At 36.5% G+C, this 69,295-nt stretch overlaps 9 protein-coding genes across 15 annotated transcripts; 7 read left to right on the top strand and 2 right to left on the bottom strand.

The window, feature by feature from the left end:
• The first annotated feature begins 2,630 nt into the window (after positions 1 to 2,630).
• LOC106176025 (uncharacterized) lies at positions 2,631 to 11,648 on the top strand. The gene is made up of 18 exons (XM_013558235.3): positions 2,631 to 2,833; positions 3,522 to 3,617; positions 3,974 to 4,240; positions 4,443 to 4,584; positions 4,964 to 5,072; positions 5,213 to 5,270; positions 5,654 to 5,693; positions 5,968 to 6,016; positions 6,241 to 6,304; positions 6,781 to 6,871; positions 7,343 to 7,411; positions 7,819 to 7,885; positions 8,296 to 8,372; positions 9,630 to 9,720; positions 9,999 to 10,056; positions 10,479 to 10,504; positions 10,826 to 10,902; positions 11,127 to 11,648. The coding sequence occupies exons 1-18, from the start codon at positions 2,770 to 2,772 to the stop codon at positions 11,194 to 11,196; spliced, it is 1,515 nt and encodes a 504-aa protein (XP_013413689.2). The 5' UTR covers positions 2,631 to 2,769; the 3' UTR covers positions 11,197 to 11,648.
• Positions 11,645 to 19,299, bottom strand: LOC106176026 (uncharacterized). 2 transcript variants are annotated; one of them, XM_087017014.1, is made up of 4 exons: positions 19,171 to 19,299; positions 13,517 to 14,005; positions 13,214 to 13,307; positions 11,645 to 13,005 (listed from the first exon to the last, which is right to left on the bottom strand). In XM_087017014.1, exons 2-4 carry the CDS (start codon positions 13,941 to 13,943, stop codon positions 12,780 to 12,782), a joined length of 747 nt encoding a protein of 248 aa, XP_086873140.1. In that variant the 5' UTR covers positions 13,944 to 14,005; positions 19,171 to 19,299; the 3' UTR covers positions 11,645 to 12,779. The 2 variants fall into 2 exon arrangements, with proteins under 2 accessions (XP_086873140.1, XP_013413691.2); XM_013558237.2 differs by lacking the exon at positions 19,171 to 19,299 and adding an exon at positions 15,963 to 16,285.
• Positions 17,665 to 25,519, top strand: LOC106176049 (CDK5 regulatory subunit-associated protein 3). Its single transcript, XM_013558260.2, has 15 exons — positions 17,665 to 17,818; positions 18,514 to 18,583; positions 18,862 to 18,993; positions 19,214 to 19,314; positions 19,612 to 19,660; positions 19,900 to 19,988; positions 20,310 to 20,399; positions 20,760 to 20,896; positions 21,290 to 21,452; positions 22,524 to 22,583; positions 22,920 to 23,004; positions 23,447 to 23,529; positions 23,817 to 24,019; positions 24,537 to 24,708; positions 24,899 to 25,519. The coding sequence occupies exons 2-15, from the start codon at positions 18,520 to 18,522 to the stop codon at positions 24,968 to 24,970; spliced, it is 1,500 nt and encodes a 499-aa protein (XP_013413714.2). The 5' UTR covers positions 17,665 to 17,818; positions 18,514 to 18,519; the 3' UTR covers positions 24,971 to 25,519.
• A 2,265-nt stretch (positions 25,520 to 27,784) lies between these two features.
• On the bottom strand, positions 27,785 to 44,217 carry LOC106176048 (electrogenic aspartate/glutamate antiporter Aralar, mitochondrial). 5 transcript variants are annotated; one of them, XM_087017008.1, is made up of 20 exons: positions 44,138 to 44,217; positions 43,945 to 44,025; positions 43,257 to 43,310; positions 42,803 to 42,945; positions 41,747 to 41,862; positions 39,314 to 39,453; positions 38,883 to 39,029; positions 38,148 to 38,174; positions 36,601 to 36,739; positions 35,957 to 36,050; positions 35,537 to 35,615; positions 35,186 to 35,215; positions 33,440 to 33,527; positions 32,299 to 32,507; positions 32,011 to 32,091; positions 31,517 to 31,657; positions 31,194 to 31,332; positions 30,722 to 30,880; positions 30,382 to 30,472; positions 27,785 to 30,074 (listed from the first exon to the last, which is right to left on the bottom strand). In XM_087017008.1, the coding sequence occupies exons 1-20, from the start codon at positions 44,177 to 44,179 to the stop codon at positions 29,915 to 29,917; spliced, it is 2,160 nt and encodes a 719-aa protein (XP_086873134.1). In that variant the 5' UTR covers positions 44,180 to 44,217; the 3' UTR covers positions 27,785 to 29,914. The 5 variants fall into 5 exon arrangements, with proteins under 5 accessions (XP_086873134.1, XP_013413713.2, XP_086873136.1 ...); XM_013558259.2 differs by lacking the exon at positions 41,747 to 41,862 and adding an exon at positions 40,279 to 40,394; XM_087017010.1 differs by lacking the exon at positions 38,148 to 38,174.
• Positions 44,218 to 44,253: 36 nt separating this feature from the next.
• Positions 44,254 to 51,258, top strand: LOC106176047 (IQ calmodulin-binding motif-containing protein 1). Of its 2 annotated transcripts, none has more exons than XM_087017012.1 (14): positions 44,254 to 44,472; positions 44,684 to 44,846; positions 45,423 to 45,549; positions 45,875 to 45,974; positions 46,367 to 46,466; positions 46,841 to 46,936; positions 47,283 to 47,357; positions 48,272 to 48,380; positions 48,582 to 48,691; positions 48,881 to 49,023; positions 49,509 to 49,657; positions 49,854 to 49,985; positions 50,298 to 50,471; positions 50,667 to 50,858. In XM_087017012.1, the coding sequence occupies exons 1-14, from the start codon at positions 44,364 to 44,366 to the stop codon at positions 50,679 to 50,681; spliced, it is 1,602 nt and encodes a 533-aa protein (XP_086873138.1). In that variant the 5' UTR covers positions 44,254 to 44,363; the 3' UTR covers positions 50,682 to 50,858. The 2 variants fall into 2 exon arrangements, with proteins under 2 accessions (XP_086873138.1, XP_013413711.2); XM_013558257.2 differs by having other exon boundaries at positions 44,255 to 44,472; positions 50,298 to 50,454; positions 50,667 to 51,258.
• A 1,784-nt stretch (positions 51,259 to 53,042) lies between these two features.
• LOC147760637 (tubulin monoglutamylase TTLL4-like) lies at positions 53,043 to 56,104 on the top strand. The gene is made up of 6 exons (XM_087017086.1): positions 53,043 to 53,062; positions 53,539 to 53,789; positions 54,479 to 54,583; positions 55,010 to 55,095; positions 55,389 to 55,583; positions 55,997 to 56,104. The coding sequence occupies exons 1-6, from the start codon at positions 53,043 to 53,045 to the stop codon at positions 56,102 to 56,104; spliced, it is 765 nt and encodes a 254-aa protein (XP_086873212.1).
• LOC106157799 (tubulin monoglutamylase TTLL4-like) lies at positions 56,080 to 60,318 on the top strand. The gene is made up of 8 exons (XM_087018660.1): positions 56,080 to 56,509; positions 56,918 to 57,028; positions 57,497 to 57,598; positions 57,969 to 58,103; positions 58,599 to 58,718; positions 58,929 to 59,037; positions 59,339 to 59,490; positions 59,971 to 60,318. Exons 1-8 carry the CDS (start codon positions 56,268 to 56,270, stop codon positions 60,080 to 60,082), a joined length of 1,083 nt encoding a protein of 360 aa, XP_086874786.1. The 5' UTR covers positions 56,080 to 56,267; the 3' UTR covers positions 60,083 to 60,318.
• Positions 60,319 to 64,195: 3,877 nt separating this feature from the next.
• Positions 64,196 to 65,655, top strand: LOC106157798 (tubulin monoglutamylase TTLL4-like). The gene is made up of 4 exons (XM_087016512.1): positions 64,196 to 64,297; positions 64,531 to 64,616; positions 64,917 to 65,111; positions 65,548 to 65,655. The coding sequence occupies exons 1-4, from the start codon at positions 64,198 to 64,200 to the stop codon at positions 65,653 to 65,655; spliced, it is 489 nt and encodes a 162-aa protein (XP_086872638.1). The 5' UTR covers positions 64,196 to 64,197.
• A 1,449-nt stretch (positions 65,656 to 67,104) lies between these two features.
• LOC147760636 (tubulin polyglutamylase ttll-4-like) lies at positions 67,105 to 68,915 on the top strand. Its single transcript, XM_087017085.1, has 5 exons — positions 67,105 to 67,186; positions 67,579 to 67,713; positions 68,226 to 68,345; positions 68,556 to 68,659; positions 68,896 to 68,915. Exons 2-5 carry the CDS (start codon positions 67,592 to 67,594, stop codon positions 68,913 to 68,915), a joined length of 366 nt encoding a protein of 121 aa, XP_086873211.1. The 5' UTR covers positions 67,105 to 67,186; positions 67,579 to 67,591.
• The last annotated feature ends 380 nt before the right edge of the window (positions 68,916 to 69,295 follow it).

Below are 69,295 nucleotides of genomic sequence, written 5' to 3'. Positions count from 1 at the left end.
ATAACGGGCTGAGCATTCCAAAGTCGGGCTCCATGTATTCCAACCCATTAATGGTGCGAGAAAAAGACACATTGGGTGAAGCCAGCAGAGAGCAATTGCAGCAATAATCTTTTTAGTTGTTACCATTGTCACATAGCGCGCATATCGACAGATTTTCACATATCTTTCAAATGCGATGAAGAGCTTGTGATTCACAGAAATACTCACAACTATGGAGTTTGTATATATTTTTAGAAGACACAAGTATCTGTCAGAGATGTTAGATCGCTCCTTCATCACAAGCGTTGCAACTATGTTGAACGGTATACAAATAATTCCAGTAACAAAACCGACTAGGGCAAGGCTTGCGATTGCAAAATTTGTCTTGTCGCGTAGTTCTTTATAGTTTGCAAAGGCAAGAATAACAAGACCATTCGCCCCCGTTACAGCAACGGCCAAAATTGCATCAAGTACAATAAAAGGTAAGCAATGAAGACTTACACAGGAAAAGTAGTCAACTTCTGTTTCATTAGCAGTTGGCTTCAACTCTTCTGAAACATTCCAGCCAAACTCTTCCCAGGATTCTGTGGCCATATTGATGTGCTTAAACGATTGCCGAGAAATAGCGGTAGAAATACGGTATTTATTTCTTTCCAAGCTCGTGTCACGCGCCGTTAAGGTTTGGACAGTACAAACGAGTGGGAGTTTTCTCTTTTATAACCACAGCCAATGACCAAGCCTCACGTTAAACCACGAACTTAAATGGTTTCCAAGAAATAACGGTAAGATGCAGCGGCAAATATATATTCATGATATTATATTTATATTGATGTTCTTATGTTAACCACAAGATTCTGTTAGCAGAGACAGTGTCTAAACTACTCAGTATTAGTTAACGGTGTTTATAATTTTCTGTGGTCAGTGAAATTTCACCGTTTGCATAGATACTGTGTAGACTCGTGCTCGATAATTTTTATTTTCTGGTAGAGAGGGAAGGCGTAGTCTATAGAACTTATATTAGACAAAGTAAAATTTTGCCGTAAAAAGCGTCAATACAGTGTCTTTTTATTGTGAGTTATCTATCTGTAACTGGTTTTGAATGTAGCTAATACACGATTTAGGTATTATGACGCGAACCATGGGGGTGACGGCTTCTAATTATATAATTGAAATACTCTTTTGCCTTGCTAGTGTTAGATTTAGGTAAGCCGGTAATAATCGGTTCAGATTTGCCGTGGCAAAGATTGGGGTTAACAGATTTAAGCCTTTTTTAATTGCATGAAACGTCTCTATGAAACATAGTGAAAACCGAATTAATTCAGAAATTGGATTAATGGTTTTAGAGGTATAGGGCTGGATCTCCCATGGCCCTTCGCTTGAAAAAAAAGAGCTTTTCAAACGTAAATGTTTTAAAATATATCAAAAATCGGAGATTACAATAAATGCCCAGAATTAAGATACATGTATAAAAACGATACATTATGTGCCCTTAATTTGCATATGTTGCTGTATATTTTATCTCAATTATTCTTATTGAAATAGTTGTTTTATTCAGTTTGCTTTTATTTCTTCGTGTATTTATTTTGAATTTTTTCCTTTATAGTTTTCACCTGTTTGGCTTGTATATATCTAAGTGCATCAAAAGCATTTTTATCCATTTAAGTTCCTTCGTCTTGTTTCAACTTGAATATCTCCTACCGGTACAATAAAAAACTAAAACATCCCCAAGCTCGGATACTGCACTTGGTAACGCCCCCTCCCCCCCCCCCCCCCTCCTTGCGTGCCCGTCTTAGACCCCATTCCCATATATTTTAGATCGATCTATCCCTGTGGGGAGTCTCACTAGATTACTGTCAGCTTAGTCGGCTTAAGCGTCTGTCAAGCCTACTTAAAGCTGTAAGGGGTAATTAACTATGGTGCGCGCTCGGCTGACTGCAATTTAGCGTGAACCCCCAGGGAGTTAGGTCGATCTAAATCTAAATCTCTGGATCGATCTTAATCTCTGGGAATGCACCCTTAACCTCGACAGTATGCCCATTTCCCCTCTAGGCTCAGTTATAATCCCACGCAATCATTCTAGACATACACGAGATATATCGATCGGTCTTTTACTGCAGAGTACGTCCTCCGAGCTTATCACAGCCTTCAGATGGATTTTAATTATCTATAAATATCTGGTGAAAAATCTGTAACCTGTGAGGGTTAGAGGATTATTGGAGAAAGTAAAAAAAAAAAACCTTGGTAGTATTGGTATGAATCGCGCGTTGTTTTAAATGCACTGCTTAAAAGTGATGACGGATGTGTGTGCTTCGAACAAAGTACAAAATTATCCTGTTTTCTATGAGCGTTGCTATCTTCACCAATAACCTACACTCTACCAGGGCTGCAGCTATTATTGTGGACATTTTTTGCTGAAAGCCAAAATGACCATCTTTTTATCTATAGACATATCTGTGAATATCTGTGGAAAATCAATCTGTCGCCCTGGTAGAGGGTAGCAATAACCCATGTGATATAAACATATACCCGATATATACATATATAACCTAGCAAATGGTACTTTAATGGACATTAACCCAAATTCATGAAAACGCTATTCTGCGTCATAAATGGGCAATTAAACTTTCACATTTTAAGTCAAGTTGTCTTTATATCCTCTTTATGCAACTGGAACGATTAACGATACCAGTAGTGTCTTTTAATTGAGGAACTTACTTAAAAGAGGACATTTTCGACCATTTAAAGTCAAATCTTACAGCACTTGAAGCAACATTGACGGCTGGACCGAGGATGGCGCACCATTGTAGCACCGCAGTGATTCTGGTTCTTCTTGTGATTGGTCAGAATGCACAGGGTACAGTATGATAAGCTTCTGAACAAGAGTAAAATTACTCGTATATAGAGTGACACGGTGGTCTGTTTTTATTAAGGGTGGATGATATAATTAACACATTAACCCTCTTGAATACAAACAAGTTTGCTTCACAATAGTTCGTAGTCTCTTATTTGAAGTTGACTAGTTAAATGAGGTTGCTTGTGACGTCAAGAGCAGCCAGTCGTCCCGACTGGTGGGCAAAATGGGCCCCGATATCTAGAAACGCCAATATTTAATGACAAATTCAATGAAAGCCCATTCAGTTATCATAGAAAAAAAAATTATGCCCCAATTTGTAATCCTTTCTATGTGCACTAAAATCAGCCATGAAAGAGACAAAATGTTAGGGTTATCAATGAACTCAACTGTAATTCCGTCTTGTGAGTTCAACCCCCTTCATGTACAGTACTTTATTTGATGCATGCGCAATCAAGTACTTAGCATTAAGGGGGCGGATCCAAGATTGTATAAATATGGCGGGGTTCGAGTCCATCTTCTCTTCATTGTGAAATACGCAATGCAGGCATATGACAGCATTTGGCTTTGAATAAAAGGCTTTAATTTTATTTAAAATATATCTGGGCTGAGTGGCCTATCAATGAGGGTATGATGGTTTCCTGAGTCCCTATCTCCAAATTCACACCTGATTTCACCGCCTTCATTTCAGCGCTCTCAATCGCGGCCCGCCGTTTGTTTCCCAACCCTCTCTCACCGCAGCCGGGAAGTTTGACGGCAGCGAAACCTGTGTCGAAACCAAAGAAAGGTAATTTGTTATGACATTAATTGACACGCGCATTAAGTGATAGTCGTGTCCCTTGTTGCAATGTGTAACGCAAAGTTAAATTAACTCATGCTTTGGCTATTCTCTCTCTCTCTCTCGTACTGATATTTTTCTAATTTCGTCTTCAAACTGCACTTCCGTCTTGTGATTCCACCCCCCTTGATGCACCTTTAAGTATTCAAGTAACATTATTATTATGCCATTGCATGGCACGTGTATTGAATGATTGTCATATTTCTTGTTGTAATATGTAATGCAAAGCTATTTACTTTCTCTCTTTACTCTCTCTCTCTCTCTGAACTGGTATTAATAATCTTCCAATTTCATTTTCAAACAAGCAACTACTGTTACGAGTAACATACTATCAGGCCTGTTTGGCGGAAACAAAGGTCCGCAAGTTCCCCCAAGCGTGGGCTTTTTGAAACCTGCCGCGTCCTTTATCTCTGCTAGCAGTAATGGCAAATCTGGACTTGGAGTTTTGGGAATTTCGTCGCGACGGGTTACCCAGTTTGCAGATGTACCTAAGTTGAAGTTGGCAGGGTCAGCTAAACCTAGGGCCAGCGACAGCAGGAAGTTCATTGTCCGACTCAAGAATAACGCTAACGGTACTAGGGTACCCTTTTCTAAACAAAATAATATACATAATAACTCATGTGTAATGCTTCTTCATTTCGGTAAATTTTAAGTGACATGTTTATATAGTACTTTGATTAAACTTGATCTAATCTCGTTCTAAAATATTTCATTTTGAATGCGATTACTTCCTCAATTATAACAAGTAAAAATGTTAAAATTACTTTTTTCTAGCCCTGAAAGCTGAAAGAACATTAACCGCAGCCGTCAAAACCCTGAATAGGCGCCAACCACTAAGCGTGCTTAAGAGTAAAAAAGTAACTAAGAATTTTCAAGTTGGAAAGAGTAAATTCCTGACAATGTATGCGGATGTCACGTAAGTCTTTCACACTAAACTGACGATAACAACATGAGCCATCATTGGCGGATTTAAAAATTTGATATTGGAGGTGTGATTGGATGGATAAGGGTGAGACGTTCCAAACATAAAAAGTTTTTGCCGAGTATTTGTTAAAATATTAGAAAGAGGGCAAGAACCATACGACAATATGATGTTATTTGAAGGAAGAAAGTTGAATCTCTGAAGCTAAGGGGGTAGAGCGTAGCAAATGTAGGTGGCCTCCCCTGGCTCTTTCTCTCTCTCTCCGCACCACCTCTCTCTTTTCGTCTTTCTCTCTTCTCCCTCTCTCTCTCTCTTTCTGCCCCCCTCCCTCTCTCTCTCGTTAACCACACTCCAAATTTTATCAATGTTGAAGGGATATGGAGCAACTGAAGAATGATCCAAACATTGAGTACATAGAACAGAATGTTCGGGTGTGGCCTGCCTCCTACTGTGCGCTGACAAACAGTAAAGCCAGTTCGTGGGTAGGTACTATATTATTGATAATAATAATAATAATAATAATAATAATAATAATAATAATAAAATGTCTTATTATTATTTCTGATTTCTTGTGTAAAATGCCTAATAAAACAGTTTAATGTCACATTAATCGCTGTTCCAGGGTTTGGACATGCTTGACTCTCGCCGCGGAAAGTTTGATAAGAAATTTCGACCAATTGGTGAGTACATCGTTTATAGATCAGTTAATTAATTAATAAATTCATTCATTTATTTTAATATTGAATTAAGGAGGTGCATATCAAGATATGAGGAAGGAATACGCCTAGGCCTGTAAAGACAGAGTAGTGATAGCGTCCATCTTGAATTACCTTCACCGCGGCACTACATTGTACCTTATAGAAAAGCTAAAAGCAGAAGTGCGTTGGGTGGTGAAAATTACAACGAAAAGAGGAATTTTAGCTCTTCATGTGTTTCATTATATCTCACTTATATGTAGATAAGTTTTTTTTTATGTAAAAGAAATGGGAAAAGTTATTTAGCCCAATTTTGTCCATGTTTACGTGTCAATCTACCTTAAACGATGTCCGTTTAATGTCTCCAGGTAACGACGGGAGAGGGGTGTACGTTTATATTCTAGACACGTGAGTACTCTCATAGTGCAGTGGTTACATCCGCCGTCCTCTCTTATCTAAGTGCCTTAAATTGAAATGTTGACTAATGAGCCAATTTTTAGCACATTAGGTTTTTAAAGAGATTTCAACTGCATAGTTTAATGTTCTAGGTTGTGTCAAATGAAATATTAGCATGGTACAATTGCAGGATTTTAGCAGCCAAAACAAGAAAATTATATTGATTATTACTCAGGATGTAGGAGGCTGTAGTACACGTTTACGTATATAAAGTATTTTATTCCAGCGGAATCCGAAGCAGTCATTCAGATTTTGACACGAGGGTCATATCCGGAGTAAGTCGAACATCTTTTTAAACATCAAGTACCACGCTATCCCCTGCGTACGCGCTTCTTGTATTAATCGATCTATTTCAACTACGAATTACATGGTATGTATAACATGTCATGTTACTGACTTTTTGCAAGACCGTCAAATTGACGTCAAAGGGCTATAAACGTGTGTAGCAAAGTGAAAAATATGCATAGTTTTTGCACAGTCATCACACTCATTATTTCAGAAATCGTTTGTATCTGGTCGTCGAAGTGACCAAGATGGCCACGGCCATGGTACCCACATTGCAAGTAAGTAGAGTCTCCATTTATATTCATCATTTTGTATGGTTTTGTAACATCATATATACTGGTACCACCAGATAACGTCTAAACAATTGTTTGCTGGATTTACTTGCAATTCGCTATTTGCATAATGCTCATAGAGCACATTTAAAGCAGTGGACTAACAGAGCAGCAGATCAAATAGGGTCGGCCCACTTGAATGCTTGTTGCGTAATCTTTTGAGTGTCCAATCGGGAATTAAGCGGCAAGCTTTTTAGTGGATCGCCATATTTGATCCGCGGTCCTGTTCGTCCGCTGCTCTGTACGAGCTCACAGTATTCATACTCTCCCCTACATGTATACATTTAACCCAAAATTGGTACCTTTACCAATGGCGACAAGCCAATTGTATATAATTTATATGTCTTAGTCATTTGAGCGTTTGTGGTCGCACATTTTAGTATTCTAATATGAACAATAATGAAATTTACGTCAACTTACAGGTCTGGTAGGAGGCAAAACGTATGGCGTAGCCAGAAAAGTGAACTTGGTGGCCGTGAAAATATTGAAAGATGACGCCTATGGCACTTTAGTGTGAGTGATGTATAAACCAACCATTTTGCAACAATTTCCCAAACCGTATTGCTACCTGTTCACTTTACTGCTACAAAATCAAGACCTTAAATGTTATTAAATGAATATATTCTGTATGAAGATACATTTTAACCACATTTAAAGGTAATATCCGTTTGTGACTCTGCGGATTTGTGATAGAGAACTGCTTTTTGCGTGGTTTTTCTTTTGAAAATAAAATAAATATTATGTTTAAGTTGTTCTTCGTTGTAGATTTCTTTTTCTTTTCTTTTTCCTTTTGTCTTTTTTTGTTATAATACATAAGTTAGTACCAGAAAGATTAGGTGTTTTAAATGTGTGCATCGCTACACAAAGTCATTTTGTTTGCGGAACTAACATTTTGTTGAATAGGTTAAAGAGGCTGAAAATCAGTATTCACATTAATGTAGCCTTCTTTAAGCAATATAAGCGTTAATTACTGCTTTTTTTCAGTGATGTTTTGGACGGAATGGACTACGCCATCAGTGACTGCAAGAAGCGGAAGGGACGATGCATCATTAAGTAAATAAACATCACTTTGGCCGCATTTAATACCAACTACCCCATTTTCTTAGTTTTAAAGACCTTCTCCTTGCTGCCAATGTATAGTCCCAACATGGCGGCCATATTGAATTTTCTCTCTAAAATGCCTGCTCCACGAGTTGGGTTTTCCTATATTTTGAATATCCTCATATAGACTAAAAAAAAACTTACTTCAATTTTGTTTTTCAATAAGTCCGTGGTCTAACCATTTTTCTCAGACTATACCCCCCCCTCAAAAAAGTCTACACCGTAGGGTCCGTCGTGACTTAGCTTTGTCAGACACATCCATATGTCTACTAGATACATATGGATTGACTGCTCAATGTATAAAACTGACCTCGCAGTTCTCAGTAAACAGCGTTAGGATGGTGTCTTTTCTATTCCAGTCTTTCCCTCACTGCCATGACGGTGTCCCATGCTTGGGAAGACGTGATTAAGGAGGCAACAGACCAGGTATGAGGCATTATAAGAGCAAGAATTTACTGCTAAACAAGCGTGTGTGGGTTTTTTAATGTTTTTCAATTTATGTTAAATATAGTTTTCCTCTAACAGTTATACAAAATTACATGGAATGTGCAACATTTGTCTCTGCACCGGTATATTTCAAAATTATGTGTGAGATAATACACTGTCACAGAAGCTTTATACGCCATGGAGAGATGTACAAGTCATATATACATGTATATCGTGAGAGTGGCAGTGTATCATTTGTCACACATACCGAGAGAAAGTACTCGGATTTCACCGAAAAACACTTCCAAATCTGACTAAAGCGTTTATCACTAAGGTCACGTAACATCTGTAGGTGTGTAATAATATAAACAATGCAGCTTTGACATATTTTAAGGTATGCTGTTTTCTAGGGAATAGTGGTGACGGCAGCGGCAGGGAACTCCCAGAGGGATGCGTGTCTTGGGTCCCCGGCACACTCAGCTCACGCGTAAGCTGTGCTGCACACGGCTATGGTTCACACAAGTACCATGCATTGTTAAAAATAGGTCTTAGCTAAGCTGAAGTCCGCAGCATCTCGCAAAATTTTTTAAGCGGACAAATTTGCAGTTTGCAGTTCTCAAATAATTTCAAAATGTTTTTTTCTCGGTATTTAATAATTAATTCAAGCCCCTTGATCAAAGTCTTATTTTTTGGTTACGATTCATATTCTGAGTGGTGGTAACAACCTATTTGACGTCAAAAGTCGTCGCTCTTCGTGGAAGAAGACTTACGCGCTGTTCGTTATCCGAGTTTAGCAGCCTTAGTTTGGCTCAAATTAATAACAATAGCGTTGGTAAACAGGACCTTTTTCACGATCGTCTAAACTTTTCTTTTATCTCTTGGCTGTTGTTTTCAATCCAATCAAACAGTATATCTCAATATCCTTAGAAATGTTATTACTATAAATAAAACGACAAGTCTTATCAAACTAACGAGTTGGTGCCATGTTTTATTCAGTATCTTATTCAACCGAATTACACTTTCTCTCTAACTCTATCTCTGTAACTGCCCGCGATATTTTTATTTATTTATTTTAATTTGAGTTTCTGTGTTTACTTATGCGAAGTACATTTTCCGTTCTTTCTCTCTCTCTCTCTACTAATTATAACGGTACAGGCCACCGCACTTACCTAACCGCACCGTCACATGCCTGTACCACACCCTGCACTGAACAGTTTTCATTCCACAGCGTATATAAAGCCTCCTCCCTATTTCTTTTTGCTCACTTCAATTTCTTGCACAGAACGATACGGGTACTCTAACGACACCATTTTAGCTCACCCAGTCGGAGGAAAAGGTAACTATTTCAACGATAACGTAAACTTCTCTGGCTTTGGGTCTTTCAACGTTTCTATCTATCCTTTTATAACGATATTAGCACACTTGGTCGGGGATAAGGCAAATTATTTCAACGCTAAAGTAACGTAAACTTCTCCGGCTTTGGGTCTTTGCAACGTTTCCGTCTATCCTTTTTCTTACACTTTCGTATGTACTTCGTGTAAATTTGTTATCAATTTTTATGTTATTTTGAATTTTAATTTGTTATCAGTATTTCTTTACTTTTCACTACATCTTTTGTTCTGTTATTTATTTTGTTTTATTTTATTTTCTTTCAGTTTTACGTTTGAATTCAATAAATTCAATCAGTAAAGGAGACTTCCCTTTTTTGACTGAGTGCAGCTACAATCTCATGTTATTATTTCAGAATAGTGACAGCTGGAGCGCAATACAAAGATTCCAAACTTGGGTTTGCTTCTTATTCCAACTATGGACCGTGTGTGAATGTTATAGCTCCGGTAGGTTGTTTATTAGGAAATAGCTATTCTAATAGAAAACGGCTTTACTATTTGCATTTGATCATATTGTGCACTAAATCTGTGTTGCACATCTCGTATACATGTGGATTGTGCCTTTGATTATGCAAATAGTATGGGTATTGTTAAACACGTTCTAGCTTTGCGAATCCCATATTATCTAATAGAAAATCTTATGCCAGTGTATGTCAATTACATTATTTCATGATGTATATTTATAGTCTGGTACAAGATACCACAGTGAATATTTCTCATTTCAGGGAACTAGTATATTAGGTGCCAGTCACAGCTCCAACGCTGGAGGTACTCAATTAGATGGTAAGTACTGGCGATTTCAGTTGGTATATCTCTTTTGTCTTAGATTTTAAAATTCCTATTTGGTAATTTTAGACAATATGCTTTAAATTTTTTCAGAATATTATAAATCTTCATTAAAACTCACATCATTTAACGCATTTTTAGAATAGTTGTTTATTAATTGTTTCTCAGAAGAATCTATTTTGTTTTTTCGTTTTTTTCTGTAATATAGTCACTCTTATCTAGTCACTCTTTTTTTTTGAAAATTTGTATGTAAGAAGCACTAAGATACTTATGAAATGCGCCATCAAATACTTTGTTCTCTATACTTCACAATGTTTGGCTACCAAAGAATTGTCACTGTTACAATGATAACATATTTAAATTATCATATTCTTATGGCATTTCTACACGGATCTTAAATAATTGTTTCGATCATTCAGGTTCGTCACAAGCGACCGCCTTTGTGGTAAGTGGAACAGTTTCCCTAGGTGTTTGTGTGTATGGGGTGTATTTACTTCAGGTGTTGTTGTTCGTATAGTTTTTAAAGGTTAACCAAGGTCTGAGTGTTTACTGCACAGCTATGCACACCAACCAACCTCATTTCTTAATCAAAATGGTGATAACACACTTTCTTCACAAGTAAATCTGAATATGTTAAACTTACAAACTATAAACGTTCATGCTGACACGCTGGGAACTAAGTTCGCACACTGAGTTTGATTACTGCATTTTTCCCTTCATCATGCATATATATTGATTCATACAGCTTGTTTTGCCATACTTTCAGAGTGGAGCCGCTGCCTTGTTCTTGAGTGCCATGCCAAATCTTACACCGCGAGTGGTGGGGATGTTCCTGCAGTTGTGGTGAGTTCATTCCCTCCACGGTCCCAGGGGTATTTGATGTTAATTTTAATCTCAGTTCAACTAATTATTATTATTATTATTATGAGAGTAAACCGTCACAACCAGTAATCCCATCACGGTCAGAATTGATATGTAAGGGTAGCCTATATACAATCATTTAGCAGTCCATTTTATTACAATTTTAAAAAGACGAGTTTTCCTGTCGTTTTTATTTTATTTTCCAGGTCCACACACGGGATAGTGCAGTCGGTGCCCAGGGATACTCCCAACAGAATGTTGTACGCCGGATGTTGATGCCTCCGCGTCGTCAAATAATAGACAGTATAAAAGAAAATGTCCTCTACTTGTAAATGCTCTTTTTGTAAAGAAAAAGGGCAAGAATTTCAGTTGTCGTCGTGATTGATTTCTGATCAGAACCGTTTGCAAGCTGCTTCATGCACGTGCCTGCAGTTTAGAGAGTCGGAGAGCACGTGTTGATCATACCATTCTTGAATGTACATTTACGAAAAGACTTACACACTTACACTGTTATAAAGACACAGATCAGTATGAACACCACAGAAAGCAAAAACAAAATAAACATAATCTGGATATACAAAACGCAGTGTATTACTTCCTTCGATAAAAAAGATCGTAAGATAAAGAAATGTGCCTTCAACTCTGAACTAAAAATTCAAACGAGGAATGTGTTTTTCATTTATAACTTAAACAAAAACGATTTAAAACAACGTGAATAAATATATATGTGAAAGAAAACGTTTTTTTTTTCTTTTTGTAAATTGGCAAGATGAAAATACTTGTATAGCATGTGTTTTACTAGTATGCGTGCATCCATATACCACACTCGTGAGTTTTTTTTATTAACAATAATAAGAATTAATCACAGTGCAATGCAATATGATATGCATTTACCATACAACACAAAATAAAATGTTGAGTCGAAACAGCGACGTTGATATGAAATACTGAAGAGTTCATCATGCTATGATAAATGCCTGAGATTATTATTGATCCAGTCACGCATTTGCATGATTACATTTCTTGATAACGTCTAAGAGGCACAGTCACAAGTTCATCAGTTGGGAATTATAACGCCTAAAACACCTTTTGAGTGCAGCAAATATTTTATAGAGGTCACAGATCGATGTCAACGTAACATATTTTTTCAGTCTACACTACTGCCACTGTGTGTCGTTCGTGTCGCCAGGTACGGTAGAGAACTGATACTGCTGCCCCCTAGTGTCGAGCCTGAATCACTTAGGCGATCGCTGAACACGCATGTTAGAACGTATCTTTTAATTGTGACATTTTTTTTTGCATACGACAGAACATCTACATGTTACATGTATGCTCCTGAATATTTCTCTGCTCTTGTGTTTCTTTTATTGTCCATTTGGGGTTGCCACATTGGTTTAATACGTCCCTGATGTTGTTTAATTCTGTTTTCCTGTCTTTCTCCTTACTCACCAAGTTGACCTGACTACCCCTGGGTTGTGTTGAATGGGACAGTGGGAAGTGAGATAGACATACTGGATGTATGGGTCTTTTTCCTGCACATCTCTACCACTCAACAAAATTTCTCTGACGTTAAAAAAAGCTCTCGCACATTGACACCATTTACAAATCGACACCTACATGTATCTGTGAGTTAAATTTAACAGTGGTTTGTGACAAAAGAACATTTGAGGTCCTAATATACAGTAATTTGAACGAAACTGCTGTGAATAGTCGCTTGTCTGTCATTTTGGCACATATTTTAATTGCTGTTTCTCCGTAAAGCACTGTTAGCACATTACCATTTAAACTTGAACATAATAAAATCTGTCATCAAAGAAACTATAGAAGACACTGGTATTCCTACTACACCATTGTCTTTTTCATACGTATATGATCCTATCCAGCGATAAAAAGCTTCCCGTGGATCTATTCGTGCGCGGCCACGTGTTTTGGGTGGACTTTCCCGCCCCGTGCATGCAGAGGTCAAGGCTGTATACATGGCTGCTATCTCCGTGCAGTTCTGCGTGCTTCTGCCGCTGAAAGAGGTCCTCAAACAACATATTCATGTACATCTTTTGCTGGTATAAATCTCGGTTTTTCTTGATTCTAGAAGAACAGAAATATCATTTCAGTGATGCTTCTGGGTAAGATTTGAAGTTGTAATAATAATAATAATAATAATAATAATAATAATAATAATTTATTTCTTTAAAATGGTATGTTAGTCCGCGTATCCACTTCGGTTGTAAATACCGCCCAAGATCCGCCCAAGATAGGCACTGAAATATATATATATATATACTTAAATACTTGCCTCTTGTACAGTTTGCATGACAAGCAGGACACAATGATAAGGGTCATCATGCAAGCAGACATAATGGCAACTAGCGTACTCAGCCTCACTTTCCCTGTAAAATAAAATACGTAATACCAAATTAATCTTAAATGGAACTTCATATGTTTTACCGAGTCATATGTTTTACTGAGACAGTTCCATATATTCTTGTTTTTTTACTGGATAAGATCAAATTGAATGCACAAGACCGTACCAATGTTTATGAATGTAACGTATGTCCATATAATCCCATATTGTAATACCACATATTTACCCATTTACCTATGATTATTTTATTCCATATATCTTTCTGTGGACTTTTTGCTCTTTTTTGTTTTGTCGTATTGCCGGGTTGTATGCCGCCTGTTTCTCTTGTATTCTGACTTTTAATGGACCCTGTTGAGTGTCCATCAAACAAATTATTTGTTGAATTCAAACTATTTTTGGATATCTCGTCAAAATCGGAGCCATCCGTTGTACTCTGTGATATATCTTCTGGAGTTGCCAAATTGGCTGCCATTGTGGTTTGGTCTCTTTCTGATAGCGCACCGCTTATTGTAGACCCATTTTCTAAGTCCTGAGCCGTATTTGATGAGTATTGTTTCACGTGAGCTGTGGTCACAGTGTCAGTTTGACTTTTTGTGTAAAAATATGAGTCTGTTGTAGTCCTGATATTTTGATAAATATCGTCTGTAGTCTGTATATCCATTGCTTTGCTGGTAACGTTCTCCAAAATGGCGGACGTTGTAAATGTTCCCACTGCGTAGGAATCTGGAACAGAAAACTAATAAATGAAAAATGTACATTTTTGTATGAACGGTCATCAAGAAATAAAATATGCAAAATTATTGAATAATATCGTCTATATATAATTTTGGCTTGTATAAAATTGTGTATTTATAGCTAACGTCCTGTTTTGGCAACTTCAAATCATATCAGTATCTTTTCTAGAAAGATCAAAATGAAAGATTAAAGTACTTTGAATATTTACATCTGATGTGCTACCTATTTTTACAGGCAATATGTACAAGTAATATTCTATATAACATGCCAAAAAATAAATCTATTGCAAATTTATCAATATATATTCTAGTTTTTCTATGTAATTACTCCGATTTGTATAGTTTTAGAAATCAAAATGAAATAAAGAAAGAAGAAAAGAAAAAAAAAACATTAAACAATTGTTCTCAAATTTGACGCAACAAATGTCACCCTTGTACACATTTTAAAATTCCCTTACTCTACTAAGGACATCAATCACCCCCCGCACGCAATATGACACATGACAACCCCGCGTGCCTCTCCGTCGTAATAGGGATCACCCTAAAGAGGTCACAACCCACCCTGTTATGTCCAAAAAATAAAACTTAATGCCATATCAAGGAAAACACAGTGACATCTATAAAGAAAAACACAGTGACCCTATATGACTGACGAGCGCCACCCTGTTATACTGATAGCTAATGGTACAAGAAATGTAGGAATATAAAACGACATCATCTCCTGATATCTCCTGACTTTTACCATAGAATGTCAGAGGTATATTATACCACATAATGACTCTCAACTCTGATGTTAAACAATGCTGTGAAGTGCACACACTAGCACACACACACACACACACATACGCACACACACGCCAAACAATACAACATAAAATAATAATAAATAAAGGCGCAGAATGTCTCACAAATATATCTCCATAAAGATTTCAACAGTAATTGTCTTAAAAAACGTTTTTTTTTTAAGTTTTTCATGGTATTTGTATTTTAACTGTCAATTGACATGCACTAGCCTAATGTTGACTACGTACTATACTGCAGTAAACAGGACACTCCCCTGGGTTCGGCCTTGGCTGTAAAACCAAGGAGTTTTTACGAGAAGGAGATATACTCTCTGACCACAGGGTGCCCTAGTAGTCCGCTACAAAATTATTGTATCGCATACTTTAATTTTGTATACCATTTTATGAGCCTCTGATATCAAAGGGTTGAGGCGATGTCGTTTGGGGGTGGAGCCCATTTGCCGCTCTCTTACAGGTCGGAATGACTAGCGTGTTGAAAACAATGGGAGGCAATGTCTGTTACGTTTTCGTTTAATTCTCGTTTACCAGGAAAACTCTTTGGTAAAAGTGAGGCGTTTTTTTCCCTTTGGACCCATGTACAATTCATATACCCGGTACGTACATGCGACTGACTTTATTTTTATTGGTGACACTTTTGTTTTACCGGAAACTTGTTAAAGCTAAGACACACTAGTAAATTTGATTTTTTATACAATTTCTCTGAATATATTTGCTTTCTGGTGTGGTCCACGTTGTTCTGAACAATAACAATGTAAAACAATCTTTCATTAACTCACCAGTCTGCTTCTACAGTTGTACACTTTTCATCCTAAAGCAACAGAAGGAAACCAGACCAGGGGAATACTGAATATCCCTACCGGTGCCACAAATTAATTTTAATTAAAAGAGCACTTTTCTGTGGCAGTGTAACAGAGAATTGTGTCATGAATTAGCCAGAAACATATCTGTGAATTCATTGATATATCTTTTTAAATATCTGTTATACATACATCAATCTGTGACCCTGGTAGAGGATAAATCGTATACAGCCGAAAATGCCCCCAATACAAGAGGAAGATGAGGTCCTCATTGAAATTATTCACATACAGTGCAGTGTACTAACTCATTTTAAATTGTGAGTTAGTCGACATTTATGTGTCTTACCTGTTGTGATCAGCCAAAGGAGGCAAATATCGACAATTACCAAAGCGAAGTAATTCCACATAGTCCTATAAGGTGGTGTCAGCAATACATGTACCTCTCCGGTGGGCGGAGTTAAACTTCATCCCATTTGAAAGGAGATCACAGAAAATCGAAAAGGCGTTTTTGAGAGCGACTTCATGTGCATCCTCATAATACGTATCACAGGAAATGTTTATAAGTCCAGGTTGTATCCGCTGTTTTTCGTACAATGCTGTTACTCTCCACTTCACATGTTTAAAACCAAGGCGTGATTTATGATAACACGGGAGCTTTGTGTGGCTACCCACCACCACCGGTGACTGATGCTGAGATTGCTAAGAAGATAGCGGGGAGCGTTTACATAAGCCGAAATTCTGAGCACACTGCACTGGAGCGCATCCACGTGATTGGAGATGGCTGACTTCACTCGCACTTCACTCGAACGTTAAGCTAGCTAACTAACAGTAAGCTGGACTTTAAAAAACCAACTAGAGATTTTTGCAGACTTGGGAACTACTAGTTAAAAAACTTGCATGTGAGATTGGAAGAATGTAAGTGTAGATAGACAAGTTAGCAATACAAGAGACAAGATGTTGAATTTTTGGCGACCGCGTGAACGGTACCAAAAATGTAACTTAAATGTGCATGACTAAAGCAATATCGCGCAACCGCACTTATGAGATAAACTTTATAATGTTCTTTTCTGTGGCATTAGTTTTTATTTAAAAGCAACGCAGAAATTCTTTATAACGATGTTGTTTACATGTCCTTGTTTTCTTTCTAGCCTCTGGAGTGATTTTAATCGATTAAAAATATTAAAAATAATAAAGGTGCGTAAAAAAGAAATTTTCTTTTGATCAATAAGTTGTCATAAATTGGTTCCAAACTTAAAGCTCGACAAAAAATATAAACATATATGAAAATATACAAACGTACGCATTAGTATTTAACTTAAATTTTTTTACAAGTTATTTAGATTTATGTACACTATACACCTCCAGGGAGGAAGGAACACAGACAGTCCGGGGTGTGTTTAAACCATTTCCGTGTATCAAAACATTTAGTGTAATCATCATGTGTCTACTTTATAAATACCCATATTGTAGATTGGTCTGATGATAACGCAATAACATGACTTCCTTTTAACATAGGACACCATGTTAATCCTGACTGAGCATGTTTTGTTAATGCTCTCAGTATCAACCAGCATTGGCATGCAATATTTTCCAGGCGTGCACATTGGTGTTGATAATGATGATGGTGATGCTAGTAATAATAATAATAATAATAATAATAATAATAATAATAATAATAATAATAATAAAAGACATAACAATACATGTAGTCATTGGAGCTCTGGGACTTGTGAAGAAGGGATTAGAGAAATACACCGACAAAATCCCTGGAAACATCAACATCCACGAAGTCCAGAAGATAGTCCTCCTCGGAACAATACACATACTACGGAGGGTGCTATCAATGAAGTAGAAAGGAACAACTACCCTCTAGCGCCTCAGGACCATTGTTTGGACCTGGCTCTTTAGGACTTAATAAACAACGCAGAAAGAAAACTAAATAATAATAATAATAATAATAATAATAATAATAATAATAATAATAATAATAGAGTTAATATTACCATTATATTACCATATTTTCGGAAAATGTAAGTTGTGCTGTACTCTTCACTTTTTATGTTTTAAAAATCATAGCAAAATATATTTTCACAGGAAGCATAAGCTTCTCTTGGTTTACTGAACCGTCATTCCGCTGTTCGGATGCAAGCATTTTACACCTCTTTTCACCTGATATGTGGCTCTACACAGTAACATATTGAAGTGAGTATTTATCAAAAAATTACTTTTAGCGCAACTGATTTACACTCAGTGTTATGGAATGGAATAACTGGTACAGGTTTTAATTAAGAGAATAACAAGATTATTGTGCTACAGTCAGAAAACTCTGAATAACCGCTGCAGATTTTGCACAGCAGACCATAAGTCAAAGACTAGAGCACTTTCGTCTTGAAGAATGATGACTGCTGCTGCATTTACTAATAATGATATTTTTAAAGAACATAGAACTAGCCATATATTTAATTGGCTGTCTAGTACATGGCGTGGGTTGAATGGCTTTTTTTTATCTTGCCAGCTTATTATTCAAACCAAATTATTCTCGGATACTGTAGCCGTAGGAGTAAATGTGAATAACAGTCCTGTCTAGTTGATGACGTTGTGTGCCATCTTTGAAACTACAGCCCAGCTGGAATACTGAGAAGGCAGATAGATGAACTATTCTCAGTCTTGTTGCATAATCTGCATGGGTGATAACCTATCAGCCTACCCCATGTCTTGGACAGGGGGAACCTTAACCCCCCCCCTCCCCCATACCTGTATATGTTTTTTTTGTCATCAAGTGGGCTTTAAAGTGACATAGGACTGGATAACTAGTCTTACATACACAGGATTAGACTAAGTTGCAAACTGATAAATATATATTGAAATGGAATATGTTTCTTGTTCAAATTTTTCAGACCAAGATGACTTCTGAGGAAAAACCAGTGGAACTTCTTCCTATTGATATTCACTATAACAAATTACTGGGTAGGTGTTGACCAGGGTTGATGTAATTAATTAATTATTTAATTAATTGATTATTTAATTGAATTTGATTCTGGTATATTCTGCCTATGTTCCAGTTAATACTACAGTCTTTGTTAAATATGTGAAACATTTATAAAACATAAATTTGAAATGGGATTTCTGATTACCTGTATATAGGCAAAGAAAAGTTGTTAAGATGCAGTCAATTTGGACCAGCAGATAATAATTTATTTCAGTAGTTCTTTTCTTTATTTTTATTTTATTTAATGACATTTCAGATTGGCTAATAAGTAGACGGCATTGTAACCACCAATGGCAGGCTTCGGCTCTTTTGATTCGTGAAAAAATAAATAATGCAATTCAAGATATGCCTGAACAGGAGGAAATAACCACACTTCTGACTGGGACATGTGAGTGAGAACATTTTTATTATCAGTTATTTTTATATTTATTATCATTCCCCATTGATGTCAGTTTTATGGCCATATAGTAATATAATTAGATTAGCACTGAATTGAAACTAAGCTTAATGTTGATATGAAAAAAATCTCATCTCTTGTTCAAAGATAGACCTTATGTGAACTGACCTCTGCTTGTCCTTCATCTTTAGTCAGCCATTTTCCTTTCCAGACATAAACTATTTCCACTGCAAAAGAATTGTAGAACTGCTGAAAGAAACTGAGAAGAGCACAAAGAACATCTTTGGGAGGTATAGTTCTCAAAGGATGAAGGTGAGTATAGATATGTTTAGTACTGAATGTTGATAATAATGAAGATTTAAATATATAGAAAGAGTATTTAGAGTCTTTTACGTGGACTTGCAATTTATACTAATTCAACATTTGTATAGTAACCTGAAGATTGGAAACTGAATTTATTTTCATCTAAATTTTGAAAATATACATTCGTAATAAACATTGTGTTTATTATAATACTAAACCATCTTTTCTGCATTTGAAAACCTAAAAACCATCAGAATATGATTAAAAAATGCATTATTGGAGAATATTTTGATTGGTTATTTTCAGGACTGGCAGGAAATTGTTTCTATGTATGAAAGTAATGGAGTTAATCTTGGTAAGTGATCCATACATTTGTCTGTTATTTGTATCAATTAGTCACTGCAGTTAAAAAAACTAATTTAATCCATGTGCACCAGGGTTTTAATGTTACCATTTTATGATTGTGTCGCTATATTTACATTGCAATATGGAGTCATATTTTATTTCATCAAAGCTTGGAATCTTTAACCAATATTAACATCCAGTTTATCATGGAATGTTTGAAAAAGAAACTATTTTTTCTTCCATATTTAGCTGAAGCAGCTCAAATGCTTATGAGGAATGTGAACTATGAGATCCCCTCCTTAAAGAGACAGATAGAAAAGTGCCAGAAAGCACAGCAGGTCTGTTGGCATTGATCTTTGAAAGAAAAACTGAAACAGTTTTATTCTTACTATGAAATGGGCATTTTATGTGTCACATGTATAATGATGGGAAAAGAATTATGATCAATCATGTGATGAAGGTCGAGGTTTTCTGACGAAGGTCCAGGATAAATATCATGCCTCACAAAAAAAATTTAAAAAAAGAAAAAAATAGTCAGACAAATTAATCTTTTTTTACCAGTTAGTATCTTCTTATATCAGTATTATAAAAGTTTTATTCCAGTTGTCCAGACATACATATAAAATAAGTTGAACAAGAAATTGTTTTGATTTTGTCAGGAATGTACAAGAAAAGAGTCTGACTATGCATCACAAGCTGTGGAACAGAAAGAAAAGTTCTATGCTTCTTGTAAACACATGGGAATTGAGGTAAGTAGAAGGGCAGAACTGCATTAGAATGGTACTCTTAATGTGTTGATATGTTATTTATTGTGTTATTGAGAGGAAAGCAAGAACTGAAAAGAGAAATCAGAGAAAACTATATTATTTATTTAAAAGACATTTAAGGGACATCCATTTTTATCACCATTTTCACATCCTTTGAACCTCTTCCCCCCACCCTCCAGTGTATGGTTGATAGACTTTTGGAAATGATAATAAAAATTATGACCACTTTATGATTAACTAGTGAAAATTATTACATTTAAGTTTCTTTGATTATAGTTTGTCAAGCTTTTGCCAAGAGCTGTACTTAAAATGCTTTACACCCTCTCTCTTCTGTTGTTTCAGGGAAAGCGAGTGAAAACAGAACTGGTAGCATTGGTCAAAGATCTTCCTGCTGTGTTAGATGGGGTGGCAACTGCATGTAAAGAACTACAACCAGCCATGGATTATTACAAGGCTTTCATAGACTTTACTCTTGATAGGTATTGATAAAGTCGGGGGATACTCAATATACATGCCCTTTAGACAGATATTTTCTCCTTTTGGGGTGACTTAGACCAGTCCTAGACCAGATAACTTCAGTTGTTATGATATGGTTTATATTTATTATACATTGTCAGACATTTTTAAAACAGACAGAAACTAGGACTGTAAGAACAAACTTAATTTATTTTAAGTTCTCTGTAAAACAAACCTTGTGTTTTGCCATGTGAGGAGAAAAGTTTCATTCTAAATAATATAATTATTTTCACAATGTGAAGCAATGATTTAATGATATCACTCAGTATTTTATGGCAAGCCCAACATAACAAATGGAAAGTGAACTTGTGTTTTATATACTTGAACAGTAGTTATTCTCATCCTCTCAATTTTAGGTCAGATTTTTCAGTCCTACCACTCCTTGGCCATGTGGTAGACAAAGGTAACAGCACTGTGTATGAGTGGAGGACAGGAAACAAGCCAGATGCAGTGGAAGAAATAACATTTAATTATGTTGTGGAAGACGAGGAAGTGATAGGGGAACAGGAGGATGTGGAGGTGAGAGGCTCTGTGTGGGATGAGATTCGGTGCATTGTGTTAGATGAGAAAGATCAGTGAGGTTTCATACATTGTGTTAGATCAGGAATATGAGATTTTGGTCATTGTGTTAAATGAGAAACATCATGGGCGTAACTAGGCATACGCACGGATGCACTGTGCGTACAATTTTTTGGCCAACCATGATATTATTTTATATAAATTTAGTGTATTTTTCACGGAATATAAAAGAAAATCCTCTGCTTATTAAAGTCACCTGTATGTACCCTCTTTCTTGAGAATATTGAACGCTTTCTCGCTGGTGATATTTATCTCAGGTAAAAATCTGCCTGAGTGTTATTTTCAAAGAGCAGCTCCCGCAACCCTGGGGGCACTAGATAAAATCTGGACACCAGGTTTAAGAAGGAGCTAGAGAAACAAAGGAAGAATTTTTCCTGCAAAGCTTCAAAGAATTTTGACACGGACTTGACCCAGCTTACCCCTCCATACTAACAGGGTGACATGGGCAATTTTTACAAACAAATAATTTAACTTCGATGTATCAGAGCTCTGTCGTGTTGTACAATTGGTTGTTTTTGGGAGCCATGCATCCACATGTAAGGTGAATTAACCGTATGTTAGTTCAACTCAGAGGTGGATCCAGGATTATTCGAAGTGGGTTCCACATATGCGAAGCTAGCCTCCTTTTAAATAAATATACCGTTCTGGGTAATAAGAATATTGAAACTTTTTTAATTGCGAGAATATTTCTGACTAAATGATGATTTTATTATTAATGGAAATTAAGCTGCGATGTGTGGTACATATGCTGTGATTACGCTGTCCTTCATCTCTTGCGTTAGTCTACATTTTGCTGGGAATTTTAAAAATCTGTGCGTACAATTTTTAAAGGTCTGGTTACGCCCCTGAACATGGATGATATTTGATTGATTGATTGATTGAGAGAGAGAGAGAGAGAGAGAGAGAGAGAGAGAGAGAGAGAAAGAGACATTTGATAATGATAATGTGGTACAACATAACATGAGGAATTGCCTATTTAAATATTGACTGATGAAAATTGTTTTCTTCCAGATTGACTGGGGAGATCCAGTGCTTGATACAGGAGGGGACTCCATTGACTTTGGGGATGATGTGAGTTTTTTTAAGTTAAAACTGTTTGTTATGTTGAAATATGTTTTTCATTGTCTATTGTTTCATGATGATAAAAAACTTACTGTTTCCAAAGAGATCTTGACTTAATGCAGTATTGTGATTATTTTTGAATTTTAATGAATTCTGTGGAAGAAAAAAACAATTGCAACACAAATCATAAGTTAGGGGTAAATTTTACTACAGAATTAGATGTTTTTAATTAAGGGTGATAACAAAATTTATTTCACTTACTCTGGACTTATTGTTAAACTTATAGTACAGAAAACATGATTTATTTCCCTTGACATATCCTATGATTTCTAATACTGTATGCAGATAGCAATAGAAGTGAGTGCAGAAGGGAGTGCAATCAACTGGGGGGCTGGCGAAGTCACTGTGGAGAGTAGCTCAGAACAGGAGGGTAGGTACCGTTGGACACTCTAATTGACTCTTGGGATTATGTGGCTTCAATGCTTTACCATTTTTCAAGAGAAATTTAAAAATGTATTTTGAATTTCTGAATCTTACCAGTGGCTGGAAATATTGAATTGGCAACATTCAGCTTGAGAAATTCTTGTCTGCTTTTACTTAGCCTCATTCATATACAGTTATTAATACTCTCTAAAATCATTCAAAACTGACTTTTCCACTTCCCAAAACATTGTTCTGCCTAGGGTTGAAAAGTTATGAAGACTTGGATAATTTCATGCCAAAAAATATATATGTTTAAGTAACTAAAATGTTTTAAATAATTTTTAAAAAAATGAAGAAAAATATCATACATAAATTTTCTTCATAAAAAACTGATCTATACTAAATATTGCTGTCAGTGATAAGTACTTGAAGTGGTTGTTTGTCTCCAGGTAACACAGCCAAAGGTACGGATGCTGTGACAGTGCTGGACACCCCTTCCACTAGGAATCTGTTTGTTGATGACTTAATGGAGGTGAGATCAATAGATTTTAAAATTTGTAATATTTGTAGCATTTAGTCAACCAACTGTACAACATTCACAGGAAAGTATATTGGATACTGAATTTTACCAACTCCAATGTCGTTTTAACAATTAAAATTATGTTTCTCAAAACAATGTACATGTATACAATACATGGAAATTTTGATAATAAATCATATATGGATTACTGGATTCAAGTCAGAAATGCATGGAGGTAAAACTAACATGGCAGAAGATGTTATGAACATGAAGCCTTACCTCCTAAGTTGTCATTGCAGTTGGAGTGTTTCCTTAAACAACGTCTATCCGAAACCAAGTCTGAGTCTGACTTCCTGTCCAGCAGCCAGTTCCAGAATGCCCCACCCTCGGTCCAGGTGTCCTCGGACCAACTGACCAATATGAAGAACAGAGTGACCGATATCGTCAGCCAGATGACATCCAATAAGATGAGGGAATTGTTTATGATAAGGAGCTCACCAAGGTATGGTGGTTTTATATATGGATTTTAGAATTATATATAAATATATGACTTAACATGAATTTTACAATGATACATTGTACCAGACATTGAATACCAGACTCTGATAATGTGGTAGTCAGTAAATATTCCTATATAAATAGTAATTAGGTATCCTTTTCAACTTAAATATTCAATAGATATTTTCAGTACGTAACTAGTTTTCAGTAGATATCCTCAATGTGTAATTATTCCTTAGAATATTAAGTTGGTAGATATCCTCAGTAGATATCCTTTAAGTTTCCAACATTGGTAGTCAATAGATAAACTTAATGTATATTCTTTCCAACATTCATCTGTGCTAAATTTGGCCTACTTGGATCTCATTGTACATGAATCATTCTCAGAAAACAATCCAATCACCCTGCAGCATAAGTCTGGACCAAATAAGGATGTTTCTTTTAAGAAAATATGTAACCACAGGATTACTGCTTTATCAATCTATTGTGTTCTTTTTAAAACTCTGTGTTTCAATTTCTAGGTACGTAGATCGCCTTGCTGAGCAGTTAAAGAGTGTCTTGTCGATGTCCGAGAAGATGGAGGCGTCCAAGAGGCTGATGGTTCAGAAGAGGGCCGAGGCACTGGAAGAACAGAGAGCCACAGAGCCCAAAGTGGGGCTGATCAGAGAGAAGACAAAAATATTGCAGAAGCAGGTATGAAGAAGTGTGTGTGTGTGTGTGTGTGTGTGTGTACGTGCATGTATATTTGAGGGGTGTTCACTATCGGAGTATTAAATCTTTTGTCTTGATTTTTAACTTATTAAATGACTTTTTCAGGGCAGGTTTTTAATGCCTTTTAGTATCAAAACAAATAGTTTTTGACACTTAATCATTTGTGTTCCAGATAGAGAAAGAGATCTCCAAGAAATATCAGAACAGGCCAGTCAATATAATGGGAGAGATCAACACAATATGAAGGAATGCCAACAGCCAGTTTATTGGTTAGAGAAATATGGTTCTGAAACCACAGTCACAGTTACCTTATAAAAATTTTATTTATTTTGCTTCCAGTAAAAAGGTACATTTCTGTATCAGATTGCACTGTACAGGAAGTACTGAACATAGGTGTGATATGGACCTTTGAGATGTGAGCTCAGCATGTTTGAACTGAGAGGAGGCATACGTGGCATACGTGCCACATCAGATAAAACAGTGCCACAAAATAAAGTAGAAGGCATTGTGTACTTGGTCTGGGAGTCAAGCAACTTTTTTCTCTTGATTCTCACGTCATTTAGATCTTAATAGAACAAAGACCGTGTTCCCATGGTATAATGGGCTGTATGCTGTCATTAGAAGTCTGTATGATGTGCTGAATATGCAAGAAATCTATTGTTTTAATATGACAGTTATCTTAGTGGTGGCATTAAATGAACATTCCATTTTCATACCGTTTTCTTTGCCTGTTAAGATAAATATGGCATTCACATGATGATGATGAGAAAATGAAATTGTTTCAATATCAAGATATCTGTCTCTTCTTGTTTATAATAAGTTTAACATTATTAAGAAAAATCATTTGTAGAAGCATGTCTATGTAGGAAGTTGTGTGGAAACATTCCATTTTTCAAAACGTAATGCTGAAACATGTAAAAATATGTTAAAAGCATGAAATGAAGAGTTGATCACCTTGACATCCTCTTGTATGAACTCTTACTGTGCGGTAAACTCCAATGTTCAGGTATAACATAAAGACCTTCTGTACTTCATTCAGAATGTAATCAACATATAAACACAGAGACAGCATAAATCTTAACAACCAGTTTTTATTCTAATTTTCTCTATCACACTGCAAGGATAGTACACCATTGCAGCAATTATAATCATTAATCAAAACATTCAGTAGAAGAAAACCATAATAATAATAAAACACTTTAATTAACACATCATCTGTACTAATGGACCATATCAAACTGCAGAAAAATGATAAACAGAACAGTTGCAATTAAATACACAAAGGGAACTTCTAAACACAGATTGTAATAAGTACTAATGAATACAACCAATAATAAGTAACATTTAAAAGATCACACTTGAAATTAAAGTGTGTGTGGAAAGGAAAGTAAAGAAAATGGCAGTGCAGTTTAAAATTACATTTAAGAGGGAAAAAAGGATTTTTTAATTACTTTTTTTTTACATAACACATTTCTGACTTGGTATTATCTATTATAATCATCATATATTAATTAAATATAAAAAGAAACTCAACCTGGGTAAGTGGCAGTGGTATTTGCCATGGTCACATTTCCTGAATGAGATATCCATGGTTTGTGAGAACATCTTTTAGTTGCAGTAACACGGTCATCAAGCAAGCACAGGTGTGTCAGGGATTGGGGGGGGGGGTCAGAGACATTTTATCATGAAAGCAGGCACAGTGCCGGAGGAGAGAAAATAAACTACTTGGTGAGTTTTATTATCAACAGAACACAACCATTAGTGTAACATGGTAACATAATAAAACAAATCCTACAGGCCTATGAAAATGAGCATCTAAAAAACCTTTACGATAAAAATCTCTATGACGGGTCTGTGTCATTTTAGTCATTAACATTTTCTAAAACTAATTCTTAACAAGCACCAGTTCAAAAACAATATTATAGTTTTTGCAAAAACAGCAACAATCTTGGTGTCACAAAATATAGAACTTAGAAACATTTGTGTACATATAATGGTGCTACTGTGTGCAATGTATGTTAATTACAGCATAATACTACAAGAGGCCATCCTTCTTGACATTGGTCTAAGTCAAAATGCTTCTTGTTCTGTCACAGTGTCATCATATATACTGGAAGAATTGATCCCTTTCCCTTTTTTTTTCAAATAAAAATAAATAAATGACTGCACAACTAGCTATAGGGTTTGCTGGTCAATAAAACTAGCAGCTTATCATTAATTTTTTTTTCAATTAATTTTTTCCTGTTGCATGGGGTAAGAAATTGCTGTCGCTGAGCACTTCTAATAGTGGAAATGATGGACATGAACAACTTTCTCAATTAAAAGCACGAAAGCTCAAAAACAAAATTTTCTAACGTCTTTTTTTTTTTCTTTTTCAATCGAGTTCATCAATCAAATTTTTTAAATAAATTACTATTATTGCTCTTACTGTCATTAAAAAGCCTAAAATCGAATCTAATTATATATTTCAATTTTTTTAATTCAGGGATTATTTATTAAACTGTGACATAATTAAAGCCACTAAATTCTCTGAGCATCAATGACAGTTTTCACTGACATAAATATACTTAATACCATTTTCAATGCATGAATATTTCAATTTTACAGTTGAAGTTGAGGAAAAAAAGTTTTAACAATCACTTGAGGGCATTTGAGAAGTACCTGTGCAGATAGCATGCTTTAGTGCATGCACATAAACAATAGATGGCACCACTAACAATGAAACTACCACTCCCCTGCCACAAGCAAAGAGGTATATTATAGTAAGGTTGAACACTATTAAAACATGTCAGCTACAGCAGTGTTTGCTACTGTAAACCTGAATTTGACACTCCATCAAAGCTACGAATAAGAGTGCCATTGTTATGACCAATCTGAATATATTAAAAATTATCATTACATATCATATTTTGAAAACATATCAGTGGATGTACAAGGAAACATTCCAGGTTAAAATCACAACACGCCTTATTCACATGATGATGGTAATAGTGGTGATGATGATTCACATATAAAAGAATTGCAATACAAGTAGCTAGACAACACATGAGACAAGCACTACCGATTTTAAAATATAAAGATTTATTTGACATATATTAACATGTGACCATTCCTTTCTGGCATTTACCCAAAAAGTTCATTCTTCAAAAAAGTCTCAACTACTGCCAGTCAACTACAGCTACTGTCGCAAAGACATACAAAGAGCAAAATTGCAATCAATTTTACATACTAGTATTATTCCAGTTCCTGTATGCAGCATATGAGTCTCAGACTGGGGCTAGTAGGGACATGGAAAAAGTGTGTGGGAAGATTGGACCAATAGTGTTCAAGCTTTACTTTTGGATGAGGTTTTATCTAAGATTGGACTACTTGTGACAAGTATTTTTAGTTAAAATTGTTCTTCTTTGGTTAAAACCCTTTTTCTTGATAATGACATAAAACTATTCATTTCAGCCTATTATAAACAGTGCATTATAAAAGCTGGCAAGGTATCATGTTTTATGTTTGGCAAAAAGCAATTTATCTGCTAGTAACCTATTAAATCTTCTGGTAACCTAGAATTACCTGTAATAGCTTTAAAACCTCAAACATCTGATTTGAACTGTATTGTATCATCTCATGATCAGCAACAGAACATATGACAACAGAGAACAGTGACCAACACACTAGATACTGTGGTCAGCATGCTGGATACTGTGACCAATATGCTGGATACCGTGACCAACATACTGGATACCGTGACCAATATTCTGGATACCGTCACCAACATACTGGACATTGTGACCAACATACTGGACACTGTGACCAATATGCTGGATACCGTGACCAACATACTGGACACTGTGACCAATATTCTGGATACCGTGACCAACATACTGGATACTGTGACCAATATACTGGATACCGTGACCAACATATTGGATACTGTGACCTAAATGCCACAAATATCTATAGTAAGTCAAATACATAAAAACCCTATTCTACAATAATGTAACAGTGCTATAACCCATAACAGTGTGGTAACTACAATATATAACAGTGCTGCAAGAAGGCAAAAAAGACATTTAAGTACACAGCAGTAACAGATTCATGATAAACAATAACAATACAATCTCAACTTGGTTTCCATAAACAAAGTTAAGAGACGGGGTCAAAATGACACTGAACAATGTGAATATAAACAAATAAACAAATATATGATATAAAAAAAGTAAAAAGGGACTTTACAAACATCTCACAAAATGAAAACAAAAATAATTAATATGATAAACATTTACAAAAATAGCATTATAACATAGTCTGCATGAATTACATTAAAACACAATCACGACTCTACTCAGGGGACACACACAAGCAATTAAGTTATGTCAGATGAAAACAGAAAACACACCAAACATACCTAGATGCTTTCTCCAAAAACTTGAATAACAGGACTTCAAACATTTCAACTGAGGTAAAATGCATACTGTACTATGTAGACCTGTGGATTTTTAACCAACAAACTGAGCAATGGCTTCATCGCTGACCTAGTTAATTAATACGTGATTTATTTCACACCCATTTTTTACCCACTATCCCCTTCCCCCTACTTCAGATCCAATGCTTTAGCTTCTAAACTGTCAAACCTTCATATGTGGTCCTTATTGGACTCTGAAATTCAGCAGCAAGCTTGATTTAAGTTTTTTTTTTTTTTTACCCCAATCAGCGTTATAACACATTGTGCATTAATCTCAACACCAATCAGTAATGCTCATTTTGAAATTAGTTAACAAGATTTCATGGTTTCCTACATGAATATGGGACAAATCTAATATCCAATTGAATGTTTCTGATGTTCACACAACAAGAGGCCTAGGACATGCATGGAATCTTGAAAATGAAGAAGCAGACCTGTGTCAGCTATGAAACAGCTAATCTAGTGACCTAATTAGCTAGGGGCAAATTCTCTATCCCTCTTGAAGTGATATACTCAGTACCATATGTACTAGTAGCAAATGCCTTAACCAAGGTATCTGAGATAAACGCAAGGTCTGTTAAGTCATTAGCCCTCATTTTTATCATGTTGCACCTATTGCTTGACATGTTTGCTTTCTGTTGACCTACCAATACCATACTATGCTGCATACTGTTTCCTTTGGCAAATGAAGGAAAAAGTATATGTTGCATGACCTTGACCTTGACCTGTGACCTAAGTAGCTTGGGGTATGCTGTGTTTGGGTAAACAAAGTCCAAACTTGCTCTCTATGCCTGAGAATGTGGCCAGAGCTAACTTATAGCCTCCGATGTGATCTGGATTAGCGGGCTGCAAGTCTTCAATGGTTGCCTTGTGGGCTGAACCCTCGGGTCGTCTGAAACACAACACAGTAGTCTTGTTATACAAGGTCAAATAAAGGTTGGTTTACAGCCTGATATCCTCAATGCCATCTAGATTTATTATCTAAAACAAATACTATTATAAAAATTAACAAACGACCCCAAAAAATTTAAAGTAGATAAATATGTATATTCTTAATATCCTTAATATAGAAAAGCATATCTCAATAAGTAAACAAACACAAATTATACAATTTGATATAATCATAATAAGATAATATACTACTTAAGCTGAGCATACAGTGGACCAAAGTAAACCACACAAATCTCCGGGGAGCTCACCTTCCTCCAAAGTCCACAGGGAACAGTCTCTGTAGAAGCTCGTACACCACCAGGGTGACACCAAACTGAGGGGACGACCTAAACACACGGGCTGAAATAGGTGATCAAAACAAGGCATTAGACTGAAGTCATTTCACCCATCTGGGTAGATTACAGGTAATTACAGAAAATCAAATGAAGACAGGAATGAAATTGCTGTTTAGCGAAAAAGTTGGGAAATATGGAATAGGGTTAGGTCAGTGAGATTTTTTGGCTCCCAAAAAGTCTGAAATTTGCCCATAGTCGGAAATAATTTATTTCCTGGGGTACATTAGAGAAAAGTTTCAAGAACTCCCGTCACCTGGTCCTCCCTTGAAGAAAGCTTTGCCTCCTTCCTCGCGGAACACTTTCCTTGCACAATCGATGACCCCATTGTACGTGGACTGTCCCTTCCTGGCCTCTACCTGGAGTCTGGTCTTGATCACGTCTGCTGGAGTGGCCAGGTACGCCGCGGGGCAACCTGTAGAGAAAAACACAGGTGAAAGTTAAGTTTAATCCCCCCTCCTTTCCATACTCAGACTGAGTTTTTTGTTTAATGGGTGCCATCTTCTTCATTTTTAAACTTTTTAATGTGTGTCCTTAATGGATGTTGAGAATCAAAAGCAAGTCTGATGGAAGTTTACCTAGCTATTCACCAGTGCCTACCCGGTTATCTAAATTCCTCTTAGCCTCGATGCTACTTGCGCTGGAGTGTGCTTGCATGCTTGTGTGTGTGTGTGTGTGCGTGCATGCATGTGTGCCCTCTAGCTTCTCCCCCAGTGTGGACACCTTACCTGCAATAGCACCAGCCAGCAGCAGGGTGTATGGAGCATTATAACCATTGGAGTCTGCCAAGGATTTCTTGGTGTGTGCATATGTGGGGAAGTAGATGGCAGAAAAGGGAATATCACGGAGAAAACAGGCTCTGGCACCCTGAAATCATCATCATCATCATCATCATCATCATTATTATTATTGACACATGTGATATGCTTAGAAATTATATTAATACCATTTCACGCAACTTTAGACAGGTTGATATCTTCATGAAATACTAGGATTACAGTATTGGTCACATTATAGAACTGTGTTTTAAAGGCTTATATGCTAAACTCACTTTATAAAGCCCAAAGAGACCTAGGTCTCTGATGATGTGTATGGCACTGGGTCGGGTTGCTGAGGCAATCTCACCTGCCACCTGGAGGCGGATTTTGACAATTTCCATTGGATTGGTAAACATCACCTGGGAGGCGCCACCCTGCAAGACAAGACCAAAAACATAAACCCACCATACTACAACAAACTGGTTTTATAGTTTTCATATTTAAATATTGCATATTGTGAAGCAGTACTTTTTTTTCAATTCTAATAATATCAACAACAGTGAAAGAGTACGACAACCTGATATGGCAAATGATTAAGGTGTGTCTTAAAAGTCAGGTGACAGGGTGTACAGTTGGAGTTACTGTGTACGGGAAACCATGTGGTTTGATACTTAAAACTGACATTACACGTTTGAGACACCAAACAAACTCCTTTTCAGGTGGACCTTCTATATCATGATATCAGGAAGTCCAACTTAAAGTGTAAACAGGACAATGGTCTACTTACACAGCCTCCTGCAATGATTTCACCTATAAGTGATATTTCACCTTCTTTGTTGGTAAACTTATCTCGAACAAAGTCATTGGTCTGAAATAATTAGTACACAAGATATCAGTTTACAGAAAGCTACAATTGTTCTTACTATATACTATTATGCAACACATAAAAGCCATCTTTATGATTAATCAACATAAATAGCGTCTCTTTTCAAAGATTTTAAGAAGAACAAGCTCAAAGCTTCATTTTATGTACTGTCCTTGACCTATTTAACTTAAATGACCTTGACCTACTTACAGTTAGTTTAATGGCCTTTTCTGGTGCTACCCCCATCAGCTGGGGTATTAAACCTCTGTATAAACCACGGAAACCTTCAAATCTAACCACTTTCTTGGCACAGTCCCAGCTATTCTTGTACATTAATTCGCCTACATAGGACCCAGAACGTTGGTTCTGCATCCTTGTTTTCACCAAGTCTATAGGGTACACTGTCGCAGCTCCCACAGCTAAAATAATACAAAACACAAGTTTGGCCATCTCAATACTTACATACTTCCTATTAATTACTAATGGAAAAACAAATTATTCATACAGGAAACTGATGAATCTTTATCTTTAATAAGTTAGACTTGAACAGATAATGTTAGACTGGCGTGATTCCATGTTTAAGGCTGCGTTCACATGAAAAATCTATTTTCCAAAAAATCTAAAAATCTATTTGCAGTATCTTGTGATCACGGTCTGTGCCCTGAATAACCCACGGCGTAATTACTGGCAGCGCGAGCCAGTTACTTCCAAAGCTGTAATTAATTCTCCGCTGAGCTCCGAGGAGATTCTGACACCTTGACGCATGCACAGTTGTATCTCTAAGCTGTGGAGTTCATCAGTTTAGTAATGACGACTCAAGCATACAGACGCGTAATTTGGCTAGTGGTAGTGCTTGTTGTTGCACAAAATCGACAACCACATTTTTAAAAGCAACTGTGACCGCCATTTACTTTCTAACTTCCTGCTGCGCATGCAGTAATTAGGGCGCGGGGGTATTCAGGGCACAGACCGGCATCACAAGATACCGCAAATATATTTTTAAATTTTTAGAAAATAGATTTTTCATGTGAACGCAGCCTAAGTCTAGCTGATGAGCAGACAAAATATCAAAGAGTGAAAGACAAATAAATAAACCAAGTAACAACATAATTAAGAATAGACAGCAAGGCTTTTTTATTCTTGCTATTTCTTCTACATTAATTTTGAGAATTACTAGAAAATATCAATATCATTACCACATTAAATTCAATAAAAATATTGATAATTTAATTTTTCAATTTCTTTAAAACACAGATATAAGGCCAGGGACACTATCATGTTACACATTATAAATTTATGAAAAACTAAAATAAATAATCAGTTTAATCACAGATATTAAAAAGTCCCTTACCTCCAGCTAAGGAGCCAAGTGTAAATCTGTATACACTTTCCAAGACCTCCATAGTACGCCCCCTTGTTGCCATGGTTTCTGCTGTCATCTATAGCATTAAAATACAAACATTAATAACTTTTAACACACTACAAAGGATAAATTATATTTAATTATCTGCAGTACAAAAATTAGAAAAGGGTAAAAGGAAACGTTCAAGACAAATTAAGAAATCTATCATTTGACAAAATTTTTGGAAGCCTGCTCCACTGGTTCTGTGAGAATAACAGCAGGTTAAGTTTTGAAACTGGAATAAATAATAACAAAGTGTATTGAAAAGTGCTGAAATGAGGTAAGTACAGTCAGAATATGATGGGCTGAAGTTTTAAAATCCTTACATGAAAACAGGCATAAAAATTTTTCTTAAAAAAAAAAAAATTATCTGAATTTTTTGACATTATTTTTTTCTACATACAACATAACTGTGTTATATGATTTGCGTTGTCTCAATTATTTAAAAAGTAGTCATTCTAAATTCCATAACTAACATTGACTAGGTAGCCATGTGACAAGGAATTTTTGATGCAGGTTGAAAACTACATGTCTAAAGGAAGAAAACCTGCACTGTCTCTTCATATATAATTTATTCTTTTAAATAACATTGTCGTAATTATAATATACAGTATATACACTAAGCTCTGCTGCAATGTGTGCATCTACCAGTAGCAGCTGACTCAGACCTTGCACCTAGAGAGAAAGCCAAGTTTGTTAACAGATAAGATAAGGCATATATGGAAGTCTGTGATGCCTAGCTCTAGCATATGGTGTCTGCTGTATATAGAGAATATGCAGTTAAGTTTTTCATTCAAGGCACACACACAAATAAACAATTTACTTTATGGATGATGGACATGGACAGATACCTAAGCATTCAATGCATGTGCAACCAAAATATCCCACTGTATACAAAATGTTCTTCATTGGAAGATTATATAATGTTTCAAGTTCTCTTTTAAAATTTCAAGAAAAAAAATGCAACCAATTCTAGTCACATCTGAACCCAGACAGCTAGATGACAAACTCTATAAAACGGGCTTTTCCATTTCTCTTTTTCAATCTTGATGAAAAAAAATTCAGTCTGACACTGGAAAGGAGGAGAGAACTATCAGGTTATTCAGCTTATGATTTATTCAGATTGGCAATGTTAGTGAAGTCTTCCCTCATTCCAGCTTGTGCTAATCCCTGTTTGTGCAACGACAGAAACAGTTTTTGTTTAAGGTAGTATTACAAAGATTTCCCTCCTCAACTTTATTGCTAAATATAACAAAAACCAATGCCAAAACAAAAGAGTTAGTAATTACACCTAAAATTCCAGCTGACCAACATAATAAAGCGTAACTGATGATGAACAAACCATGCATACATATAACAGTTAAACACCCATCTTAATGCCTGATGTTGAGCATTTGCACCAGCTTACACACAGTAGGGTATCCAGGTGGGTGAAAATACTCCCTGAAATCTAGAAAACCCTTGAAAACCACAGCCCAAGATGTGTTGCGTTCAAACCGATGTCATCAATCCCGCAGGCTGAAAGCCACCAGCCAAGCAGCAGTCCACCTTAGCAGTAAGGTGGATTGCTGCTAGGCGTGACATCAACTTGAACACTATTGTTAAAAGACAAACATTTCTAAACGGGACAGTATGCTCTGTTGTTATTAAATATGCTCTAAGTTGAGCTATAAGCCAACTGTTGGACACACTAACTCGAATGCCAGTCCTGTCCTTCGAGGACCCCTGGAAGAAAACAATTTACACTTATATCTGAAGTATAAAATTAAGCAAAAAATGGTAAAACACGTAACTAGAATATTGTGAGCTCTGGTTCCCTTTAACTACCACTTGAGAATCCATAATCATGCTTCATACTTTCACAACTAAAACAAATATTCAGCAAACCAACACAAGTCATTCTAAAAGAGCACAGCTCATATTGGATAGGCCTGTAATGTCCTACCAGGACCCTAGATTGTCCCTCTCTCTCTCTCTCTCTCTCTCTCTCTCTCTGCATTACTCACAATTAGATAACCCAGGCTGTTCCATGTTCCTCCCTCTTACCTTAATTGACTGTTGGCTAAATGGCATTTTTTCTATATCTAATGGTGCTAAAGCATCTAGTTCTTTCCAGGAAACCCGTCTATAAAAAAAAAATAAATAAATAAACAGTGCATCATGGAAAGCTATTATAGGGAAAGTTGTACTAAATACTACTAAATGCATAACAAGTCAACTTACATAAAAATAAATATATTGATCTAAAACATAACCGGGTTACCCATGCCTTTCTTGTCATAATACAAGTACGCTATTTCAATTAATTGGACTGTCCTTTCTTTGGTCAATCCAAATTCAAATTTTAGTCTTTTTGCTTAAACCAAATTTCAGCCCCGGGTTCTTTTGTGAAAACAACCCCTTAAATAAATAAATAAATAAATAAATAAACATAATGACCGTCCAGTATGTGTCCTGTTGCCTTACCCCTGCTGCCCCAGGACGTCCACTAACTGGAACAAGATGTCCACCTCTAGAGGGGTCAGCTGAGTGTAGTACTGACACTCGTGGAGAAGTTCCTCTGAAACAAACAATTCACACCCTGAATATCAGCACTGCTTTGTATTGAGTTTCATATCTTAAGACTTGTGATATATGCACACAGTTCTGACCTGTGATACAGGGTGACAATTGGTTGGCCTGTCTACTAAAACAAACTGACATTTCTGTACATGTACAGGTAGGGTGTAGTTTTTAAAGACGTGAGCACATGGATTCCAACCAGTTCTCCATGGTGGTACAATAAATAGAAATATATACCATTATTATAATAAAACTTCACATCATATTCTTAAAAAGCACACTTTCTGCAATATATATTATAAAAAATTCTTAAATATTGTGCGTAAGTCCAGAAACTAACTAAAGAAAACTGCCCAGTGAGAATTAAGAGGCCTGAGTGTGACTCTACAGACACAGTGTCATATAAGCATTTACACACATTATTTAATAAACCATATGCATCAGTGGTTTAGGCCTGTAAATGTCTGAGATCTACCAAAAGCCTGGAACCTGTCATAACCTGTCAATACAATTTATCACTCGGACACATGAAAGTACTCAGATCATACCTTTTGTAAGCGTGGCCTTTTTATTTCCTCCTGTAGTGACCAAGTAGACTTTCTTTACTAGCTCCATGTTGTTCAGTAAGGAGATGAAGGCAGTGAAGTATGGGAAGCTGACTTTGTGGGCTTTGTCACTTCCAGCAACCTACAAGGTCAATATGAGGTCAAGGTCAATATAATAAGGTCAAGGTCAATATGTCAAGGCTGCAGAGGCTTTCAACTGAACATGCTTCCTTTCGCTCACTGGAAAAGAGTGGATTAAACTCTCATCTGGTGTGTTCTCTCTGTATCTTTAAACCTTATATCAGTGACCTTTTTGTCTCTCTGCCAAAATACATACTTAGTCAACTACCAACATCTTCGAGATTTACTTTCTTTTTTTGCAAAATAATTATATTCAAAGATTCATACTTCGATTTGCCTCTAAGGTTGCATGCAAATACCAAAAGAAAACAACTACATTTGGAGGAAACATTTTTGTTCAACCACTGTCATCTATTTGTGGTCTTGTGAGCACATGCATCTTTTAACAAAATTTAAGGTAAAGACATATCACAGAGAAGAAAAAAAGACAAAAATGGAAAAAGTACATTTATAGCAATTCAAACATTAAAAAATATTTATATCAAATGAACGCAAGGCATTGAAGCTACATGTATAATTAAGCTACAGTGCGAGATAAATTTGTTGGCCTCAAGCACCGTATTTTTCAGTCTATGATATATAATGTGCAAACAGCTTCTCCCCAAACTTCAGCAAGTGCAACAGCAAAGTAACCACATTACAAACCTTTCAGAAGTTTTTGTCCCAGTGAGATAAATAGAAATAATGACTTACTAATGTATAGTCACATGGTGGATGCAGAAACCAAAGCTGAAGTCTCTAACACTGACATAGCTGATGAACTTTTGGTTGAGAAGTGCTATAGAGTCTTATTGTTAAAATCATTATTTGACTATAGTGGTATCCACCTAACCCATTAGTAGAGGACTCAGCATTATATAACTGTAGTGTTATCCACCTTTCCCATTTCAGAAGACTCAGCATTATAGTGTTATTGACGTATCCCATTTCAGAAGACTCAGCAGTATAGTGTTATTGACGTATCCCATTTCAGAAGACTCAGCATAATATAACTGTAGTGTATTATGACGTATCCCATTTCAGAGGACTCGGAGTAGGGATCACATCCAAAGCATTGAATTGTCAAATTACAAATAAAAATTGTAAACCAATACACAGTACAGCCATGCAAATTTCAAATTACACAGAAAAAAAAAATGCCAAATGAAAACCATAGGCCGACCCTGTCTACTGAGTGGGGTAACATAGGACAAAAGCTATAATGTTGTGTTAAACCATGGGAGAATTACATGTCAAATCACTTAACCTCAAGTCCTGGTAGGGTAAAGATGGGTAGTATAATACTGAGAACAATAATAAATACTGAGTTGACTTGGAGGTCAAGTTCTGTTACTGTTACATTTATTATAGCCCAGGCATTATCTTAAAAACAGAAGGGGGGAGGAGGGAGTGGATATTGTTAGTGTCACCTTTGAACCTTTGGCCCTGCAAGTTACCTGTAACAAAATAAAACAACCTTATCACAGTGACATCCAACTCAATCCATCTGAAGCATAATTATAACAAAGTGTTAATAGAAGGGGAAGTAACACATTATATGCAGGAGCGGATCCAGAGATATTTTCTGACAGTCTTCCAAATTATCTTTGTTGATCCATCCTCCATTTTTGACCTTCTTCTGACCGAAAAAATTAGATATCCGTCAATGTTAACTAAAAAATCTGACCGTCTTCCAGAAGACCTAGAAGACAGCCTAAATCCGCCCCTGATATGTAATTAGAATGAGGTAAGTGGATCGTCCAAATTGTATGAGTAAATAGATTTTTATTTTCATTGAAAGGTGTGACAGCTCTGGTGGCTTGCAAGTTGAAATCCAATGCCAGAGGACCCGGGGGTGATCCCCAGAAGTGGTAAGCCTTTTTCATAAAAAAATCAAAACCTACATTCAAAAGCTGGTTAATGTACATGGCCACTCTCAACCAATTGGGGAACATCAAATTCAGAACCATGTAAAAAGAATGATATTAATAATAATGATACTAACAACAACAGCAACTAATTAAGTTGGCAATATCTCTGGTACAGCTTTATTTTTAAATTATATTTTTCAAATAATAATTGTTCCACCTGACATAAATCAATAAAAACAAAGAATGTTTCTTAACAAGAAAAGTGGCTGTTCCATCAGCCTCCCCCTGACTTACAGCCACTACATTCTCCTTCACAGCAGGTGTCAGAAGATGGCTCTTGAGTGAGGTCAGGATATCGTAGAACTGCAGAGGGGTGATAAACCCCGTGTGGTCTACGTCAAACCTCCTAAATGCCTGCAGAGCATGTTCTTCGTGAAAATCCTGAGGAAAAAAATTTCAGCATCTTACTAGAGATTTTTTGTCTCTATATAACCTGAAGTTTTGCATCTCATAAATATCAAAATGTAGTTCATATTAAATAGATAAAGAACTGAGCAAATATTGAGCATTTTCATTCCTGTTACATGGCACATATACTTTAATAAATTAAAAAAATATATATATAATTTACTGACTATTGATTTCTTTCCACTGAAAGGGGATTGGTTTTAAGAAATACACAAAAATACACACAAAAAACACAGACCATGAGTCCAAGTACATACATGTAAAATCTGGGTAAACTCTGCATAGCTCACTTCCCTCCTCTTGTCCCTGCCAAAGTGCAAGTTGACAAAGTCTGTCTTAAAGTCAAAGGGAATATACTGATGAAGTGTAGTATGGCTCAGGACCTGTTCAAACTCGTCTGTGAAGAGAAATACATAGCATCTGATATCAAGTTATCATGGAATAAAATCTGAGTTGAATAGATCAAAGAGTTAGCCTCTTATATGAATTCACTTACTAGGGTTAATTTCTAAACAAAACAAGAGTTACATACTGAAAAGCAGAAAATTTCTTGTTAAGTGTCTACTTCTGAACTAAAAATCAAATAAAGTGTACTTAAAGCTACAAATAATAATAATAAAGATACAACTTTAGAATCTCAGCTTTTAAAGACAGTATGCCTGATCTGCTGTTGCCTTCTGATTAACTTATTCCTTCTAATTAACAAAATAAATAAATAAATAAATAAATAAATAAATAAATAAATCAACTGATTCTGCACACTTCAAAGCATTTACCTTTAACTAAATTATTTTATGTAATCTGACTAGTAGGTTACTAGTAAGATGATCAAAACTAGCAATAAAAGGATATTTCAAATAAGGGTAAGCCAGCCATGTCAAAATGCACATTTAAATTAAGTTTTGTGGCAGATTATTATATAATTTACATTCATTAACCATTTAAACATGCCATGCTTAAAATAATATTATATAAAACAATTGTGAAAAGCATACTACACAACTGTTCAATGTATGAAGGCTCTTACTATGCAAGAGACAGAAAAGAAACTTTGCCTGGATTACCAAAAATAACAACATATAGAACAGTACATGTATCATTTTGAACGGAAAGTTGACAGTGAATTTTATAAGACACTTGGGTGTACATTATGATCAAAATCTTGTTCATTGTTGTAGTGTAAACCAACAATACACTCCCCTTTCCCTAAATGCTCACTTACCATACGACACAGCCCCTGTACCATTGGTGTCAAACAATTGAAAAGCAAGCTCGTACATGGCATCAGGCAGTGAGAGAAGAGCTTCAAATGCTTGGAACTCCGTGAAGGAAATCTTCCTAATAGGGAGGGAGGAAAAACAAAGCATGCAGTTGCTACCACAGTCAGATTGCAGACATCAATACAGTAACGCCAACTTCATTAAAGCTTTCAACCTCTACGTAACATGTGTCAACAAAGCTGCAATGATCTATAAACATCTGATTGACTGGCTAAGTAAGAAAATAGAGGAGTTTTGTTCAGTGATAAACCTGGCTGACACTGTTTATACAGAGAACATGCATTTGTATGTATAATATCGTGCCTAAAGGACACTGATCTAGCGCCTTCAAAGTTTTTCCTTCACTGTTGCCATGGAGACCTCTCTTCTACCACTGACAGTAAACAATAGTATTCAACAGACCATGTATGTTTTGCTGTGTATAAGGCACTGTTAACAGTGACAAAAATTAAACTGCAACTAGTTTTTCTTATATTTAATACTTGGCTTAAACTGTGATCATATCTGAAAAAGAAGAGGACTTCACTCAAAAAATGATGGGTTAGGTTCAACAGTTTCATTTATTAAAAAAAGAGATACAAAGAAATAAAGAATAAATAGATATAACATAAAGTAACGTAAAATATAAGAACAAGTTTTTTTTTTCACAATTGTGGTCACTGGTGTATCCTGGGGTGGAAAGGGCAGAAAATGTGCTTCCTGTTAAATCTTATTCTGATGTCACTTCACACAGCCATATGCAAGATCAGAGAGTAACCTCGCATCTTCAGATAAACATCGGATCAGATCATGAAATTGGGTCTCTTAAGAGAAAGTACACCTTCGGTATAGGGGTCTCTTTCCAAAAATATAGATCTGCAGAAACTCTCAGTGAATGAAACAAATCATGCAATCAAACCCTGGCAAGCTGCAAGACCAATAACTATGATGATGAACTTTGAAAATCCCATGTATGGTAAAACATGCCAAAAATGTGTAGAGAACAATAAAAGTGATGCATTTATTGCCAACACATCCCAAACAATAATTGACAGGCTGTTGTAACAGTCAACAAGACTGAGAAATTAAGCGATAAAAGCACAGATCGTCTTAATGACCACAATGGAAGATATGATATCACTTCTATCACATCCACCTGGACCAAAGACACAACAACATGCTCTAAGCAGTCACAATCAAACTGAGTTATGTCCCAGTTATAACTGGTCATAACAATCTATGCTGACAGCCTGCTGTAACAGCTAACACACCAATGCTGCAGACTAGCACATCTAACACAATGGGCCATGTTGTCACAACCAACACAATCAAGGTGTAGGCTGTCACACCTAACACAATGGGCCACAGTGTCACAACCAACACAATCAAGCTGAAGGCTGTCACACCTAACACAATGAGAGGACCACCTACCATATGTTACCTCACCAGAACCATTGGTATCAAACATTTGGAAGGCGATGGCATACATAGAGTCAGCAGAACAAAGCAACGACTCAAAGGCTGAGAACTCGGTGAAGGAGATATACCTGAGGTGGGATGAGCAGATTTATTTTATTTCCAAAGCTATAAATGCACAAGAACCTTTGGACTGAAAGCTGAAAATGCCAAAACATTAATGGAGAAAGATGGAAACTTTCAAATTGTAGCAAAAAATAATGAAAATAAAAAATGGAAAAAAAAGTTCTTCTGTGACTGAAATTTGAAACTGCACCAATGATACAAAAATGTGTGCCATTCAAGAAAAAAATATATCAAACATACAGACATAATTCGTAAAACTGAAATCAAAGAAGAAAGTTTAGAAATTATCAGTAAGACTTTCCATTTCCAACAAAGACCATTCAAGGCAGAAATTAAAACATTTGCAGCTGACTTTGCTATACAGATTAAGGGCATAAACTTCAAAATAATGAAAAAATTTACATTTATGTGTATAAGAAAACAATAACAATCAGCCACATATCTAACTGAAGTTACAGTTTAAAAAGTGAGATTTTGACCAAAGTCTGGTCATCCAGGCCATTGTGCTCGTAATCAACATGAAGGAGGCAAGAGGTTATTTCAAACATTGTCTAAATAAAAAAGCAGGCCAGTAAAAAACTTTTTGTACAGTAATTATCTATTGTCTGGAAACCCATTTTTCTAAGACCTAGCCCAAATATTTAATACTGACTAGCCAAAATCAAATCCCCAAATAACTTTATAAAATATAAAACCAATAAAATAACTGTAGCACTAGTAATCAACACAACTACATTAAGGTGCTCTTCAATTTGTACCATTAAAAGCTTTAACTGAACACTAAAAATAATAAATAAAGTGAAAATTAACACTACCAGAAAATACTTTAAATTAAAACTTATAACAACTGCACAAACCAATAACCATTTATGATGAAATATAATATCAGTTCACAATCAACAGAAGTATGAGGGGGAAAAAAACTGCCTCTAGACCATGACCTACCCATCCTTGGTTGTGTCCACGACATTGCCCAGTAATCTCAAGGTTTCTTCATTGTGGTTCTCTTCTGGTAACATGCCCAGGTATTTCCTGATGAAATCACTGTACGACATGTACTTCTCTCCTTTGACTTCCACACTGGCATACTGGAAGGCATAATAATGGAAAATATTTAAAAAAAAATTATTATCATGCCAGGAGGATATTTCACAGAACTAAGTAGACAAACAAACAAATAAACAAACAAACAAACAAACAAACAAACAAACAAACAAACAAATAAATAAAATGTCAAACAGAAACAATAACACACAGAAAAATTAGCCCTTCAAATTACTTTCATTAAAAAAAATTAAAACAAATTGTCCTGATACAGTGAGTATGTGTGTGTGTACTTGCAAGCATGCATGTTTTAATGTTTTCATCTCTGGTCATAGCTTTGAAAAAAATTACTGACCTTCATAAAAATTTCTCTCAGTCTTTCTGTGTCAGCTCTTTTGATCCATTGTGTCTGTAAGTATCAACCGATCATAACTAAGAAATCATACCTATAGTAAGTCATGAAATAAATGCACACATTAAGCACATGGCATAAATTGATTATAAAAACCCATCAGTACTTATAGCCATAACAGTTCTAATAAGCCTTACAGTCTGAAATTTGGCCATCCTCTATTAAAGTGGCTGTCCAAATGATGGCCGGATGGCTTGCAAGCTAAACCCTTCCAAAGAACTAAATTATTTAAGACACTCCCATATCACATACTGTACTAAATCATCAAGCTAAGACATCTTTGTGTTTTGAAAATTAAAGGTTATTTTTTCTCAAAACAAGACAAGTCCTATTGCTATACTAGTCTGATTATAGAGTCCCGTATTAATCTAACAGTCCCATGGCAAAGACCAAGGATCTCACAAGCTCAATTATTTTCTACTGTTACGTTGGCACTAATTAACTTAAATTACATAACATTAAATTTTATAAAACTGAATTTGTTTAAAAGCAATTGCAAACAAGAGGAAAAGAAAATCTTTCAACAAATATACCAGGGAAATTTCAAACTAATGATACTGAGACATTTGTAGGCCACACATGTGAGAAAATAAGGCCACGTTTTATAAACAAGGTCGACGCAATCACAAACCGAAGTAGGTTCCGATCTCGATTCACACTGTGCCTTAAACTTGTTGGGCCAGATTTTGGACACCATACTCAATGGCTCACCCTGAAAATTAAAGGAGAGGTGTATCAATACAAGTCTGAAAGAACGCTGCAAGCAAAGAAAGATTGTTTCAATATTCCAGTGATAATTATCTGATTTATTGCTGTGTACTCACATCTCGAACCCTGGAGGCAGCCATTTTGGGTTTGAAAATCATGTGAACGCAATGATCTGATTGGCTGAATTGTGCTTATTGGGGATTCTGTACATGTGATAATCTAAAAATAGAACTAGAAATAGGGCGGAAGTTCACTTCTTGTCGATAACCAAAATGGCGGGTTGATATGAAACATTTGAGTTTGAAGTATCTGTGATGTTTTTGCAGATATTTCCCCCTAGAAATGACAGCTACAGGGAAGGGTAGTAAGGACAGGCGGGTGCTGACCTTGGCTGCGGAAGTAGCGGAAACAAAAGACAGAACTGTGCCAATTTTACTCTTAGATTTACAAGGTAAAGATGTCAAAAAATAAGTAATACATGTACGTTCATGTTTGCCTTGGTCGCCTTCAAATCTCATTTATTTCTTTAACGCTACTAGTTTGATATGTACTTAAAACCCTAGAAAAGCCCCCCCCCAATCCTGTACCCCGGTCAATAAACTGTGTATCAAGTAGTTGAGGAAAGAGCAGTGTGTCAAATTATGATGTGTATACTATTTCAGAGATTGTAGACAGTGTCCCTGTAGGCAGCAAGGAAGCCACCAGGATCAAGAATGAGATTTGGACCTATGACTTGCTACAGGTGCTCATTCTGGTCCTTAAGCAGGACTTTGACAGAGTGCGAGGGGGCTGGGGGACAGCTACCAAGCTGGCTAATCTGCTGAGGTACACAAACTGTATAGAGCTCATGTATTTTACATACTATTCTGAATGTATTGACCTTCATGGAGTTTGTACAGTGGTGGTGGTGGTGGTGGTGGTGGTGGTGGGGGGGGGTTGTCCAGCTGTCTGGAATGCTGAGGCTATCCACTGCATGTTAACTTGGCACTTTTAGTTAACATAAATAGTTAACAGAATATAAGTAGGCATTGATAAAATTTGCTAGGAGGGGTGGGTGGGTGGGGAGGGTAACTTTCGAAAATAGTCTTTTGGATGCTGAATTATAAAAACAAGATTTATACCGGTATATACTAGTTAGTGATTTAAAAGAAATTAAGTGACTGATCTTTGGATCAAATTTTCAATTTTTAAGAAATATTATCAGATTCAAAGTTTCATAAAATTATGTAAAAAAGTTTACTAAAACTTTATTAAATTTAGTAAGATTTGCGACAAAAACAGCTGCTGCAGTGGGGTCATGCTGTATGCAGGCAATTTACCCAAGACATCATTGTTTTTAATTGTTCATTATCTGATTATGATACCCACATAGTTATGAGTTATATTATTTGTACATCCTAGCCACTGCTGTACAGGATTAGATCCGCCAGACAGCCAGGAGTTTTACCAACTCTCGCTGCCAGAAGCTGTAGAAAACCAGCTGATGTTGAGCAGAAAAATTCAGACAAAGTATCTGAAAACAGATGAGGTATGACTTGATTACATGATTCCAGGCCATTCCTTAGTATTTCTGAAAAGAAAAATGAATAAATACCATAATGCACTATTTCCCTTCAAGAGCATTTTAATCTTCACTTCCTAGTATCATTATGCAAAAGAGATTAGAAAAAAATGCTGTGTGTGTGTATAAGTATAAAATGCTGATTTTGTATATTGACAGACACAGCATTGAAAATTCCTTCTACCTTTGTGCAAATGAATTTTGAAGAAAAATATCACATAATATGCATATGAATATACAGGTATATACATGCATAGCAGCAATAAGACATTTTCACTTTGTGTATTGGCAGAATATGACAAACATGAGAAGAGACCTGTTGGACCATTTCCGTGGTGTTCTGGAGGCTGTGACATACTTGTTTAGTGGACATGTCTTCCTTACCACTAATGGTGAGTGTATGGGTAATAAAATAACACTAACTTAAACCTGCTGTAAACGGACATGATATTCTTCTAATGAAGAGCTTTAATAGAATGTAAGGTATAACCTCCTATATTTCTGCAGATGTCAGAACTTACAATTTCTCAGCTCTTGATAAGAATTTCACACATATTTTACATAAACTGAACAGAGTAAATGAAGTTTCTTTCCCAAACATTGAAGTTTTTTCCACTGAATACATACCAGTAAACTTGTTTTAAATGTTTATCAATCGAACATTGTGACATGTCTTTTATAGCAGTAATTGATTTGAATGATTTTTTATTACTACCAAATTAAGGGCTTAACTATTTACTAATAATTAAGTGTTCACATTCCCACCTTCTTTGTTATTCTCCAGTGCTGAAGTCCCAGTGGCTCCTACAGTTGCTGATCACTGATGACGTTGACACCGCCCTGTCCTGTATGACACTCATCTTGAACTGCACACGTGTCAATAGGTGATTGTGTTCATAGACTTAATGTTAACAGTTATCAGCAAAATATTAAGAGACTAGGTTGAACATTCAATATCACTGTTTAAGTACTTGAAAATGTGAAAAATGTATTGTCTTGAAAATTATGTTAGATTTATATATGACATGGTAAACTCTGCTTTGACAGTTTTGAGGTTTTTTTCGACATTTGATTCAAAGTAACAGTTATACTAACTTAAAAACAGCATTATAGCTATTGCAAAAGAAAAATGAGTCTCTGTAAATTCCATTGATAAAAAGTACTTGATTGTATTATGGCAGTAGTGTATAATATTCTAGTATATTGACTAAGTGTTAAGCCTGGTTTATATGCTGTGATTTCCTTTATCTTCCTGCAGAGACGTATTTAGTACGTTGAGTGAGAGACTGGTGAACAGTATCCTGGATGAGTTAGTCTACAAGTTATCAGCTAGCACCAACATGGACATAGGAAGGTCAGTTGTGGCAGTGGAGTTTTATTATAATTACTGTATGTGTATATTATGGCACATTGAGCAAAACAGATGTATAGAAATATAATTTCAAATTGATACAAAAAAATAATAAGAAAAGTGGCACATTCCCTCACTTATCCTCAGAACATTGGATACAACTTTACAAACGATGTGTTTCTGAATTTTCCACAAATAATTGACTTACTGTCATCTCAGATGATCATGAAATGCATATTCATATTTTGTTCTTTAAAATGCTATTCTTTCTTTTTTTCTTTTCTGCTTTTAATTATAAGCGTCCACCTTAATTATATATTCAACACCAGTCCACTGTGTTGTCTTCCAGTGCTACCACCAGAATTCTCCTTACCATTTGTGATACCAACCCTCCAATGGTGGAACAGATTTGTATCAGATACAGGTCAGTTCATTGTGCCCTATTCTCAACTAACACAATGTCACTGAACACCTAACACAATGTCACTGAACACCTAATGCAATGTAGCTGAACACCTAACACAATGTCACTGAACACCTAATGCAATGTCACTGAACACCTAACACAATGTCACTGAACACCTAATGCAATGTCATGGACCACCTAATACAAATGTCACAGAAAGCGTACCAGCACTACATGCAATCTGCAGACTTACTTTAAAGGGATAATAACTCTTCATTTTGGCCAAAAAATGAATTTTCCTGGAGTAAACAACAATTTTCCCATACTTACCAATGCTTAATGAATCGATTTTTACATTCAAAGTTAGTCCTTGGTTTTTTTTCTAAAAAGTTTGGTTTTTTGTTAAAATCTCTTAAGAGATTATAACAGAGTATAGCCGTCAATGGAGGTCACGTAGTCTGAAGACAAGCTCAGATATCAGAATAATAGCTATAACTGCTGTTTTTGTCATAAAACAGAATATATAATATTTGTATGAGTTATTCACAATGTTTTTATTGTGAAATATAGACCTCATACGAAGAGTTCTTATCCCTTTAACTGGTTGCCCTACTGGTCATGAATGATAATCGTTCCAGTTCATCCAAGGGACTAGCAACAGTTTTAGGGGCTATCACATTGAATTTACGGTCAGTCAGTCGAAAGGCCTTTGGTGAGGCAAATTTTCTCATAATTGCCAGTGTGAATGTTGGGTTGTCTAAAAAAGATATCAGTTGCTTTGTACCTGTCTTGAGCTGGTTACTCCATAATCCAGCAAATCTTGTCAGCGCATTGCAAAATGCACACTTGGGGTACATCACACCTGAAGGCATTATTCAGATGAGCACAGACTATGGAGTAACATATACACCTGTTTCTGTGTGATTTTTCAGAGGTTTACGTCCTTTACTTAGCAAGTGGACAGGAAAAGGTTTTGGCAAGGATCTGAAGCAGTTGATCCTTTTACTTGAGTCTGGCAGTGCTCATAGGGCTAAAATGGAGGTAATCTATGTATATCTCTCACTCACACATATAGTTGTGCACACACACACACAAGCACACTCTAGAAACATTTCATTACTTGTTACTGAAATATATTTCCATGTATTTTAATTAAGAACAGCTATAAATACACCTCATGAAAACCAATCTTTTCCTATTCCTCTCAAATTCTTATGTTTACCATGTGTCTGCCTATTGTAGCGGCTCCACAGAGCAGCCACCACTATACAGGCCATGTGGAGGAGCTTCCAGACAAGAAACCAACTGAAGAAAGCAGACAGAGCATTTGCAAAGTTGCAGAGAAGTTTTAGGTGATTTTCAATTCGTACATTAGAATTTTTAAACTCTTTTTTTCATTTGATTAAAAGAAGTGTAGCACACTAGGTAAGCAGAAAACTTCTGTTTAGAACAATTCCTGAAGAGCAGTTCATTTGTATGATATTTCTAGATGACTTCTCATTTATTTATTTATTTATTTATTTATTTATTGTGGTTCACAGAGTAAAGCGGGAGAGGACACAGAAGGAACGTGAAAATGAACAGCTGCAGTCAGAACTGGAGCATCAGTTATTATTGGTGAGGAGAAAAGCCATCAGAGAATCCAGGTTGAAACAGCTGGAGCTGCTCTCTATAATGCCAGCAGGTTAGTGTTAGTGTGTGTGTGTGTGTGTGTGTGTGTGCGTGCAAGTATGCATGCATGTGTACACATTTGGACGGGTGCAGTTTTATTTGTGTTTGCGTGTGTAACTTTCTGTGTGTGAATCAAAATGGGGTTTTTAGCCTAGGTGAAGTGGGTATATGTGTGTTGTTTGTGTTTGTACAAGTAAGTATTTGCATTTTTAATGAAAGTGATCATTTCATTTAACTGGATAACCTAGTAAGTATGAGTACCACACACTTGCTTAGAAAAAATCCATGTATGTTGTTTTGAATAGCATTGTCTGAATATTTTTGCTTTTTTGATCATTTTCTGACACTCATGAAATGCCCTTTCTTATGCAAAGCCAACTTATTTTTCGAAACTTTTGAATCAAGATTTCAGAATATTAGTAAAAAAATTAAGACACTATGTAAATTTATCATATTATAAAATTACCAAATTAGTTCCAACATGATTTGTGTTTACAGCCAAGTCTCAGAAGTATCTGGAAAGTGTCCAGGAAAACGCTGCTCTCAAGATTCAGACATCGTGGAAGGGTCATAGAGCCAGAAAACAGCTAACAGAGAGACAGGCAAATATGAAGAGAGTCAGAGCTGCAGTGGCCATACAGAGAAAGGTAAAGGTCACTGTAAGGTCAAGTCAATGCCAGGAAGTATAACTTAAATAGTGATTATACTCTGATTTAATAACTATTGATAATAGAAAAAGTATAATGTTATGGTAGAGTGCACCAAATGAGATCACTGAAATATATGCATAAATGGAATTGTAGGTAAATGTGAAAAACACTTTTCAATTAATTTACTCCACAGTTCAGACATTGGTCTGCAAGAAGAGAGAGAAAGAAGAGGGAGCCACTGGCGTTCCAGCGCCCTCCTGGTCTGACAGATGAGAGGAGGGTGGAAATTCAACAGCACATTACAAGGTGGAGGGAAGACCATCCTGTACGTAGATCAGTTTTAGAAAAGATAAGATCAGTCTTAGATTAATGATGCTTCATGATAGTAATCACTGATGGCTTCATGATGGCAGAAAGTTATGAATACCTGGAAATTAAAAATACAAAAACGAAAAGAAAATATTAGTTCACCCAGCGCTTATGCTGGTAGTACAATAATAATGAAATGCTGCCTATTGATATAAATGCAATGTTTGGAATTTATGGGAAATTACAGTTGCATATTATTTGCTTATACATTTATGCCTAACTGTCTGTCTGTCTGTCTGAAATTGAAACTATAATGTTATATTTTCAGACAAAATGCAAGACAAGGGCTCAGCAAGAAGAAATCCACAACAAAGCCCAGGAGCTTATCCAGAGGAACCAGATGTTGAACAGGGTGACACGCAAGAAACATCTAGAGAGAGAAGCCCTTTTGGCCATGATAGAAACTGACTGTGATCTGCTTCTCAGTGAGTATGAAATCGCAGTAAATAGGTGTAATTATTATTTTATTTTTATTTTTTGCTTGTTGATGGGAGAGGCAACTGATAAAATGCCAAAAAAATGTATCTTAAAGCATTAATGGCTAAGGAGTCAGTAACAACGTAAAACAGTCAGTCATATTTGAAAAAGCATTTTATAATAAGACTGAGGGCTGTATCTGAAAGTATTACATTTACAGATGCTACCAGTTTGAAAGACGTGACCGAAAAGGACATTGATGTGTTTAGTTCCAAGTCTGTCCCCATAGCAACCAAAGCTAGGCTTAATCACCAGCATGAGTTAAGATTACTACGGCAACCATGGTATAGAAAGCTGGGAGATGAGTTTAAAGAGACTGAATATGAGGGAGAAGAAGAGTTGTTCTAAGTCAGCAGATGCTATGAAAGATGGATTCCTCATATACAAAATTAATATCTTTATAATGGAATTAAAACTTCTGCCGTCCAGATAGCTGTTTTATATACTGTATTTCACACAGTTGTGGCCTCAACCGTGATGAATGTTTAGTCTTTTTTTAAGTCCTGTATTGAAACATTTTTTAAGCATTCCAAAAATGCAAAACGAATCAACTGTACTAATGCATCGTTCTAGCAACATAAGAACCACCGTACCACGCGATGTGGGAGTTTGTCAATGAGTTAAAACGGGGGCCACTATTATTTGAACTACGGCTGTGTGACAGTTTCAACATTCTGATATGTGTGTATTTATAATTGCATATGCGTTTGTTTACTTTTGATAAAGCAAAATAAATATTTTTCTTATGTCAATGTGTTTAAGTTGGTTTTGATAATTATTTTCCGTAAGGAGTACCAAACACTTACAGGTGGTCATTGTAAGACTAAGATGAAAGTTCTATGGCGTAGTTCAAAGCAGTCGTGTAACGAGAAAGTGCTAGTGTTACAGCATAGATTGTTTCAAAATAGATTGTTATAATTGTTACTTATAGTTTCAATACCAAGCTTGAAGACAGATCACATTCTCAGCAGTCCTTTTATACACGGATCGCCTTAGGTGTAGTAGTTCAGCAGCCACTTATGTTTCACTAATTTCAATGCAACGTCAGAAGTCTAAATCCACAACTTTCTAGTTTCTACATCAGGGCAAACGTCAGTTACTTGTAGGTCACATCATTATACAATACTTATCACATTAGGGGGAAGACTTCAGATTTTTAGTTTGCGATAAAATTGTTATTTTGTTCCCACGAGCACTGTCATCGTAACAGTTATTTCAGTGAGTGTAAATTATGGGACCATTCCCAGACCCTACCGTACTAACTGTGGCTCTATCTCCGAGGGGATTCTCACTAAATTGCTTTCAACTAAAGCGGCTTAGATGTCTGTCACGCCTACTGAAGCTGCTAGGGGGTAATTAATTATCGTTTAGCAGCTTCAGTAGGCGTGACAGACATCTAAGCCGCTTAAGCTGAAAGCAATTTAGCGAGAAACCCCTAGGAGATCGATCGATCCTGTTAGATCGATCTAGGTATGGGAACCCAGTCTATGCTTCAACATGTTTGAACTGGCGGCGCAGCGACTCGAAGCAATATGCTGCAGTCTGAGGCCTATCAGAGTAAGAGCAGTGCCGGAGGCGAGCATTGGGGCTGTTTTTGAGGAAGTTTCCATAATATTAGTCGCTAAATTTGACAAATAAAAACTTTAACCTCCCAGTAGCTCCCCCTTTAATTGACACGCAAGGCACTTCGCCAATAGTATTCACAAGGCCCGGGCCAGTCAACATCTTGTTAAAGTATCGTATTGCGTCATTACCCAACTAAATATAGGCTACATATGATAAAGATAATATAATTCCTGAATAACGTGCTGAAAATATAAATATTGTGATCAAAACTAATGGCTGTAAGATACATGTTTATATAATACGTGATGCTTGTTTGTAGAAAAGAAGAGATAATATTGAAACAGAATTAATTCACCGACGTTAATTTTTTTGGCTGTGACCCCAATAACTCTAAGCTAACAATCGGTGCCTCTCATAGCTCCATGGAGCTGGTTATAGCTACCAACGGTTTGTATTATAGAAGGAAAGTTGATATAAAATGTTTGGATTCAAGAGCGGCAGCTGGGATAGCACCCCCCTCCAATGGCGGATTTAGGGGGGCAAAGGGGGTCCTGAATTTTGACTAGCTGAATAATAGTTCCAAACCGTGCCAAATGGCACCGTTCGCCCTCTACAACACCATTTTTTTTCGGGGCCCTTCAGCTTGTCCCGAACCATACGCCAAGGGAGGGGGGTCGGCTTCGGATCCTCGGAGCCCCCCTTCAAATTATCCTGGATCCGCCCCTGCCCTCTATACCCCCTGACCTGTCTCTAACCCGAAACGACAAGATATGTAGATCGCCTTAAAACCTGAACACATTATTGCATGATATGGTGCTGCATATGATGAATTCTGTATAAACTTCTACGGCTAATTTTGCATGCTGCTGGTATTCTTTTTAAACACTGCATATTTTTCCATGAACATACATCCACCCAACTGCAGAGTATTACAGAAGACTGCTACACCAGTACTTTATGTCAGTTTCAAATGGCCTTCAGAGTGATTCTGTTTGTTTGTATGATAGGATTTCTGTGTCAGATTTCGGCAGATAAGATCGAGTTAGGTGAGTATATTAAACCTCGCTTTATTGTCAATAATATGATTGACATGATGTTTCTTTGGTGCCTATATTAAACCATTTTGTTTTTCATATCGAAATACCAATGAAGTGTGAAAATGTCATTATTATGAATACGAAATATTGTTTTGGGGAAAAAGCCCCTATGCTTGAAAATGACAATTGTGATACAGGGTTTTCCCTCCCCACTTTATTTAGAAAAGTTAAGACAGTGCACTCAGTCTTGAAAAGAGTTATTTTTCGAAAAAAGGGAGATTTTTTTATCGTCTTGGGAAGTGACATAGTGCCTAAAGCAATAGAAGCGACCCAGAGCGGACGCCCACCTTCCCCCCCCCCCCCCCCACCTAAGGGCTTAAAGCTGCACCTTCATGTTGTTAAGACTAACCATTAAATTTATAATTTGAGCATAGCATACAATTGCCACCAACTAAATGGGCAGGATAATGATGTTTGTGAGAAACAAGCAATCACTGGAACTACTCCAGGCGGCACAGGAACCCGGGAAAAACCATCAGAGAGTTGTCCCAGGACCACGGTTCGAGTTCAGCCTGAGGAATATCCAGATGAAGAAAAACACCATGTGCATCCAGCCCTGACTCCCAGCCTGTTCTCAAACGTGCCACCGACCATCAACTTCGTGCTGCCGGATGAAGATGGTGAGCTGGTCGAGGTTGTTTACTGACATACGTAAAATTCCCATCGAAAAGAATTTGAGCACATTCACAACAGTACGTGGACTTACTTGTCCGCGGATCAAATATGGAGAACCACTAAAAAGCTGGGCGCTTTATTCCCAATTAGACACTTAATAGATTAACCAAGGGGATTATTGCAACAAGCATTCAATTGGGTCGATCATATTTGATCCGCGGGTCTGTTAGTCCGGTATTCTGAATGCGCTCTTTGGTAACTGTGGGGGGTAAAACGGGTTGATGCTGTGTGGTCAGGAAGGAAAACCAAGGTTAACATAAAAAAAGATTAGAAATTTCATGGACAGAAACGTACTTGTTGTCTTTTCTTCTGTGCAAAACATACCAAACCATTTTTTTTATTAAGCATATACAAACACAATACAACACATTACAATATATATATAAACATACAAAAACATGCAATGCATCACAGAAACAGAAAGCACATTATGTTACAAATACAAAAAGATACACTACATCAGTACAGTTGTGTAACTTAATACAATACATACACATTCACAGGTGCACAGTCACTGAAATATTAATATAATATTGTAATACGTACAATACAATATATACAAAAACCAACAGTGCATTACAAACTGAACTTCGATCTATATGTTCTTTTTATCTTTCACATTCCTTGCCTTCAGTTGATATGTTGAGTCCTCGGATAAGAAACCTATTGACTGTTTATCACAAGGGGAACGATATTGCTTTAGAGCTGGCATTTAAAGTTGGTTTCGCGCCTACAAAAGGTGAGTTAAGTTTATGAAATTAGCATCCAGGTTACATAACAAAATTGAAAATTTCAAGAAAAAAAATGCTCTGCATTACTTTAGCAGTGCATCTTAGGGCGCAATCCCATAGATTTTAGATTGATCTGTCCCTGTTGGGAGTCTCACTAGATTACTGTTAGATAATCTGGCTTAAATGTCCGTCCCGCCTACTACAAGCTGTAAGGGGGTAATTAACTTTCGTGCCCGCTCGGCTGACAGCTAGTTAGCGTGACCCCCCAGGGAGTTAGGCCGATCTAGTTGGATCCATCTAATCTCTGGGAATGGGGTCTTACTATGAAAAAAAAAAAAAATGAATCGAAACATGCATTCGGTTTCCGTATCTGTCTGTAATTGTTAAGTAAGGAAAGTCTTTTGTAATATATAAAGTATGTTTTATGGTTCCAGATACTCAAAACTGGACGATGTATTTTCATGAACCATTTAAACCCAGGGAAGTGGAATCTTTTCTGAACATATCACCGCAGCAGAAGGTAAATTAAGGATGTTTAGGGGATACAATGGAAATGGAAATGGACCATCAAAATATCTCTGAAAAAAAAGCCCATATGATTTCAGAAAAAAGGGGAATTGAGTCTAGTTCGATTGGCATCAACCCCTAACCATCCTTGAATATCGACAGGCTAAGTTGACAGTAAAAGGCGATCAAATACAGCCATTAATTTATTTCATTTTCACGATATACATTTTGTCAATTTAACTCTTTGTAGAATGAATAAAGTCAATGAATTGGATGTTTTACAATTAGTGGAAGTTTTTCTTTCAGTTCAAATTCATTCCGGACAGCTGGACAATTGGATGCAAAGACAGACTGACGCGGAATTTGCAAAACATGGCGCTGATTCACGGGAAAAAGGAATACGACTTTTATCCAACTACCTTCGTTCTTCCCACTGATGTCAACGGGCTTCGACAGTTTTCACACAGCAGCACTGAAGACCATGTCTGGATTGTCAAACCGGTAAATGTTGAAATCGGCGCCTGTTATTTGATCCAATTATACTGATTAAACCAGTGCACCAGTTTAAATTATCTCTATCGACTTTTTAAAAATCTGCTGACCACCGAAAGGCTGCCTGCTAAGTATGTCATTGAAGTTGGTATCATTTGAGCCTTAAACTTTGTGAAATGTTTCTTTCTTTTATCTTTTAACACATTTTCTGTAGATTTCTAAATTATCATTACAGCATATCTTTCCTATAAATGGATTATAAGTTAGCACATGCAATTGTTCCACGATGAAATTTTTCTGCAATGGGCTTTGTAAAATAGGCCATTAAATCGATAAATACTGATTGATTCATTGCTTAATTGAATGAAACATGCTGCACTGCCATCATGTATCGTAACATACATTTCACTCCTTGCTTAAAGTACTGTTACAGTAAAGCAGCGGGAATATATATGACACGAAAGTGGCAAGACGCCAACAAGTACCGAAATGCTGTCGCACAAAGGCAAGTAGTGTGCTATAAGCACTAAAACTATTGAGACAATGGTGGCTGGGTGTTGTCGAACTGCATTGATTTCTCTTTTTATGACAAATGACTATCTGAAGAAATAATGTTTTATTATTCTTATTCTCACTATCATTCCAGACCAATTAAAAGCATCAAAATGTACACTGTAACCCGTTTTTAATTCTATGTTATCGCTGTTGCTCGAGTGTTTTTCCCGGTTCCCAGATACGCTCGTGTATCTGTATAAAGAATCTATTAACATGATTTGTTGCTTTGCGCTTTTTCGAAATTTCACAAGGTATGTCCCGAACCCTTTCCTCATCAAAGGGTACAAGTTCGATTTGCGGATTTACGTGGAAGTGACTTCGGTGGACCCATTACGGATATACCTATACCCAGAAGGTCTAGTTAGATTTGCCTCCGAGAAGTGAGTATATTTTGTATAATTTAATTCTTTAGTAGTCGAAACTGCAGCTAAAAGAGATTGTCAACAAAAGGAGAGCCATTTTCGCACACCATATTTTACAACATTAAGTCCAAGAAACAAATGGCAGCAAACACACACACTCACACACACACACACACACACACACACACACATTTGTTAATAAATGAAAATTAATTAACCCACCAGGGTGTCGATCATGTGTTTACCCGGTTTTCTAAGTTCGATGTAAACAAACATCGATAATCAGCATTTTACCGAATCTATAACATTTCATCAAACTCTTGGTGGCTGAAAGCGGTTGCTTTTCTGGCAGTAATCTTCCTTAATTTACACTGGAGTTTTGGCAAAGGTTATCTCCACAATCACGTTTAACTTTTTCGATTTCAGGTTTTCCATGAAGAACGTCAATAATAAATTCGCACATTTAACAAACTTTGCTGTCAATAGTAAGAAGAACGGTTTCCGTATCGATCATGAGATGCAAGAAGGACACACTTGGTAAGAATAACTCAAATGAAATGACAATTCCTAAATTATATGTAGCTTTGTGACAACGTTTTTTAAAAATAAACAGTAATGTTTCATCGGTTTTAATGAACTTTTAATGAACTTGTTCTCAATACATGTTTAAAATGTACATAATTAAGGGGTCCCTTTATGGTTGAAGGATGTCTATCATAAAAACATCTTATATCACATGAAATGATAAAACATCACATCACATAAAAGCACATAACATGGTATACCTTTTACGGTTAAAACATGATAAAGCATGCCATAGCATAACGTAACATAGAATAAGATAACATATTCTAAAATGATATAACATGATATAACGTATCATGACAGGCGTAACATAATATAGCATAACATGACATAGCATAACATGACATAGCATGACATAGCATGGCATGCCGCACTATGACACTATATGACAAAGCTGGGTCTCCATGAATTCCATTGCAGGTCGTATTCTACGTTTTGGGCATATTTAAAACGGCACCACGGAATAGATCGAAAGCCGGTTTGGGAGGATGTAAAAGAAATAATTATCAAGACTATCATAAGGTAAACATCTGGCCTTAAACTGTGACCGTTTCTTTCAATACGGGTCTTCAAAGAAGGAATATATACTGTATGCTTGATGCAGTCCGAGGGGTTGGAAAGGTATTTCGATAATTTAAAAAATTGATATATTGGTTTGACAGAAATATTTTGGCACGTTTCTTAACCGTTGCGCAGCCGTGCATAACCTGCTGACCATAAGTTGAATCTTCTGACATTTTGTAAATTGATTTTCGCAGCAGGTTAACATTCTGTGTATAGCCTGAAACAGTAGCTTGCCTATCATAGCGGTTCGCTCAATTATCTCATACAAGTACGTATAGTCTTGATATCGGATATCTATATATGATTATGGTTTAATCACATATCGTAGCGGAGAGGCTGACATGCGCAAGGCAGCCAAGTCCTACCTAAAGAGCAGATACAGCGTCCATGAAATCTTTGGCTTCGACGTTCTTTTGGACGCTAACCTCAAACCGTGGGTGCTTGAGGTCAACGTGTCTCCTTTGTAAGTGAGAATTCTATAAATAAATCCACATGTTATGGTTTCTATCTTGGGCCATCTTTGGGCCAAAAAAAAAAGGAAAGAAAAACGTTGGCGATTTCTGTTTCATTAATATCTCTTTTCTTTCTCTTTTTTTTTTTACAGAATAAGCATCTCCAATAGAATATCTTATAGCTATGACTATTGATCATAATATTTACCATATTTTGAGCACGTTCTTCAGTAATTACATTTGATTAATCATGTGTAAGTGTGATGATGCAATGCTATGCTTTCATTAACCAGATGCTGACTGCGATCTTTTTTCTACTATTAGCGAAGTGCCTGGCTTGTAAATTTAAGGGGGCGCCTCTGGAAGGTTAATGTTTTTATTGATCAATTCATTAGCGCCTAGTATTATGAAATGGCCATTAAAACAATTCCAGTGCTTGATGATGGCATTGTTCATTCTCTGATAGGCCTCAGACGGCAGTCAATTGCATTCATATCAACTTTCAGTATGGACCGTAACTTCACCAAGGTACACGTACCGTTGTTAAAGGATGTGCTGAACCTTGCTGGTATACAGGTTCCTTTTCTGGGGAACAGGGAGTTTCGATCGCAGTTGGGACCGGAAAGGTAGACTTGTCGCTCTAGCTCGTACATAAATCGTTGTAAACACCCGATTTAAAATCTAAACAGTCATGTTTAATTTGTAAAGTTCTACCCTCTAACAGTCAATCGTTTCCTTTGCCTATTCATGTTACATCTACAAGAAACAATTGCACTTTACCCGTCGATATTAACACAAACGCATATTTGAAGCACATGTAAGTGGTTATATTTCAGAAAGTCAAGCGTTCCTAAACACCTTACTATGGACCATAGGCTGTGGGTGCAGACGCTGTCCGCGGAGACGCATAAGAAGCATGAATACTACACGCAAAGTCTTAGTGAGGTGGGTAGAGTTGGGGAAGAGTTGGGGTTGGGGAGGGGGAGAAGATTTTAATTCGATATTAACATTTATACGGCTATTTTTACTGTTATTATAATGGTCATAATTGACATACTTCCTTTTAAGCTTTTGAACTCCTAATATGGTTAATCTTGTCCACCTTCCCAAATTTTCTCACAGTACTCTGAAAGTGGATCTCTTTCATATCAATAAGCCTCGTTGATCAGCACTTTGGGTAAAAACTACACACTCATCTTTACCCTATAAACTAAAGAAGCAAACACTTTTTCTTTATATTGACAAGACCCAACAACAAACCATATTAGACAACCTGACGGCAGATGACGTGCGGATGCTGATAGAAACAATAGACGAAGACAACAGAAAGGGACAGTTTGAAAGAATATTTCCTGGTCCAGATACCGGGACATTCCTACGATTCTTTGAACAACCAAGGTCAAGAAAGTTTTACTCTTCGACCTTTTAAATCAGAAGTTTTCAAATAGATTAGTCTTCGGCGTCAATGATATTTATTTTTTATTAAAACGATTTCCTCAAACGGATTTTCATTATATATAATCTTACATCAAAATAATACTAAAAGTGATGCATTAATTCCGTAAAAAGTGGAGAGACACAAGTATTCAATAAAATATCATTGTAGGAATACCAGAGCCGCAGCCAGGGTTGTTGTGGGGGGGGGGGGGGGGGGGGGGTCGAATGAACCGCCCCTTTTCCCGGATTAAGTATTTATCATTTATCTAGTTACACGTAGGTTGTTGGTAAAAGGGCCTCTTTTTCAGAAAAAAGACCTCCTCCCCAAACCTTTTAAATTACAGGCTGCAGGCCTACAAACAACGGACTGTTTTTTATATTTATTTATTTATTTATTTATTTATTCGACTCTCGTTAATGTCGTAAAATGATGTCTTCTAGGTACTACAACCTACTTCTTCACCAGTGGATCAGCCGTTTCCATGACAACCAAGAGGCAGGGAGGGACATTCTGGAGTCGCTGTGCCGCCAGTTCAAACATGTTGAAGCATGATTTCAACTAACTGCCATAAGTGCTACCTTGACAGTGTTCTTGGGAATAAAAACAAGTCACTTTGATTGCAAAATTAAACTTTGTTAAAGTTGTTTAATTGGGATTTATGCCTATTGTGAATGTTGTGCCCACCGTGTGAGACACTGTAAGTTACTTATACATAGCGAGAGATGTTATTTGACCCTGCTGATATACCGGTACGCCTTAAAGTAGTCGGCTTAAGGGGGGGGGGGGCTCGGTAAAATGCGAGTACTGTCGGTGTGTACGTCAAATAACATCGCCCTGGGTGACAGTATGTTATATCCCACATACCCCTTTGCAAATATACGACCAATGATATATAATTAAACAACATATCATTATTCATAAAAGTATCCATACATAAAGACATAATCGTAAACTGTATACTAAACATACTAACATAAAACTGCACAAAACATGCATGTACACTTATAGAAGTAGTAGTACTTGTATGGTACACAGGGCTATGCTGCCACAATGGAACACAATGACTCCAGACTACTACACTGTACTAGAAGGCACAGGACTATACTGCCACAATGGAACACAATGACTCCAGACTACTACACTGTACTAGGAGACACAGGACTATACTGCCACAATGGAACACAATGACTCCAGACTACTACACTGTACTAGGGGACACATGACTATACTGCCACAATGGAACACAATGACTCCAGACTACTACACTGTACTAGGAGGCACAGGACTATTCTGCCACAATGGAACACAATGACTCCAGACTACTACACTGTTCTAGGGGACACATGACTATACTGCCACAATGGAACACAATGACTCCAGACTACTACACTGTACTAGGAGTCACAGGACTATACTGCCACAATGGATCACAATGACTCCAGACTACTACACTGTACTAGGAGTCACAGGACTATACTGCCACAATGGAACACAATGACTCCAGACTACTACACTGTACTAGGAGGCACAGGACTATACTGCCACAATGGAACACAATGACTCCAGACTACTACACTGTACTAGGGGACACATGACTATACTGCCACAATGGAACACAATGACTCCAGACTTCTACACTGTACTAGGAGACACAGGACTATACTGCCACAATGGATCACAATGACTCCAGACTACTACACTGTACTAGGAGGCACAGGACTATACTGCCACAATGGAACACAATGACTCCAGACTACTACACTGTACTAGGAGGCACAGGACTATACTGCCACAATGGAACACAATGACTCCAGACTACTACACTGTACTAGGAGGCACAGGACTATACTGCCACAATGGAACACAATGACTCCAGACTACTACACTGTACTATGGGCCTACACACACCAACACGAACATACATAAGTCTTTTTTTCGTCATCTATTAAAGCACGGCCTACTATTTAAGGAGGTACGTGCTTCAATTTTTAAGCATTCCAAAAGTGCAAAACGAGTCAACTGTACTACTGCATTACCCTCTACCAGGGTGGCAGATATTGCAGGCAAAATTTCAAAAAGCCAGAATGACTTTCTATTTATCTAAAGATATACCTGTGAATATCTTGTGAAAATCAATCTATCGCCTTGGTAAAGGGTACTACAGCATCGTTCTAGCAACATACGAACCATGGGACCACGCGATGAGGGAGCTTGAGTTAAAACGGGGGCAGCTCATTTGAAGTATGGTAATGTGACAGTTTCTACATCCTGATATTTTACAGTTGTATATGCGTTATTTTTTTTTTACTTTTTAAGCAAGGAGTGAAATGTACGTTACGATACATGATGGCAGTGCAGCAGTTTCTCAGCCCGTGGTGTGCCTTAGATGTAGCAGTGTAGCAACCCCTTACTTTTTATTAACGCCAATGCAACAATACAATTCTAATTCCATAACTTTATGGTTTCTACATCAAGGCTAACACCAGTTACTTGGAGGTCACATCATTATACAATACTTCACACGGTGGGGTAAAACTTCAGATTTTTATTTTGTGATTACATTGTTATTTTGTTCCCAGGAGCAATGTCATCGTTGCAGTTATTACAGTTAGCGTAAATTTTAGGACCATTCCCAGACCCTATCGTACTAACTGTGGATCGATCTATCACCGAGGAGATTCTCGTTAAATTGCTTTCAACTAAAGAGGCTTAGATGACTGTCACGCCTACTGAAGCTGCTAGGGGGTAATTAATTATCGTTTAGCAGCTTCAGTAGGCGTGCCAGACATCTAAGCGGCTTAAGCTGAAAACAATTTAGCGAGAAACCGCTAGAAGATGGAGCGATGCTGTAGATCGATCTAGGAATGGGAACCCAGTCTATGCTTCAGCATGTTTGAACTGGGTTCCCAAACTTATAGCTACCAACAGTTTGCATTATAGAAAGAAACTTGATAACAGAATGTTTGCATTAAAAGAAGGACAAATGGGATAGCCCCGTCTATTCCTCCTAACCTGTCTCTCACCTGAAATGACAAGATATGAATAATGCCTTAAAACCTGAATACATTATTGCATGATATACAGAAGCATATGGTTCTGCATATGATGAATTCTGTATAAACGTCTATAATCAATTTGAATACTGCTGGTATTCTTCTAAATCACTGCATATTTTTCCATGAACATACATCCACCCAGTTGCAGAGTATTAAAAAAGGACTACTACGCAAAGACACTGCTTTATCAGTTTAAGATGGCCTTCAGAACGATTCTGCTTGTTTGTACGATAGAATTTCTTCGTCAGATTTCGGCAGACAAGATCGAGTTAAGTGAGTATATTAAACCTCGCTTTATTTTCAATAATATAATTGATGATGATAATATGATGTCTCTTCGCTGTCAATATTAAGACATTTTGTTTTCCATAGTGGAAATACAAAATATTGTTTTTGGGAAAAAAGATCTTATGCTTAAAAATGACAATTGTGATACATGGTATTCCCTCCCCACTTTATTTAGAAAAGTTAAGACAGTGCACTCAGTCTTGAAAAGAGGGTTATTATTCGAAAAAAGGAAGACTTTTTTATCGTCTTGGGAAGTGACATAGTGCCTAAAGCAATAGAAGCGACCTAGAGCGGACGCCCACCTTCCCCCCACTTAAGGGCTTAAAGCTGCACCTTCATGTTGTTAAGACTAACCATTAAATTTATAATTTGATCATAGCATACAATTGCCACCAACTAAATGGGCCGGATAATGATGTTTGTGAGAAACAAGCAATCACTGGAACTACTCCAGGCGGCACAGGAACCCGGGAAACACCATCAGAGATTTGTCCCAAGACCACGGTTCGAGTTCAGCCTGGGGTGTCTCAAGATAAAGAAAAACACCACGTGCATCCAGCCCTGACTCCCAGCCTGTTCTCAAACGTGCCACCGACCATCAACTTCGTGCTGCTGGATGAAGATGGTGAGCTGGTCGAGGTTGTTTACTGACATACGTAAAATTCCCATCGAAAAGAGTTTGAGCACATTCACAACAGTGGATTTACTTGTCCCCGGAACAAATATAGGGAACCACTAAAAAGCTTGGTGCTTAATTCCCAATTAGACACTGAAAAGATTAACCAGGGGGATTATTGCAACAAACATTCAAGTGGGTCGGTCATATTTGATCCGCGGATCTGTTAGTCCGGTATTCTGAATGCGCTCTTTGGTAACTGTGGGGGGTAAACCGGTTTGATGCTGTGTGGTCAGATAGGAAAACCAAGGTTAACATTAAAAAAGATTAGAAATTTCGAGGACAACAATGCATACACACTTGTCTTTTCTTCTGTGCAAAACATACCAAACCTTTTTTTATTAAGCATATACAAATACAATACATGCTATTACAATATATACAAACATACAAAGACATGTAATACATCACAGAATCAGAAAGCACATTACGTTACAAATACAAAATGATACACTTCATCAGTACAGTTGTGTAACTTAATACAATGCATACACACTCGCAGGTGCACAGTCACTGAAATATCAATGTAATATTGTAGAACGTACAATACAATATATACAAAAACCTACAGTGCATTACAGAAGAACCAAACTGAACTTCGTTCTATATGTTCTTTTTATATGTCACATTCCTTGCCTTCAGTTGGTATGTTGAGTCCTCGGATAAGAAGCCTATTGACTATTTATCACAAAGGGAGCGATATTGCTTTAGAGCTGGCTTTTAAAGTTGGTTTCGCACCTACAAAAGGTGAGTCAATTTTATGAAATTAGCATCCAGGTAACATACCAAAATTGAAAATTCTCATCTTTTCCAATCCGAGCAATTTCAAAAAAAAAAACAAATGTTCCGTATTACCTTAGCAGTGCATCTTACTGTGAAAAAAAATCAAATTGAAACGTGCATTCTGTTTCTGTATCTGTCTGCAATGGTTAAGTAAGGAAAGGGTTTTGTAGTATATAAAGTATGTTTTATGGTTCCAGATGTTCAGAAATGGACGTTGTATTTTCATAAAGCATTCAAACCTAGGGAAATGGAATCTTATCTGAACATCTCACCACAGCAGAAGGTAAATGAATGATATTTAGGGGATACAATCTTCCTGTTGCAATTGAAATGGACCATCAAAATATCTCTGAAAAAAAGCCCATATGATTTCAGAAAAAAAGGGGAATTGAGTTTAGTTCGATTGGCACCAACCCCTTATCATTCTTGAATATCGACAGGCTAAGTTGACAGTAAAAGCCGATCAAATACAGCCATTAATTTATTTCATTTTCATGATATACATTTTGTCGATTTAACTCTTTGTAGAATGAATAAAGTGAATGAATTGGATGTTTTACAATTAGTGGAAGTTTTCTTTCAGTTCTCATTCATTCCGGACAGCTGGACAATTGGATGCAAAGACAGACTGACGCGGAATTTGCAAAACATGGCGCTGATTCACGGAAAAAAGGAATACGGCTTTTATCCAACTACTTTCCTTCTTCCAACTGACGTCAACCAGCTTCGACAGTTTTTACCCAGCAGTACTGAAGACCATGTCTGGATTGTCAAACCGGTAAATGATGAAATCGGCGCCTGTTATTTGATCCAATTATACTGATTAAACCAGTGCACTATAAATGCACTATAAATACTTGTTTAAATGATCTCTTTCGACTTTTTAAATATCTACTGACCACCGAAAGGCTGCCTGCTAAGTATGCCATTGAAGTTGGTATCATTTGAGTCTTAATCTTTGTGTAATGTTTCTTTCTTTTATCTTTTAACACATTTTCTGTAGATTTCTAAATTATCATTACAGCATATCTTTCCTATAAATGGATTATAAGTTAGCACATGCAATTGTTCCACGATGAAATTTTTCTGCAATGGACTTTGTAAAATAGGCAATTGAATCGATAATAAATATTGATTGATTCATTGTTTAATTGAATGAAACATGCTGCACTGCCATCATGTATTGTAACGTACATTTCACTCCTTGCTCTTAGTACTGTTACAGTAAAGCAGTTGGAATATATATGACACGAAAGTGGCAAGACGCCAACAGGTTCCGAAATGCTGTCGTACAAAGGCAAGTAGTTTGCTATAAGCACTAAAACTATTGAGACATATATGGTGCCTGTGTATTGTCGAACTGCATTGATTTCTCTTTTTATGACAAATAAGTATCTGAAGAGATAATTTTTTATTATTCTAATTCTCACTATCATTCCAGATCAAATCAAAGCATCAAATGTACACTTTAATCCGTTTTTTAATTCTATGTTATCGCTGTTGCTCGAGTGTTTTTCCCGGTTCCCAGATACGCTCGTGTTCTGTATTGGAGTTAAGAGAATCTATTAACATGATTTGTTGCATTGCACTTTTTCGAAATTTCACAAGGTATGTCCCGAACCCTTTCCTCATCAAAGGGTACAAGTTCGATTTGCGGATTTACGTGGAAGTGACTTCTGTGGACCCATTACGGATATACCTATATTCAGAAGGTCTAGTTAGATTTGCCTCCGAAAAGTGAGTATATTTTGTATAATTTAATTCTTTAGTAGTCGAAACTGCAGCTAAGAGAGATTGTCAACAAAAGGAGAGCCATTTTCGCACACCATATTTTACAACATAAAGTCCAAGAAACAAATGGTAGCAAACACACACACACACACACACACACACACACACACACATTGGTTAATAAATGAAAATTAATTAACCCACCAGGGTGTCGATCATGTGTTTAACCGGTTTTCTAAGTTCGATGTAAACAAACATCGATAATCAGCACTTTACCGAATCTATAACATTTCATGAAACTCTTGGTGGCTGAAGGCGGTTGCTTTTCTGGTAATAATCTTTCTTAATTTACACTGAAGTTTTGGCATAGGGTATCTCCACAATCACGTTAAACTTTTTCGATTTCAGGTTTTCCATGAAAAACGTGTATAATAAATTCGCACATTTAACAAACTTTGCTGTCAATAGTAAGAAGAAGGACTTCCGTATCGATCATGAGATGCAAGAAGGACACACTTGGTAATAATAACTTCAAATGAAATGACAATGCCTCCATTATAAGTAGCTTTGTGACAACGTTTAAATAAACGGCAATGTTGCAATACATGTTCTCAATACATGTTTAAAATGTACATAATTAAGGGGTCCCTTTATGGTTGAAGGATGTCTATCATAAAAAAATCTTACATCACATGAAATGATAAAACATCACATCACATAAAAGCACATAACATGGTATACCATTCAAGACATGTTAAAACATGATAAAGCATGCCATAGCATAACGTAACATAGAATAAGATAACATATTCTAAAATGACATAACATGATATAACGTATCATGACAATCGTAACATAACATAACATAACAGGGCATGACATAGCATAACGTGACATAGCATGACATAGCAAAGTACGATATAACATGGCACGATACAACATGACATAGCATGACATAGCATGGCATACCACACCATGACACTATATGACAAAGCTGGATCTCCATGAATTCAATTGCAGGTCGTATTCTTCGTTTTGGGCATATTTAAAACGGCACCACGGAATAGATCGAAAACCGGTTTGGGAGGACATAAAAGATATAATTATCAAGACTACCATAAGGTAAACATCTAGCCTAAAACTTTGACCGTTGCTTTCAAAACGGGTACTCAAAGAAGGAATATATACTGTATGCTTGATACAGTCCGAGGGGTTGGAAAGATATTTCAATAATCTAAAAAATAATTGATATATTGGTTTGACGGAAACACTTTGGCACGTTTTAAACTGTTGCGCAGCCATGCATGACCTGCTGACAGTAAGTTTAATCTTCTGACATTTTGCAAACTGATATGATTTTTGCAGCAGGTTAACTTTCTGTGTATAGCCTGAATCTGTGGCTTGTTTATGTATTTGGTTATCATAGTGGTTCGCTTAGTTATCTTATACATGCACGTATAGTCTTGATATCACATATCTGTATATGATTGATATGGTTTGATCACATATCGTAGCGGAGAGGCTGACATGCGCAAGGCAGCCAAGTCCTACCTAAAGAGCAGATACAGCGTTCATGAACTCTTTGGCTTCGACGTTCTTTTGGACGCTAACCTCAAACCGTGGGTGCTTGAGGTCAACGTGTCTCCTTTGTAAGTTTAAATTCTATAAATAAATCCACATGTTATGGTTTCTATCTTGGGACATCTTTGGGCCAAAAAAACAAGGAAAAAACGTTGGCGATTTCTGTTTCAATAATCTCTCTCTTTTTTTTTTTTTTTTTTTTTTTTTTTTTTTTTTTTTTTTACAAAATAAGCATCTCCTATAGAATATCTTATAGCTATGACTATTGATCATAATATTTACCATATTTTGAGCACGTTCTTCAGTAATTACATTTGATTAATCATGTGTAAGTGTGATTATGCAATGCTATGCTTTAATTAACCAGATGCTGACTGCGATCTTTTTTATTCTATTAGCGAAGTGCCTGGCTTGTCAATTTAAGGGGGCGCCTCTGGAAGGTTAATGTTTTTATTGATCAATTTATTAGCGCCTAGTATTGTGAAATGACCATTAAAACAATTGCAGTGCTTGATGTTGGCATTGTTCATTCTCTGATAGGCCTCAGACGGCAGTCAATTGCTATCATATCAACTTTCAGTATGGGCCGTAACTTTACCAAGGTGCACGTACCGTTGTTAAAGGATGTGCTGAACCTTGCTGGTATACAGATTCCCTTTGTTGGGAGCACGGGGTTTCGATCGCAGTTGGGACCGGAAAGGTAGACTTGTCGCTCTAGCTCGTACATAAATCTTTGTAAACACCCGATTTAAAATCTAAAAAGTCGTGTTTAATTTGTAAAGTTCTACCCTCTAACAGTCAATCGTTTCCTTTGCCTATTCATGTTACATCTACAAGAAACAATTGCACTTTACCCGTCGATATTTGCACAAACGCACATTTGAAGCACATGTAAGTGGTTATATTTCAGAAAGTCAAGCGTTCCTAAACACCTTACTATGGACCATAGGCTGTGGGTGCAGACGCTGTCCGCGGAGACGCATGAGAAGCATGAATACTACACGCATAATCTTAGTAAGGTGGGTAGAGTTGGGGGGGGGGGGGGAGTGAAGAAATTGAGATTTTAATTCGGCGATGATACTCGTTTATAAAAAAGTGTTATAAACTATAACAACTATTATTATTGTAATTATAATGTACATAATTGACATACCTTCTTTTGAACTCCTAATACGGTTACTCTTGTCCACCTGCCCAAATTGTCGCCGTACCCTGAAAAGGGACACCTTTATATCAGTATGTCTTGATAGTTGATCAACAATTTGGGTAAAAAAACTATGCACTCATCTGTGCTTTTTAAACTAGTGAAAGAAAGGTTTTTCTTTATATTCACAAGACCCAACAACAAACCATATTAGACAATCTGACAGCAGATGACGCGCGGATGCTGATAGAAACAATAGACGAAGACAACAGAAAAGGACAGTTTGAAAGAATATTTCCTGGTCCAGATACCGGGAAATACCTACGATTCTTTGAACAACCAAGGTCAAGAAAGTTTTATTCTTCGACTTTTTTAAATCAGAATTTTAAAAATAGATTAGTCTTCAACGTCAATTATATGTATTTTTTTTTTATTAAAACGATTTTCTCAAACGGATTTACTTTATATATAATCTTACATCAAAATAATACTAAAAGTGATGCATT

Source organism: Lingula anatina, chromosome 7 (genome assembly GCF_051362555.1).
Source record: "Lingula anatina isolate TDL-2025a chromosome 7, LinAna3.0, whole genome shotgun sequence".
Classification (NCBI taxonomy): Eukaryota; Metazoa; Brachiopoda; class Lingulata; order Lingulida; family Lingulidae; genus Lingula; species Lingula anatina.
The sequence above is the reverse complement of the archived record's forward strand: the minus strand, read 5'-3'. Positions and strand labels throughout refer to the sequence as shown.

Coding starts and splice junctions, on each gene's coding strand:
- LOC106176025 (XM_013558235.3), top strand. CDS start 2,770: ATGGCGCACCATTGTAGCACCGCAGTGATTCTGGTTCTTCTTGTGATT. Junction 6,017..6,240: donor ACACGAGGGTCATATCCGGA/GTAAGTCGAACA, acceptor TCATTATTTCAG/AAATCGTTTGTATCTGGTCG. Junction 10,505..10,825: donor CACAAGCGACCGCCTTTGTG/GTAAGTGGAACA, acceptor CCATACTTTCAG/AGTGGAGCCGCTGCCTTGTT.
- LOC106176026 (XM_013558237.2), bottom strand. CDS start 16,023: ATGTGGAATTACTTCGCTTTGGTAATTGTCGATATTTGCCTCCTTTGG. Junction 13,308..13,516: donor ATGGAATAAAATAATCATAG/GTAAATGGGTAA, acceptor TTTATTTTACAG/GGAAAGTGAGGCTGAGTACG. Junction 13,006..13,213: donor TCATGCAAACTGTACAAGAG/GCAAGTATTTAA, acceptor CTGTTCTTCTAG/AATCAAGAAAAACCGAGATT.
- LOC106176049 (XM_013558260.2), top strand. CDS start 18,520: ATGACTTCTGAGGAAAAACCAGTGGAACTTCTTCCTATTGATATTCAC. Junction 19,661..19,899: donor AAGTAATGGAGTTAATCTTG/GTAAGTGATCCA, acceptor TTCCATATTTAG/CTGAAGCAGCTCAAATGCTT. Junction 23,005..23,446: donor GAGTAGCTCAGAACAGGAGG/GTAGGTACCGTT, acceptor GTTTGTCTCCAG/GTAACACAGCCAAAGGTACG.
- LOC106176048 (XM_087017008.1), bottom strand. CDS start 44,179: ATGATTTTCAAACCCAAAATGGCTGCCTCCAGGGTTCGAGAT. Junction 39,030..39,313: donor AGTTTACCCAGATTTTACAT/GTATGTACTTGG, acceptor TTTTTTCCTCAG/GATTTTCACGAAGAACATGC. Junction 30,473..30,721: donor TTTCTTCAAGGGAGGACCAG/GTGACGGGAGTT, acceptor CACCTATTTCAG/CCCGTGTGTTTAGGTCGTCC.
- LOC106176047 (XM_013558257.2), top strand. CDS start 44,364: ATGACAGCTACAGGGAAGGGTAGTAAGGACAGGCGGGTGCTGACCTTG. Junction 46,467..46,840: donor AACTGCACACGTGTCAATAG/GTGATTGTGTTC, acceptor ATCTTCCTGCAG/AGACGTATTTAGTACGTTGA. Junction 49,658..49,853: donor CAGTGGCCATACAGAGAAAG/GTAAAGGTCACT, acceptor TTTACTCCACAG/TTCAGACATTGGTCTGCAAG.
- LOC147760637 (XM_087017086.1), top strand. CDS start 53,043: ATGGCCTTCAGAGTGATTCT. Junction 55,096..55,388: donor ACATATCACCGCAGCAGAAG/GTAAATTAAGGA, acceptor TTTTTCTTTCAG/TTCAAATTCATTCCGGACAG. Junction 55,584..55,996: donor ATGTCTGGATTGTCAAACCG/GTAAATGTTGAA, acceptor CCTTGCTTAAAG/TACTGTTACAGTAAAGCAGC.
- LOC106157799 (XM_087018660.1), top strand. CDS start 56,268: ATGTTATCGCTGTTGCTCGAGTGTTTTTCCCGGTTCCCAGATACGCTC. Junction 57,029..57,496: donor ATGCAAGAAGGACACACTTG/GTAAGAATAACT, acceptor ATTCCATTGCAG/GTCGTATTCTACGTTTTGGG. Junction 58,104..58,598: donor GAGGTCAACGTGTCTCCTTT/GTAAGTGAGAAT, acceptor ATCAACTTTCAG/TATGGACCGTAACTTCACCA.
- LOC106157798 (XM_087016512.1), top strand. CDS start 64,198: ATGTTGAGTCCTCGGATAAGAAGCCTATTGACTATTTATCACAAAGGG. Junction 64,617..64,916: donor ACATCTCACCACAGCAGAAG/GTAAATGAATGA, acceptor GTTTTCTTTCAG/TTCTCATTCATTCCGGACAG. Junction 65,112..65,547: donor ATGTCTGGATTGTCAAACCG/GTAAATGATGAA, acceptor CCTTGCTCTTAG/TACTGTTACAGTAAAGCAGT.
- LOC147760636 (XM_087017085.1), top strand. CDS start 67,592: ATGCGCAAGGCAGCCAAGTCCTACCTAAAGAGCAGATACAGCGTTCAT. Junction 68,346..68,555: donor TCGCAGTTGGGACCGGAAAG/GTAGACTTGTCG, acceptor GTTATATTTCAG/AAAGTCAAGCGTTCCTAAAC. Junction 68,660..68,895: donor ATACTACACGCATAATCTTA/GTAAGGTGGGTA, acceptor ATGTCTTGATAG/TTGATCAACAATTTGGGTAA.